We start from the raw sequence: 72,089 nt of genomic DNA on the forward strand, positions 1-72,089 counted from the left end.
GGTTGTGGCGCAGATCCGCTGCCATCGAATGCATCCTCTGGGACTCCTCCGGGGTCATACATGGCTGCCTGACAAGTATCCCTATGACTTGCTGTGGTGGCGGTGCTCTCAGTCCTGCAACGCTGGGTCCTGCCTCGCTAGGTCCTACCGCACCATGTCCTGCTGTGCTGGTGGGTATCCTTCCTGGAATGGGAACACTCTTCCTCGTCGTCCTCCGAATGCGAAGTCCATAAAGCGGTGGCTGTGGCAACACCGATGTAGGTGATGCCTCGAGTCGTTCTCTCGGGGGCGTTATCATTGCTGATCTCCACCGAGTTCCCAGTATCTTCCGTATCCTCTAATGGGTCTTCTTCTACCGAGGCGGGGGGATTACGTCGAGGGATAATAGTGACGTAGTCGGACACATCGGCTGAGGCGGTAGCGCGGGAAGATGACGATATTGACATAGTGGACTATGACATAGTTTCAATGAGATATGAAATAAATGACCATGTATGCCTATCATATGCAATGCTTACACACACCAAAATTAACCCTTTGAATTTTTGAAATAAAGTTTGGAGATCTTGGAGTTGTACCTGCCATAAAGGAGCCCATGGAGATTTTCTGTGATAATGAAGGAGCGGTTGCCTTGACCAAGGAACCGAGAGATCATGGTAGATCACGACATATCGACAGAAAATATCACTTTATTAGACATCGTGTAGAAGAAGGACAACTCGTAGTGAAGAGAATATCATCGGAAGATAACCCAGCAGATCCGCTTACGAAGGGACTAAGTAGGGTTAAGCATTTGCAGCATGCTAGGAGTATTGGGCTGAAAGATGATATTAGCATAGATTAGATAGTATTAGGAACGTGTAATAGATAAATGTAATTAACATTTGATGATTAAATAAAGGAGTTTTATTTGTAAGTAATGTTACTGTCTTATGTTAATTGTTTAACTATTGTTTCACTTTGCATGTTTTGACTTCCAGAATAATTGAGTTTATTAAGAATAATCGAATTGTTCAAATAGTCCACAATCGTTCATATGTTGGAAGTAGATATGAATGAAGATTGTCATGAATGGGTGTGTAGAGTGTCTAAATGGTGTTAGACATAGCAAAAGATTGTTGCAACGTTCATGAGTGCTTATGAACTAGGTTTGAGCATTGGAGCAAACCCACGCTTGCTGGAATCACCTTATGGAATGTGATAATAAATGGGTGATCGCGAGACGATAATATCATATAGTCTTAAAACCTAGATATATGGTTTGTTATTGGTTAATTGATTGTACATTGATAATGCGAAAACGCATTGGTAACTCGATGTTATAAAACGCATTGTTGTGTGTAGTTGGTTAATGAATAAGTGAATGCATATAAGTCGAAGTTTATCTGTAACTTTTATCCTATGAAGGAAAAAGTGATATCTCGGCCACTCGATGATTTGATTTGACTTATGTGTCGGGCCCGGTCAGAACTGAATTAATGTGTTCGATTAAGTTCTATGTCAAATAAATCGGAGATCGAGAAACCAAATGCTAGACTAGCTATTCCATAGTATTGTCAGCATGATATCCAACAGAGGACTGTACGATCCATTATCTAAAGGACAAGATTGATTAGATCAGAGTTTGACAGCATCTTTAAGAGCTACGATTGCAAATCGGAATGTACCTGCGCATATAGTTACTAGACTTATCCAAGTGGGAGACTGTTGGAATAGTGTCTAAGGCTGCAACTATATTAGGCAAGTATTTGACCCGATTGTGCATGGTCCTTTTGGGTTGCCTTCACCATAGCAACTTGATAGGATGATTTATTGAGAGAGAGTAAATATTATTAGTATATTATGAGAATAATATAAAGAATAATATATAGTTATTTGATAAGTCATAGATTAATTAGTATTAATTTGGTGACTTAAGGAGATTAATTAAATAAGAGGGTATAAACTATCAATTGTTTGATAGTTAAGATTTAGACTATAAATCCTTATAGATATACAAGGGACGGATTCTAAAATCTAGGATAGCTTCAAAATTGTCCATGACTTATCTAAGGAAAGGATTTGGATAGCCTTAAGAGAAGATTATCCAATTAGGGTTTAGACTGTAACCCTTAAGGAGTCTACAAGTATAAATAGACCCCTTGGCTAAGGGAAATCGGTACCTCACCTAAAGTAAGAGAACTCTGGCTGATTTCCTCCCATCTCCTCTCTCCTAAATCATCTTCCTTGCTATTGGTGTTTGTAAGCCATTAGAGGAGTGACATTTGTGACTCTAGAAGCTCCAAGACTGCAAGATCAACAAGGAATTCAAAGGTATGGTTCTAGATCTGTTTCAATGTTGTTATTTAACCTAATTAGTCATTAGAAGTCTTGGATTCAAAGCATGTTTAATTAGAAAGCGTAGATCCAAGCATTAGGGTTTTGCATGCGCACATAGGAAAGTTCTTATAGCTAAAACCCATCATTAAGAAGACAGTGGGAGTCTAAATGATCATGATATAGTTTCAAGAACTAATAAGGAATAAAACATGTATTTCATCACTAACACACAACTACAGGTTTGTAACCTATCGTGTTGACATTTTTGTGCCCATTCCAGTTGTGTTGGCTATATATATTTGAGTTCTACATGTTCTCAATTGTTTGCATAACTACTTGGAAGCAATGGCAGGCCCTTGTGCTGCCAAGTGGTAATAGGTTAAGATTGCACAAGTTCAATCCATATGACTTAGGATTTGTCACTAACCTAGTCTTGTGATTATCGTTCAAATTCATGTTGATAAGAACACATACACCATAAAATCTAAGTCTCATAAGGTCTCTCTCCGATTCATGAAAATGATGGTGAGAAAATTCTTTCACTGAGTAGATTTTATGTAGATAGCAATTGTGATATTTTCATTTCTCAAAGTCGTTAGTGGAGCGTGCGTGGTTAACTGGCACACTAACATTAACTTATGAGAAATGGAAAAAAGTCTAAACAATTGAGACTATGATTATGTCATCCCTTTTCATAGTTCTGAAACTGTTTAGACACACATGTGAGCAATCTAAGATAAGGTCTATGATTTTGATAAAGTCTTATCAAAGCAATCTAGTATCAGAAATCTGAACTTTGTTAATAATGTCAATAAAGTATTGACTTCTAAAGGTCTAGCTATTTTCTGGATACATGTCAAAGCTAGTAGGATCATAAGTGTTATGCTAATAATCATCATGTTAGTAGGAGCATGATAATTATGATAAGTATTGAAAGTTAGCAATCTTAATTATAGAAAACAAAAGTTTCAATCTGTGACGTTGTAGGGGTTAGAAAAGTTGTTTTGCTATAATTAAGAGAGATGAAATTATACTTCATTTCAATTCTAAAAAGCTTAGATTGAGTTTATAAGAGCTTATATTGAGGTTTTAATCACCTTTAGTCAAGAATATATATATATATATATATATATATATGAATTTCATGTTGGATTGGTTCAACTTAAGAAAATTCTATATATTGTGTTCTCAAAATTTGAGAATATGGAAAACAAAAAATTATTATGGCAAAAGACTGGTCTAGAACCATGTCTTTATGCGAAACATCATGAATCGTGTCCCATTTACTTTGGGGTACAAGATCGATTACATGTGCTATAATATTTATCCTTTCTGAATTTTCCAAATGCCATGGAGCATTAAGGGGAAAAATGTCTATAATTCTATATGACTAAAGTGATTAAGCAAATTTCGAGGACAATCTAAGGTTTACCATAGATTGGTCACTCAAGGACAGTTGGAAGTATATTGTTAATACTGGAAGGACCATATTGACATAGTCTGAAAAGAGGTACGTCTTGTTCAGAAGTGATAGTCAAAATGGGAATATAGAGTTGTCTTCATTGGTGGAAACAATCTGTGTAAGGTTAAAGAAAATTAATGAAAGAAGCATGTTCAAAGGAATGCGCTTTGAATTTGAGATATCGTGTCCATGGAACTGCTTTCTATTGGGATACTCTGTAATGATTGTTGCCAAGTCTTTGTGGCTTTGTGCATAATCATTACAAGAGGAATAGTGCATATAAGTTTAAAATCTACACAAATTTTGATAAATGATAGGAATTTGGTGTATGGAAAAGCTATGGGACACCTAGTGTTTTAATTTAAGTATAAAGTTGATAAAACCGAAACAATGAATAATGAGTAATCAGGATGGTGATAAATAACAAGTGTTTTATTTATATTCATAGGTTTTGATACCATATTAGATTCATTTATTCTTGTGTTTCACTTTGCATGTTTTGACTTCCATAATAACTAGGTTATTCTTCCGGAATGACTAAGTTATTCAAACCATCCACAGTCTGTCATATGTTGGAAGTAGATATGAATCAAGATTTTCATGGGTTGGCTTGTAGAGGTCCAAGTTGGTGGACAAAGTTGTGCTACAACACTTATAAGTGCTCATAAGTTCTGAGTATTGGATTCAACCCATGCTCATTTGAATCGCTTCATGGATTCTATCACGAGTGATCGTGAGTTGTTACTATAAGTTGGTTGTGCATTGATTGCACGAAAACGCATTCGGTAACTCGATGTTATAAAACGTGCTTTTGGGTATGATTCAACAAGTAGTAGAACGAGCCACATGAGTCGAAGTTTATCCATTCCTTTTACCTTCAGGATAAAAGCGATATCTATGGGCCCCTCGATGATTTAGCGATGACATATGAGAGTGCTTCGCCAAGCCAGGACTAATTTGATTTGTTCAATCAGTCAGTCATCATAAATCGGAAATCGGGAAACAAAAAATGGACGGAGATAATGATTGATAATCCATGTCTTAGTCCATATGATATCTAGAATGGAGGAATATATGATCCCTTATCTAATTGACAAGTCATTGACAAAGGTCAGAGTTCGTTGATAAGGTCAGAGTTCGACAGCGGCATTAAGAGCAACGATTTCCAGTTAGGTTTTGAAGTCATACTAAATTATAGTTTTAAACTTATCCAAGTGGAAGACTGTTGGATTAATGTCTAAGTCCATAACTATATTCGGTATGTACTTGACCCGACCCGGCATGGTCCATTTGGGTTGCACTTCACCAGCACAATTTATATGGATAGTCTTTTTGAGAATAGTATATTTATGATTTATATTAATATATTATAAGTTTTAATATATTAATATGGAATAATATTATTTAATTAGTATTAATCAAGAATTAATTTAGAATTAATTAAGTGATCAATAGGAACCAATTAAATATGGACTCTTATATATATATATATATATATATATATATATATATATATATATATATATATATATATATATATATATATTGTGACACCCAAATTTTTTTTTTTCAAAAATTTTTAACTTTTAAAACCCATCTTAAATTAAATTAAAACAACTGAAATAGTCATAACATAATCCATCAACTTAATAATCATATAAAATAAGTGTGGAAGTAATAATAATAATAAGGTCCCAACAAAATAACTAGCAGCGATGTCCCGATGCTCCAAGTCAAACCTTAGCCTCTTTAATCTTAACACCTGAAAAGTTATAAGGGAAAAACATAAGCACGAAGCTTAGTGAATTCAAACACAGACATTGTACTAACATTCATATTTACTAGCCCTAATCCATTTTCCAATTATATTTATATGATAAAGGCAAAGAACGAATCAATGTCTATATTACGAGAAGGACTTGTAGGTTTGAACCGCACCGGGAAGATCCCGTATCATTTGGCCCTAATCACCGCACCTCACGAAGAGTATTACGTTAGTGATCTTACCTACACACCGCACCGGTAAATCCGTATCCTTTGGTGGTGTCCCCATATCCATAATTAGTTACATACAGTGCACATGTACGAATTAAAACAATACTTATATAACATGCTTTTATAATAAATTCAAATAATCACACACGAGCTAACTAGCAAACACAATCATCAATACAACGGTGTGAGAGAACTCACCTTGAGTGAGTATTAAGGATGGCTAACAATCAAATAATGCTACCAAGCTTGAGCAAACTTCAAAACCTCACCTAAGAAGGACTAAAGGTTAGAAAGGAGAAGTAATGAAGCTATGAGTTGAGAAACGAGTAATCACAGCAAGGTCTCTAAAATAGACCTGCTGTTCAAAACGGATTTACCCCAAAATCTAAAATAGAAACATAGCTTTAACTAAATTTTATAGGAAACTATGATTGCTCAGAATTCCAAAAATATAAAGAACTCATTCTAACTCCAAAAGATGAATTAAATATGAATTTTACAAAATGGTGTATCACTTCTGTCTCCAACAATACAGTCAAGTGATGTTGGTCAATTCTACCCAAATTGTGAATAGAATTCGTCCAAAACAAAATTTAGAGAAGTAAAGGAAATGCAAGAGAAAGTCTCAAAGTTGGAATTGAATGAAAAGTATCTCTCAAACTCCAGATATAAAATTCACATTGTGGACAATCACAACACTAGCAAGATCTGGTGACTACCCACTGACCTGGAGTGTGGATCCATTATAACCAATTTATATTTGGAAATAACACCCCATATTCTCCAGATCTTAAATTCATAATATAAGGAACATAAAGAAACTTGGAATCACTCTGGATCCTTTTCCAAGCCTTAGAAATAATGAAAACAAAATGACATATCAGAACAGACCCGGACCAGACCTAACAGCAAAGATGCCATTATTTCACATAGATAAAGCCCTCAGTGAGGGTGGTCTGCTTAAGAAAGTTAGCCAACTCAATTTGTGAACTTTTGGAACTGGTTTGGGGTCTGTTTGAGTTCTAGAGCTCCATATATGATTTTTACAAAATGACTACAGATCTGATGGAAAACAGAATCGTAGCCACCCGTGATTCCTTTTTGGCTTATCCATCGTTCTCCTTTTGAAACACATTTTAAGATGTGTTCATCACCCCAATTCAGTCCCCATGATAATGGTGGTACTAAAAAGGGTTAGGGATCATTAGGATTTCATTTAGCCACAAGGATGTAATAATAATCAACATGAAAATAAACATAAGCACATAAAATCATCATTCTCCCTTTTAGGGTTTCCATGATCTTTTGCCACATGTAATCCCCTAGATCCATCATCCACCATATATGGGGTGAAGATAGGATCTTGAGATGGTGTATAACATACAATTACAAATCAAATAAGAAGGAGAAGAAGTGAAGGTGAAATCATAAAACTAGAACAAGGTTATGAATCAAGTTGTAAGAAAGGATAGGGAGGTTCATACCAATACGAATCAAGGCTGGAAATGAACAAGAATTAAGCTCCAAACAGCCCCTTGGCTGCTCTTGATCCTAAAGAGAGAGAGAGAGAGAGAGAGAGAGAGAGAGAGAGAGAGGGACGATTTTTGAGAGACAGGGAGGGTTTAGAGTGCTTTCCTTGTGTGTGTTCCAAATGATTCAATTTACACATTAAGTACTATTTACTAGATGGACTTTGCAAATAGGCCCATAGCCCATGGACTTCAATAAAAGGAGTTTACAAGATGATCAAAAGAGTCCAATAACATAAGAAATTAGGCATTGGTTAAATAAATTAACCCAAGGTTACAAGGATAATTAAATTAAAATAACCAAACGTACCGAGAAAAACCGGGGCGTTACAACTCTCCCCCACTAAGAACGGACTTCGTCCTCGAAGTCAACACCTAGAAACAGATATGGATAATGAGCCCGCATCTCGCATTCCGGTTCCCAAGTCCATTCTGAACCCTTCCTATGTTGCCACTGCACCTTAACCAGGTTCATAGTCTTGTTGCGGAGGGCTTTCGTCTTTCGTTCTAAAATAGTGATTGGTTTCTCAGCATAATTGAGACGCTCGTCAATCTGTATGTCCTCAAGTGGTATCGCAGCGGTCTCATCAACAACGCATTTTCATAATTCAGACACGTGGAACGTATTATGAATTATATTAAGCTCGTCAGGAAGCTCTAAACGGTAAGCCACCTTCCCCACACGGGCTATGACCTTGTAGGGTCCAATGAATCGGGGTCCGAGCTTTCCCCGCTTCCGAAATCGAATCACACCTTTCCAGGGGGAGACATTAAGCAACATATAATCTCCCATGGAACTCAAGATTGGAGTGTCTTTTGTCGGCATAACTTTTCTGATGACTGCTCGCTGTGACCAAATGATCCCGAATCACTTGGATTTTCTCTGTAGTCCGTAGCACGATATCAGTACTCCCAAGTACCCTCTGCCCAACCTCGCCCCAACAAACATGCGTCCTGCACTTCCTCCCATACAAGGCTTCATACGGAGGCATTTTAATGCTCGAGTGATAGCTGTTGTTATAAGAAAACTTAGCTACATGTAGATGGTCATCCCAACTACCCCCAAAATCAATTGCACATGCCCTAAGCATGTCCTCCAAGGTCTGAATCGTCCGCTCACTCTGCCCGTTTGTCTGCGGATGGAAGGCGGTACTAAAATGTAATCGTGTGCCCAATTCCTCTTGAAACTTCCTCCAGAACCGAAAGGTAAATCGGGTGTCTCGATCGGAGATGAAAGAAACGGGCACCCCATGTAATGAGACAATCTCCCTGTAACGTCCCAATTTTCACGTCCAAAAATTTCGTTTTAAAACATTACTTTAGAAAACATTAATAATTAAAACATTGTTTGATCACACCACAACACCACATAAACCATGTTTAGAAAGCCAAACCATACAACCCATCAAAATATCAGAGTACAATCCCAGAGAATCTCGTAAATGCGGAAACCAGAGTGTGTGCATAATGTGCCGCTACCGCGCCACCTCCTTCCCCTTCGAAGAACAAGTACCTGAAAACAAAACTGTAAAACGTAAGCACAAAGCTTAGTGAGTTCCCCCCACTGTACCACATACCACATAATCACATAACATACGTAAATTTGTCAGGCATATCTGGGTGCCCGACCTACCCCTTCGGTCCTCTCGACCGGATAGTGCCTAGCATATCTGGGTGCTGGCCTCCCCTTCGGTCCTATCGAGCGGATACTGCCTAGCATATCTGGGTGTTGGCCGCCCCTTCGATCCTTTCGACCGGATACTGCCTAGCATATTTGGGTGCTGGCCTCCCCTTCGGTCCTTTCGACCGAATACTGCCTAGCATATCTGGGTGCTGCCCCCCCCCCTTCGGTCCTTTCGACCGGATACTACCTAGCATATCTGGGTGTTGGCCTCCCCTTCGGTCCTTTCGACCGGATACTGCCTAGCATATCTGGGTGCTGGCCTCCCCTTCGGTCCTTTCGACCGGATACTGCCTAGCATATCTGGGTGCTGGCCTCCCCTTCGGTACTTTCGACCGGATGTTGGGGACTATTTCACCCCTTACCACTACCACATAACACGTATCACATAATTTATTTAACATGGCTGGGCATGGCTGCCCCTTCGGCCCTATTGATCGGTAACCTAGGGACTATCTCCCCTACTATCACTAGCACATAGCATCATATCATGCAAACACATAAACATAACGCTTGTAGTAGCAACCCTAGATGAATATCACAAAGACAATCATCTAATCATACAATTCCTACTAGTGGGCCGGCATTGTGGCCTTAGACCCACAGCTACTAGAAGGTAACTCACCTGATACTGCTAAACTGCTGCTACTAATCCCTTTGACCCCTACCTGATCTCTGTCTTTGAACTGCTGCTCCACTAGCTCCTCGAGCTACCAATATCAATATAACAGTTAGTCTAACTGACCTCCAATGGTCAACTAAGTCAACTAGTACCAATGCCAAAGTCCTGGTCACAGTCAACCTTCCAGGCCAACCCTACTCGCTGAGTCACCATACTGACTCGCCGAGTTCATATACTTAGAGTTATTCCTGTTCGCGACTCGACTCACCGAGTCAGCCACTGTCTCGCCGAGTCTACTGATTCCCGAGTCTTGTCCTGTCCAACTCACTGAGTCCTGGCTCGACTCTCTGACTCGAGTCTTAACTCGAAGGGTTTGGGACCACGCGACCTGACTCGTCGAGTCCAAGAACAGACTCGCCGAGTCCAAGGCAATGTTCATATGACTCGACGAGTCGTTCATCCCACTCGTCGAGTTTCTCCACAACATCATGCCACTCGCCGAGTCCACTCAAAGGACTCGCCGAGTCCCTTCAGTTCTCCTTACATGCAAAGGATTTTAGAGTCATGCATGGACTCCAAACTGTAGATCTACCCTTCCCAAGCCTATTCCACACGTAAAGTTGCAAACTTTACGTGTAGAGAAGGAGATCTAGGCAAAATATTCCATAAACTAGTGTTTAAGGCCAAGGGGCTTCAAAATCGACTTAATGGCTGATACTTTATGCTTCTCCCGGCCATAACACACTTGGATCTGAATTAGCAGCTCCAGATCCGGCTTCCACCCCATAAGGGTGGCTAATCATGGCTTAAAAGCCCCAAAACTCACAACCAAGGCTAGATCCAAGAGAAGGAAGTGACTTAATACCTTCAATACATCAGAAAGGTTCCACAAACTCCAGATCTGAAGCAAATCGTTGAAGCTTCACTGATTCCTCTCCTTATTCTTCCTTCAAATCACCCAAAAATGGCTTGGAAGCTTGAATGCACAACAATGGAGGCTTAGGCTTTGTTTTCTGAACAAGGGGGGCTCTAAGGAACCCTAATGGAGAGTATAAGGAGCTTAAATAGTGCCCAAAGTCCTGGATTTAGTGTTTTCCTCGCACAGACCAGACTCGCCGAGTCCACTTGGCCGACTCGCCGAGTTGGTCACTTACACCTTGACCCGAATCCCGCTCGGACTCGCTGAGTCCCTCCTTGGACTCGCCGAGTCGACCCCTAAACTTAGGGTTTTCTTTCCTTTCTTGGTCTTCAGAACTTTGGGTGTTACAACTCTCCCCCACTTAAACTAAACTTCTTCCTCGAAGTTTGCTATGACCCACTGCCTGCGAGCTGCCTCTAAAACCCAACCAACTATTTCAACACCAGCTGCCTACTCTTGTTGGCTTTTCGTTCGGTACCTCCGAGTAACCTTAATCCTTACATATAACATCTCGGGTCAACTATGACCCTAAACATCCTAGAGACACAAGTTACTCAACCGACAATCCTTCTGGTACTCACCGAGTACTGAACTGAGCCTATAGGGGTTCACCCCTTCCTGTGCTTGCGCAACTCCCTTGCCTTCCCAAGGCAAGGTTCTATAACCAACTATTTCTCTGCAACTGTGAAGGTCCTATACTTCACCAACTCCATCACCCCCGCCAATTCTAGTACGGGTCAATACCGCCAGCAACCACCGACGCCCCTATCTGACATAACTTGGTGCCGAGCACCCCTCGATTTCGACTAACTGAAAAACCACCATAGACTGCTTACCCGCACTACTACTGACCGAAAGTTTCTTCTATTCCTCATCTGCCTTCCGGATGAACCGAGCCACCCTGGTCCTTACTGACGTCTCCATATTTGGGTTACCGAACCCTACCGGTTACTACACCCCCTCGCAATCTCCCAGTTGCTTCCAGCGACTTCTGAAGATACCTCGACTATCTATAATTGTTCTATCCACTCTGCCACTCATACTGAAACTATCCGAGACACTAAACTGGCTGAAACGCCGAACTGACTGAAACATTGAACTGACTGAATCACTGAACTGGCTGAATGGCTGCTTCCCATAACTTCTGAACGAAATCTTCCTCAGGAACTAGTTTCCACCAGTCATCCTGGCACTGCAACTCTAACAACCTCCTGATCCAACCGACCAGGTCCATATATCACATCCTGACATCGTCAATTCCACAACTAACAACATGATGGCTCCCAAAATGATGGTAGCCCTTAACATACACGAACGCAAACGGTCCATTGCCACTCTGATCACATAACTGAGGTGACGATCTACTGACAAATCGCCGACTTAACTAAAACTGAACCATTTGGGAAATCTGAAATCTAACCCGTGGATTCCCAACCCAGCTACTAACCATCTTGATTACATGCACTAACTGTTGGGAGGTTCCTCAGTCTCCCTATCCTGAACTTCTCAATCCATAAATTGTTGCTCTACTTCTTTTCCTTCTCAGAATCATATACCCGATCTGGATTTGCGTGCCCTTACCCTTATACACTCGAAGGATTCTCCCCCACTTTGATCCTTCTTACACCTCGATGATCGATGAGAAGAAATCCCAATCCTTGCTACCATAATCAATCCGCTGAGGAATCCCAAGCTTACCATAGCTAAGGATCTAACCTGTCCATTCTATAACTTATACGGCTCCGAACTAGAGAGACATACCGAGTCTCTCCAAGGCATGCTACGGCTACTGCACTCAAAGTAACCTTCTTCGATACAACCCATCCCTTAATTTACTAACCAATAACCAAGGTATGCAAATGGCATATGACTCGATCACAATGAACCCGCTCGAAAATGAAATGCTCAATCGCTATTGGTGCAGAACCATAACAGTATAATCATGCACCAAATAAAAGAACTGAAAACGGAAGTCGCATACCTGCAATGTCCGGCACTGCTCGCATCTCCAGAGTAGCTATCTGAAAAGTCCTGCCTCCAACTGCAGGCGCTTCCACACAGCCCTGACGGCCATCTGTGATCCTCAAAGTTGCAGGGGCAGGTGCCATCACCCATCCTGCTGAAAGCAAACTGGGGCACTGGGCCTTCTTGTGGCCCCGCTGATTGCAATGAAAACATATCAAGTCTGATCCCTGAGTGATAGTAGCAGTACAATCTCTGCTAAAATGACTAGCCCGACCGCACCTGAAACAGCCAGACTCACCACCACTACCACTCCTACACGTGCCCCCGTGCGTCCTGCCACACCTTCCGCATCGACTGCGGTCCTGATAATCCCTCGATCTCGAATCCGATCCCTTGGGCCTTTTGCCCGAACCCGCGGCTACCTGAACCTCATCCGGCTTCCTCTTCCAGATTTGCTCCAAATCAATTTCCCTCTCCCTAGCCCGAGAAATCATATCCTCCAGAGTCTTACATCCGGACCTGCTCACGAACTCCCAGATGTCATCCCTCAGCACCTCGTGATATCGTGCCTTCTTCATCTCCTCATCCGCGACATACTGCGGAACAAGAAGGGCTCTCTCTCTGAACTTGGCGGTGATCTCCGCCACAGTCTCAGTAGTCTGCGTCAAATCCTGAAACTCCCGGGCCAACTGCTGCACCCTAATAATCGGCGAAAACTCCGCTCTAAACCTCATTGAGAAATCACTCCAAGTCATCGCGTCCAACGCGGCATCATCACCCAAAGCGTGACCAATCTCCTCCCACCAATCCCTCGCCCTGTCCTTCAGAAGACAGGAAGCAAGTCTTACCTAGTCCTCCTCAGGACACCGGCTCGTATGGAATGCGTTGGCAACATCAGCCAACCATCTGCTGCTAGCAATGGGGTCCCTAGCCCCATGATAATCTGGTGCCCCGCAAGCCCTAATCTCCTGAAATGTCAAGGTACGCGCTCCCAACAAAGCCATCATCTCAGTACGGAAGGCTCCTAGCCTCTCATCCAAAATCTCCAATATACCCTCCTTGACCGTGCCAAAGATCACAGGAGTCTGAGCTAGAATACTGCGCGTAACCTCTGCCGATATCAACTCTCTCATCTGCTCCTCGAGCTGCTCGGCCCCTAAACCCGAGCCTAATCCCTCTCCGGCGCCTGATCCGCCCGCTGGTCCCTCTCGCAAGGTCACCATACTGAAACATACAACATAACCACTATCAGAATACTCATCACTGCTGCGAAACCAAACATACTCACTACCAGGTTCCCGGTCTTGTCTCGGCCTTTCCCGAATCGAGTACGGATCCTCTGCTTTCAGTAGTACGAGCCCATACTACCTTCCACATCTATCCGTACTTTCCTCAGGAACTGCTTTGACTCCCTCAGGTCCCTTTTCTACTTCTACTGCTCCAACACTACCTCATCCTAGGCTTACCCTAGGGAAACCTTTGACTTAACTCAAACCAGTCCTCAGCTGCTGAAGGCCTCCTCGCAATGCCAATTAGCCATCACCTGGATACCATCACATGTGACGAGGCTCAGATAATCCATCAAGTAAAAGACTCGTTCCTACAACGGTTGGACTCAAACAAGAGCTGCGCAATAGGACCAAATCCAACACTCTAAGATTATTCAACCCTGATCACATGTGACTTGACGTATCCACCTAATGGCTAACTCCCATCACTTAGAATCCCACAATGCACAAAGCAAGCAGCATTCAGACAAGGGAAAATCTAACCATGACATACTCAAGCAATCATATCCACACAGCAAGAACTTGAACTAGCATGCAACACAACTCATAAACTCATGCATAACCTAATCAGGCTATCCTACTACTGACTATTCAGCACTATCATGCAGATCAAAAGCACATATATTAGGCACATAAAGCATCCTCCCTAGATCCTTAGTCCTAATCTAGCATGCTGTTCTATTAACTGATAACCAAAACATAAACTTGTATGGTATTTTGGGGTACTAACTTGAGCTCGGCCGGTCGCGCACATCACACACACTTTTGTTCTTTCTTAAAGTCTTTTCTCCATCTTAGAAAACATTTTCTCTTTTTCTTTTTTTTTTGAAAAAAATCTTTTAATCCCTCGATTTGAGTTCAAACACCCCCGAAGGTGAGTCCGAATCCCTCAAACCAGGGCTCTGATACCAACTTGTAACGTCCCAATTTTCACGTCCAAAAATTTCGTTTTAAAACATTAATAATTAAAACATTGTTTGATCACACCACAACACCACGTAAACCATGTTTAAAAGGCCAAACCATACAACCCATTAAAATATCAGAGTACTGATGGGTTTTAGCCATAAGAACTTTCCTATGTGCGCATGCAAAACCCTAATGCTCGGATCTAGGCTTTCTAATTAAACATGCTTTGAATCCAAGACTTCTAATGGATAATTAGGTTAAATAACAACATTGAAAGAGATCTAGAATCATACCTTTGGATTCCTTGTTGATCTTGTTGTCTTGGAGCTTCTAGAGTCACAGATGTCACTCCTCTAATGGCTTACAAACACCAATAGCAAGCAAGATGATTTAGGAGAGAGGAGAGGGGAGGAATTCGGCCAGAGTATCTCTACTTTAGATGGTGTGTAGAATTCCCTCACCCCTAGGGTCTATTTATACTTGTAGACTCCTTAAGGATTACAACTTTAACCCTAATTGGATAACTTAGACTTTAAGTTGATCCATATCCTTTCCTTGATAACCCTATGGACGATTTTGGCTTATCCAAGCCCTAGAAATCGTCCATCCTATCATGGATAAGGATTTATAGTCTAAAGTGTAACTATCAAACAATTGACAGTTTATACCCTCTTATTTAATTAATCTCTTTAAGTCACCAAATTAATTCCAATTAATCTATGACTTATATTAATCAAATAACCATATATTATTCCTTATAATATTTACTCTTTCTTAACAAATCATCCATCGTTGCTATGATGAAGGCAACCCAAAAGGACCATGCACAACCGGATCAAATACTTGCCCAATATAGTTGCAGCCTTAGACACTATTCCAACAGTCTCCCACTTGGATAAGTCTAGTAACTATACAAGTACAATTCGTTTTGCAATCGTAGCTCTCAAAGACGCTATCAAACTCTGATCTAATCAATCTTGTCCTTTAGATAAGGGATCGTACAGTCCTCTCTTAGATATCATGCTGACAATCCTATGGAATGGTTAGTCTAGCATTTGATTTCTCGATCTCCGATTTGTTCGACATAGAACTTAATCAAACACATCAATTCAGTTCTGACCGGGCCCGGCACATAAGTCAAATAAAATCATCGAGTGGCCAAGATATCTCTTCTACCCTCTTAGGATAAAATTTACAGATAAACTTTGACTTATATGCATTTACTTATTCATTAACCAACTATACACAACAATGCGTTTTATAACACCAAGTTACTGATGCGTTTTCGCATTATCAATGTACAATCAATTAACAAATAATAAACCATATATCTAGGTTTTAAGACTATATGATATTATCGTCTTGCGATCACCTTTTATATCATATTCCATAAAGTGATTCCAGCAAGCGCGGGTTTGTTCCAATACTCAAAACCAGTTCATAAGCACTCATGAACGTTGCAGCAACCCTTGCTATGTCTAACACAATTTAGACAATCTACACACCAATTCATGACAATCTTCATTCATATCTACTTCCAACATATGAATGATTGTGGACAATTCGAATAATTCGATTATTCCTAATAAACTCAATTATTCTGGAAGTCAAAACATGCAAAAAGTGAAACAATAGTTAAACAATTAACATATGACAGTAACTTTACTTATAAATAAAACTCCTTTATTTAATCATTAAATGTTAATTACATTTATCTATTATACATTTCTAATACTATCTAATCTATACTAATATCATCCTTCAGCCCAATACTCCTAGCATGCTCCAAGTGCTTAACCCTACTCAGTCCCTTCGTAAGCGGATCTGCTGGGTTATCTTCTGATGATATCCTCTTAACTATGAGTTGTCCTTCTTCTACACGATGTCTAATGAAGTGATATTTTCTGTCGATATGTCGAGATCTACCATGATCCCTCGGTTTCTTGGTCAAGGCAACCGCACCTTCGTTATCACAGAAAATCTCCATGGGCTCGTTTATGGCAGGCACAACTCCAAGATCACCAATGAAGTTCTTTAGCCATATCGCCTCCTTCGACGCTTCACTCGCTGCGATGTACTCTGATTCGCACGTTGAATCAGCTACGGTTTCTTGCTTGGAACTCTTCCAAGTTACTGCTCCTCCGTTTAGGGTAAAGACCCAGCCCGACTGCGAACGGTAGTTGTCCCTATCGGTCTGAAAACTGGCATCACTATACCCTCGCACCTTCAAGTCATCACTCCCTCCAAGGACTAAGAACCATTCTTTCGTCCTCCGAAGGTACTTAAGGATGTTCTTCACCGCAATCCAATGTGCTTTGCCAGGGTTCCCTTGATATCTGCTAACCATGCTCAAAGCGAAGGCTACATCAGCGCGAGTACAAGTCATAGCGTACATGATTGAGCCAACTGCGGAAGCATATGGTATTCGGCTCATTTCAGCTATTTCAGCTTCGGTACTCGGACTTTGAGTCTTACTCAACTTGGCATTTCCTTGTATCGGTAGTTCTCCCTTCTTTGAGTTTTCCATACTAAAACGTTTTAGTACCTTCTCTAAGTAAGTATTCTGACTAAGTCCAATTAGTCTCTTAATTCTTTCTCTTACTATCCTTATTCCCAAAATGTAAGAAGCCTCTCCGAGGTCCTTCATAGCGAAACACTTCCCGAGCCAGGACTTGACTTCCTGCAGAGTTGGGATGTCATTTCCTATGAGTAATATGTTATCGACATATAGAACGAGGAAGCTTACTATACTCCCACTTGCTTTGACATATACACAAGATTCGTCTTCGCTTCGTACAAACCCAAACTCTTTGACTTTCTCATCGAATCAAAGATTCCATCTGCGAGATGCTTGCTTAAGTCCATAAATGGACTTCTCAAGCTTACACACTCTATTTGGATGCTTTGGATTCACAAACCCCTCTGGCTGAGCCATGTAAACATCCTCAGCCAACTTTCCGTTAAGGAAGGCGGTCTTAACATCCATTTGCCAAATCTCATAATCATGAAATGCGGCAATTGCTAGCATCACTCTAATAGATTTAATCTTCGCAACTGGTGAGAAGGTCTCATCATAGTCAACTCCTGGAGTTTGAGTAAAGCCCTTCGCAACCAATCGCGCTTTATACGTGTGTATGTTCCCATCCACGTCAGTCTTCTTCTTGAAGATCCATTTGCACCCAACGGTCTTACGTCCGGGCACATAATCAACCAAATTCCAAACTTGGTTATCGTACATGGATTGGATCTCGCTATCCATTGCCTCTTTCCATTTCGCAAACTCCGGGCCTGCCATGGCTTCCTTATAGCTATTAGGTTCATCAAGATTTATTAGTGTACCATCACTAATATACGTGTCCCCTTCGGTAGTAATATGAAAACCATAAAACTAGGGATGAACTCTAACTCTATCGGAACGTCTAAGCGGTAAGGATTCGTCAATCGGTTCAACTGGAGTTTCCTCCTCGGGTTGAATGCCAGTGGTAGAGGTTCCTTCATCTCTCGACTCTTGAATCTCTTCAAGTTCGATTTGCCTCCCACTGTCTCCTTGGCTTATGAGTTCTCGCTCTTGGAAAACTCCTCTCCTCGCAACAAAGACAACATTGTCTTTCGGTCTATAGAAGAGATATCCAAAGGATGTCTGCGGGTAGCCGATGAAAATACATCGCTCACTTCGAGGTTCAAGCTTGTCGTGAGTATCTCGTCTTACGAAAGCCTCGCAACCCCAAACCTTGATATGTGCCAACGAGGCAGCTTTCCCCGTCCACATCTCGTGAGGTGTTTTGGCAACCTTCTTAGTAGGGACTCGGTTAAGGATATGGGCGGCAGTCTCTAAGGCATACCCCCAAAAGAAGATAGGTAGTGACGCACGACTCATCATAGAGCGAACCATATCCAATAAGGTTCGATTACGCCTTTCTGCCACACCATTCAACTGCGGTGTCCTAGGAGGCGTCAATTGCGAAACTATTCCACACTCCTTGAGATAATCGTGGAATTCAAGACTTAGGTACTCTCCTCCTCGATCGGATCGAAGCATCTTGATTTTCCTGCCCAATTGATTCTCCACTTCATTCTTGAACTCTTTGAACTTTTCAAAGGTTTCTGACTTTTGCTTGATTAAATAGATATACCCATATCTACTATAATCATCGGTAAAAGTCACATAGAAGCGGTTCCCATCCTTCGTGGTTGATCTAAAGGGTCCACATACATCGGTATGTATTAGGTCCAATAGCCCCTCACCCCTTTCACAAGTACTCGTGAAGGGTGACTTAGTCATCTTTCCAAGTAAACAAGACTCGCATGTGTCATCTTCCCTAAGGTCGAGTGACTCCAACACTCCATCCTTTTGGAGTTGGGCTATGCATTTCTTGTTGACATGTCCAAGACGGCAATGCCACAAGGATGCTTTATCCAAACTAGTGGAAGAATCAATATTCAAAACATCATTTCCTAAGTTATCAACAATCATAACAGTTTCATATATTCCATTACATGGTATAGCTTGAAAGTAAAAGACACTATTTAGATAAGCCAAAATAGAACCATTCCCATTATTAAAAGAAAATCTAAATCCTTGTCTATATAAACCATGAAATGAAATGATGTTTCTAGCCATTTCTGGCGAATAACAACAATTGTTCAAATCTAAACACAAATTATTCCTAAGCACTAAAGAATACACTCCAATCTTGGTAACAGGCGACGATCTTCTGTTCCCCATGATTAGATTGATCCTTCCTTGATCCACATCCCTACTTCTTCTTAGTCCCTGCACATTTGAACAAATGTGATAACCACAACCGGTGTCAAGAACCCAAGAAATAGCATGGTTAGAATCGTTAGATTTAATTGTGTATATACCTGCGAAAGATGGCTTGATCTTTCCTTCTTTGATTGCTTGCAGGTATTCTGGGCAGCTTCTCTTCCAATGTCCTATCTTGTGGCAATGGTGGCACTCTGCCTCCTTCGGGTTAGGATAGGGCTTAGAGGGATCAACTTTGGTCCCACTAGAAGAGGCACCATCTCAGGCTTTAACCTTGCGATAGTTCTTTGATGAAGCCTTCCTCTTCTTTCCCTTTCCTTGACCAATTGCCAAGACAGGAGCAGCAGACGGATTGGGAGTAGGTGCAACAGACTTGTCTTTGAAGTTGCTCTCAGCGACTTTCAAAAGACCTTGGAGTTTGCTTAGGGTGACCTCCTCCTTGTTCATGTGGTAGGTCATCCTAAATTGGTTGTACATCGGAGGCAAAGAGTGAAGCACCATGTCGATCGCTAAGTCTTCCCCAAAGTCAACATTTAACTTGCGAAGGCGATCGACATACCTTTGCATCTTTTGCAGGTGCACGGTAAGAGATTCTCCATGACCCATCTTAGTGGAGATCATGTTAGTGAAAATCTCATAACGCTCTTGTCTCGCGTTTTGGTGGTACCTCTCCAATAAGTCTTGATGCATCTCGTATGGATACATGTCCTCGTAGGACTTTTGGAATTCGGAGTTCATGGTGGCAATCATGATGCAATGTACCTTCGTTGCATCTCGCTCATGAGTCTCAAAAGCGGTGATTTCAGCCGGAGTAGCGATTTCGGGGTTGATCTTCTCAAGCTTTTCATCGAGGACATACTCCTTATCCTCGTAGCGAGCAATGGTGCGAATGTATCTTATCCATTCGCTAAAGTTCGTTCCATCGAAGGTCACCTTTTGGCAAAGGCTCATCAACGTGAAAGAACTCGCAGCAGCGTTGTTTGTGTTCGACATCTATAGAAAGGACACAGATAGATTAGAATAAGAATCCCTAATTATCACCCAATAAGAAAAATTAGGGTTAGGATCCAACAATAACATTTACATATAAGAAAAGGGATGCCGTAATCTAACATGAAAATAAATTGAAGGTAAGTGAATGATGATTCACTAATTCTCCATTACAAAACCTAGACTATTAGTCCTAACTGTATTGAGAATTCCTAGGTTCGGATGAGATTCATTGAACTATTCAATGGCATGTTTAAATCTCGATATACCCCTCTTGTTTGTGACTGGGATGCCGAGGATCACAAAGCGGGTGTGAATTACCATGCAAATTCACATGGTGCCTTCATTGTAACGATCACCTATTCAATGTGCCGGTAAACCACACACGCTCCATCGGACTATGATAAACAATGAATCACCCTTTGCCACCTTTGCTTAGAACCAATTAGTGTGCCGGTAAACCACACACGCTCCACTAACTTCTTAGCAAGGGTGCAAAGTGTAATTTCATGGGATTGCATCAATTCACTTTTCCTAAAGTAACTAAGATTGGGAAATTTTTAAAACGTGTAGTTACTTTGTATTTCTTATTATACTTTTAATGAGAGGATGAGGTTGCCCTATCCTACCCGTTCGGCTAACGACCCTCCACCAATCAAGCAAGCGGTGGGTGTGAGTGTACACCCATTAAGCGCCATTTTATAGGCCGCAACCTTATACCCACCTTATAGATCGACTTCGTGAATGAGGCCTACTAACGGTAAGACTAGCATTTAGTTATACGTATATATATATTATTCTAGTAATATCATATTAGTATAAGGTTGTGTTTTAAACCTTTTAAAACATAGGGTTTGAAATTTAAGTTGTCTAAATTAAAACCTTTTAATCACAAATATAAATTTCAAAACTTGAGGGAAAGTTTTAAACACTTTAAAACATGGAGGATCAAATAACAAATAATTCCAATTAACAATTAATATCCTAATTATCTTTATTTGATTTATCCAAGATTTCTTTTAAGATAATTATCAAAATAATTAATCATTTATCATATAAGGGAATTAAATATTTTATTAGATGATAAATATCTTTAATTAGATCAAGATTATAGTCATATATATCAAAAAATCAGATTATGGTTGATCTAATATGATTAAGGTAAGTTTCCATAAGATAAACATGAAAAAATCCCGGTTTTGCCTAATCCTGACGCCCGGATTCGCCGAGTACACAAAGGGACTCGCCGAGTCAGGCCTACTCGCTGAGTCCACTTTGGAACTCGCCGAGTCCATGACTCAAAAACCCAAAAAAAACGAATTTTGCAGTTTTGTTTCAGTTAATCAAGCAACAATTTAAAGAAAACCAAGCTAGGCTTTGATACCACTGATGGGTTTTAGCCATAAGAACTTTCCTATGTGCGCATGCAAAACCCTAATGCTCGGATCTAGGCTTTCTAATTAAACATGCTTTGAATCCAAGACTTCTAATGGCTAATTAGGTTAAATAACAACATTGAAAGAGATCTAGAATCATACCTTTAGATTCCTTGTTGATCTTGTTGTCTTGGAGCTTCTAGAGTCACAAATGTCACTCCTCTAATGGCTTACAAACACCAATAGCAAGCAAGATGATTTAGGAGAGAGGAGAGGGGAGGAATTCGGCCAGAGTATCTCTACTTTAGATGGTGTGTCGAATTCCCTCACCCCTAGGGTCTATTTATACTTGTAGACTCCTTAAGGATTACAACTTTAACCCTAATTGGATAACTTAGACTTTAAGTTGATCCATATCCTTTCCTTGATAACCCTATGGATGATTTTGGCTTATCCAAGCCCTAGAAATCATCCATCCTATCATGGATAAGGATTTATAGTCTAAAGTGTAACTATCAAACAATTGACAGTTTATACCCTCTTATTTAATTAATCTCTTTAAGTCACCAAATTAATTCCAATTTGTAACATCCGAAAAATACAACCAATTTAAAATTTTCAAAACAACCTGATTTTCATTAAAATGTTTACAAAAAGGTTTTCAACACAAGTCATGTGAGTATTGCCAGAATCACATTGCTACAAAATCATGAGGAGCGGTACGATCGCGCCTTCGCCTTGCCACAGTCTCTTGAAGAACCTGAAAACATTAAACCATAACTGTAAGCCCGAAAGCTTAGTGAGATACCCCCAAAATACCAACCACGTATACGCCCTTCCAGGCTACGACCTTCCGGTCCAAAACCTATAAAACATACATAACATAACAGAACATAGAACAACCATGCATATCGGGTCTACCGTGTGACTGGTCCGTCGTATCGGACCTTCAGTCCAACGGATCCATCCTCCGGGTCTAGTCATGTCCTTCGAGTCTACAGTGGGGTTGGTCCGCCCGCATCGGGCCTTCAACCCACCTGGTCCACTCTCTGAGTCTACAGTGTGACTGGTCCGCCCGCATCGGGCCTTCAGTCGGCCTGGTCCACTCTCCGAGCCTCGGCACGTCTGGTCCGCCCTCGTGGGGCCTACAGCCTATCCGGACCGCTCGCTGGGCCTTCGGAACAACCGGTCTGCCCTGGGTATCTTGGCCTACAGCACAAAGCAGGACCCGCCTCAACCCATCTCCAGTCCAAACAACCATGAGCACAAAACATACATTCATATAACAGTCATAGTCAACAAACCGAACAAGCAGATCACATAGCATATCATTACCCTAACCGGGTTACCAACCTAACCGGTCACTAGCATAGCATCACTCTGTATATCGGGAAAACTGACCTTAACAAGGCCTCCTAGCATGTACCATCCTAGCTACCAGGATGCAGACACATCAAACAATAACATAATAACCATAGCCGAATCTCAATACAATAAAGGGCCGGCCTTGGTGCCTTAGACCCTGTTGATATAGTGAGGATAACTCACCTCGACACTGCCGGTTGAAAAGATAAGATCCCGCTGCTCCGAACTCTGGCACGAACTCCTTCACTAATCATCAAAACATACAACTCAATAAATACCCTTAATCACCAAAATACCCCTGTAAGACAACTGGTCAACCATGGATAAGTCAAAGTCAACCCCTGACCGACCCTGCTCGCCGAGTCAACCCGATGACTCGTCGAGTCCATATGCTCAGATCTTCCCTCAATTAGCGACCCAACTCGCCAAGTCACCCCAAGACTCGTCGAGTCCAACAACTCTGAGTCCACTCGCACTCAACTCACCGAGTCATCCCTTGACCCACCGATTCATCGACTCAATCAGAAACATTGGGACTTCCTCGACAAGACTCGCCGAGTCCAAATGGACTCGTCGAGTCCAAGGCCATCTTCAGCCTACTCGCCGAGTTGTTCTTCCAACTCGTCGAGTCCCAGGCCATCTTCAAGTAACTCGTCGAGTCCACCCATGTGACTCGTCGAGTACCACCGTTCTGAATCCATACAGAAGCATCTCAGGCCATGCAATTGATCCAAAACATAGATCCAACCTCCTACAATCCATCCATCACGTAAAGTGGCAAACTTTACGTGAATCTAACGAGATCTAAGCCATATTCACCTTAAAACCAAGGTTTGGGACATGGTGGCTTCACTAAGCACTCAAACACAGGAACTTTAATGCACTCAAGGCCTTCAATATTCCAGATCTGAGGTAGCAACCTCAGATCTATCCTCCAAACTCCAAAACATTCCAAGACATACTCCCCACAAACCCCAAAATGATGAAACTAGGAATGCACAGCCTAAGGACGGAGATATTACCTCCAAAAGATGCCTCAATAGCAGTCAAACTCGAATCCAAGCAAAGCCCTTTGATCCAAGCCACTTCTCCTTCAAGATCTCTTCAAACAACACCTCTCCAAGCTCTAATTTGCTCCACAAATGATCTCTCCACGAATTTAGGGTTTCTGGAACTCAAGGTGGGAATAAGGGAGGCTGTGGAGGGGTATAATGCTCTTTATATAGGGCTCAACCTCGGAAATTAGGGTTTTCTCCATACAGCACCTACTCGCCGAGTCCATCCCATGGACTCGCCGAGTAGGCCACTTGACACGCGACCATGACTGTGACCTGACTCGCCGAGTCAGCCATGGACTCGCCGAGTCATCCTCTAAAACTTGCACTTTCAGCCCTTCAACTCTACTCTTGCGATTCCGGGATGTTACAATTCTCCCCCACTTAAATTAGGCTTCGTCCTCGAAGCCTACGGCATCTCATCTTCAAATTACTTCCCACGACGCGCCACTTGACCTTGACCGAACCAAGTCCCTCAAGGTACAACCATGGAACTAGAAGCTCACTTTCTCCTTCCATACGGTGTCCCCACCACCTACTCAAACCGGGCACCAACTGTACCCTCCGATAACCACACTCAACAACCGAGAATTACCCATGATGCCTTACTGCTCCAATTCTCATCTTTCACTTGGCTCATATGGCTATAAAGCCACGGACCATCGGATTCCCGATCCGAATTCCACTCTATCCATCCCATGATGACCGAAAGACCCATTCTTCCATTTCGGAGCAACTCCTCCGGGTTCTTCTCTCGCAATCACACACCCATGCTGATCTAGCTCTAGCACCCTCTGGTTTGGAAAAACCGATACACTGATGATATCCTCGAACATCCTTCCAGGATGAACCGCTAAAACGTAGCCAAAACCCTGATCAGAATCACACTGAGATTCCAAGACTCTTTCTCTAAATCCCTTCCGAATCCCTCTCCCTGGCTCTACATCGCGGTATTCCCTCCGCGCCCGAAGCAACACATCAAGTTGAATGAGCTTTTATTCCACCACCGCACACACACTACTCAAAAACCACCGTCGGACCACTCCAATCATAACTCTACACTGCCGCTTTCACTTCCGTGAATTCACACTCCCTTTTCGGAATTCCATTCCTCCCTCTTTTCTTATCAAGGAAACCGCTCGTCCGCCCAGTTACCATGACAGGCACCATGGTGCTCATCTCACGCTACATTACCTCTTTAAAGCGTACCCAACATCCATGCATCACCACTACTCTGACCCTCATCACAGGGACTCTCAAGCCCATGCACTACCTTCAATGCTCAAGATTGCTACCCGGGGCCAGACCTCCCAATGTAATCACACTGCAACATACGCAACCCATAACCTCGATCCGATCCAACAATACTCGCAGAGTCTTCAGCATGACTGGACCGCCTCCCCAGGCCTTCAGCCAATCTGGACCACTCTCAGAACCTTCAGCCAATCTGACTGGACCGTCCTCCGAGCCTTCGGTCTGACTGATACGCCTACCGGCTTACAGTCTATCCGGACCGCTCAACTAGCATTCATCACTCCGAACCATCCCTTCGGGAAATCCTCCCGCACATACCGTTCTAGCCCTCTAGGGGTTCCGAACTCTATCTCCATCATACATGCTCGATCCCGGCCTGCTCCCATGCCTTCCTCAATCAACTGCTCTAGGTCTGCATTCCGCCCCGCACGCCTGTTACTCACTCATACGAGCCTGCTCTCGACTAATAGAAATACCGCTGAATTTCTCAAGCAGCTAAACAACCTCTCAGGCCCAACGATCATCCGGAGAATTTCCAATTCTCCCCCACTTAAGACACTGACAGTTAGTCACCGGTCGCCATCACCGATCTCCCCAAGCAACCTTGCAGGAATCAACACATACACTCAAAAATGTTTTTCACCAGCACCAACAACTTTCATACAATCATGTTCCCATGCTGCACAACCTGCTCGAAAGGAACCCAATCTTCAACTATCAATTCCTCAGACTACAGAATCTAACTGGCCTTCAAACCAACGCTGCATCCGCCACCAATCCTCACGAAGATAATCAACGATAGCTCGAAGTACAAATCCATAACCATAACGATCCTTCAGGGAACAAAAGATACTAAAACAAAATCTCGATCACAACTCGCCAAACCCTCAAGGAACAACGGATACCACACGAAAACCCGAAACGCAATTCAACGAAACCAACAGATAACAATACTCCACAACAATCATAAATAATCAACATCAGAAGGAAAAATACCCGCAGCAGCAAGCTGAAAAACACGACCCTAAGCCCTTGGGGGCTCAGCTCCACCCTGATCTCCACCTGTGATCCTCAACGTAGCCGGTGCTGGAGCCTGCACCGGTCCTGCAGCAAGCCGTGGACAGTTGACCTTCAAATGTCCAACATGATGACAATGATAGCATATCCTCAAATCCCGAACTGGCACTGACTGCCGACAATCCCTCGCATAGTGTCCCTTCTTTCCGCACTTGCGGCATGCTCCACCGGACCGACAAACCCCGGCATGACCCCTTCCACACTTCCCACAGATGTGGCCACCCTGATCTCCCATCCTGGAATCAACGATCTTAGACCGTTTCGTCGCCGGCTGCGACTGAACCGGAGCTTGCCTCAGCTCACGCATCTGTAACTCAATCTCTAACTCACGCCGCCTGGCGGCCTCCTGCAACTCCAGCAAAGTCTCGCACCTCTGCGTAGACACAAACTGTCTGATGTCTCTCTTTAGCATACTCAGATATCGGGACATCTGAGCCTGCTCCGAAGCGAACTCAGGGCAAAACATCGCCCTCTCAGTAAACATCCTGGTGATTTCCGTCACCGATTCCGAATCCTGTTTCAGCTCCAAGAACTCCTGAGCCAACCTCTCCCTCTCGACCTGCGGAACATAACGAGTGCTGAACATCTCTCTGAACCGATCCCATGAAATCGCAGCCCTCTGCGCATCCGAGTACGACCCCGTGGTCAATCTCCACCAATCCTTTGCTCCGAGCCTCAACAGGTTTAAAGCACACCTCACCCTCTGATCAGCAGGGCATGAACACGTGAAGAAACATCCCTCCACATCTGATAACCATCTCATAGCAACGATCGGATCCTGAACTCCATCAAAAGTGGGAGGCTTCGTATTATCGAAGTCCCGATACTAAAAACCTCTACTAGCTCCTCCCCCTGCCGCTGCTACAGCTGCTGTAGCCGCCGCGGCAGCCGTCTCCGTGAGAGCCGCATAGCGCTCATCAAAATACTCCACCATGGCGGTCTTGATCGACCCAAACAACTCTGGCAGCTCAGCCCGAAACAATGCAGCAACCTCATCATGCAAGATCTCACGAATCCTCGCATCCAACTCATGCGTACTCATCTGGCTGACAACCTCGGGTTGTACAGACCCACCCGGAACTCCCTCTCCGGCTCCTGATCCTGACCCGGATCCACTCCCAGCATGCCCTGAAATCTCCATACTGAAAATAAAACACCAAATCTCAGACATATTCCACTATCTCGGAAACCAGCTCTCATCCCAACCCTAGAGGTCATGGTTTCCCTGATACGCGTATGAGTCCGTGCTTTCAGTAGTACGGGCCCATACTACCTTCCACACCAACCCATATTTGTATGAAGTACTCCCACAACACCCTAGCGACACACACAACATTGCTATATCCGCACAACTAGAGGAACACCAGAAATCTCTCACAAGGAACCCTAGGCTAGCAGGCATCATAAATCAGGCAACTCATCAATAAATCCTGAAGATCCCTAGCCTAACTCTAGCATGCTGTTCTATCAAAGGTCAATAAAACAATTGTCATGTATGGTATTTTGGGGTTACTTACTGGCTCCGGCTGATCGTACCTCCGCGTCCTCCTTTACTTATTTTGAAAACCATTTTAAATTCTCTTTTTGAAAACTCTCCTCGATTTGAGACTGGAGTCACACAAATGTTACTCCAATTCACTCAAACCAAGGCTCTGATACCAACTTGTAACATCCGAAAAATACAACCAATTTAAAATTTTCAAAACAACCTGATTTTCATTAAAATGTTTACAAAAAGGTTTTCAACACAAGTCATTTGAGTATTCCCAGAATCACATTGCTACAAAATCATGAGGAGCGGTACGATCGCGCCTTCGCCTTGCCACAGTCTCTTGAAGAACCTGAAAACATTAAACCACAACTGTAAGCCCGAAAGCTTAGTGAGATACCCCCAAAATACCAACCACGTATACGCCCTTCCAGGCTACGACCTTCCGGTCCAAAACATATAAAACATACATAACATAACAGAACATAGAACAACCATGCATATCGGGTCTACCGTGTGACTGGTCCGCCGTATCGGGCCTTCAGTCCAACGGATCCATCCTCCGGGTCTATTCATGTCCTTCGAGTCTACAGTGGGGTTGGTCCGCCCGCATCGGGCCTTCAACCCACCTGGTCCACTCTCTGAGTCTACAGTGTGACTGGTCCGCCCGCATCGGGCCTTCAGTCGGCCTGGTCCACTCTCCGAGCCTCGGCACGTCTGGTCCGCCCTCATGGGGCCTACAGCCTATCCGGACCGCTCGCTGGGCCTTCGGAACAACCGGTCCGCCCTGGGTATCTTGGCCTACAGCACAAAGCAGGACCCGCCTCAACCCATCTCCAGTCCAAACAACCATGAGCACAAAACATACATTCATATAACAGTCATAGTCAACAAACCGAACAAGCAGATCACATAGCATATCATTACCCTAACCGGGTTACCGACCTAACCGGTCACTAGCATAGCATCACTCTGTATATCGGGAAAACTGACCTTAACAAGGCCTCCTAGCATGTACCATCCTAGCTACCAGGATGCAGACACATCAAACAATAACATAATAACCATAGCTGAATCTCAATACAATAAAGGGCCGGCCTTGGTGCCTTAGACCCTGTTGATATAGTGAGGATAACTCACCTCGACACTGCCGGCTGAAAAGATAAGATCCCGCTGCTCCGAACTCTGGCACGAACTCCTTCACTAATCATCAAAACATACAACTCAATAAATACCCTTAATCACCAAAATACCCCTGTAAGACAACTGGTCAACCATGGACAAGTCAAAGTCAACCCCTGACCGACCCTACTCGCCGAGTCAACCCGATGACTCGCCGAGTCCATATGCTCAGATCTTCCCTCAATTAGCGACCCAACTCGCCGAGTCACCCCAAGACTCGTCGAGTCTAACAACTCTGAGTCCACTCGCACTCAACTCACCGAGTCATCCCTTGACCCACCGATTCATCGACTCAATCAGAAACATTGGGACTTCCTCGACAAGACTCGCCGAGTCCAAATGGACTCGTCGAGTCCAAGGCCATCTTCAACCTACTCGCCGAGTTGTTCTTCCAACTCATCGAGTCCCAGGCCATCTTCAAGTAACTCGTCGAGTCCACCCATGTGACTCGTCGAGTACCACCGTTCTGAATCCATACAGAAGCATCTCAGGCCATGCAATTGATCCAAAACATAGATCCAACCTCCTACAATCCATCCATCACGTAAAGTGGCAAACTTTACGTGAATCTAACGAGATCTAAGCCATATTCACCTTAAAATCAAGGTTTAGGACATGGTGGCTTCACTAAGCACTCAAACACAGGAACTTTAATGCACTCAAGGCCTTCAATATTCCAGATCTGAGGTAGCAACCTCAGATCTATCCTCCAAACTCCAAAACATTCCAAGACATACTCCCCACAAACCCCAAAATGATGAAACTAGGAATGCACAGCCTAAGGACGGAGATATTACCTCCAAAAGATGCCTCAATAGCAGCCAAACTCGAATCCAAACAAAGCCCTTTGATCCAAGCCACTTCTCCTTCAAGATCTCTTCAAACAACACCTCTCCAAGCTCTAATTTGCTCCACAAATGATCTCTCCACGAATTTAGGGTTTCTGGAACTCAAGGTGGGAATAAGGGAGGCTGTGGAGGGGTATAATGCTCTTTATATAGGGCTCAACCTCGGAAATTAGGGTTTTCTCCATACAGCACCTACTCGCCGAGTCCATCCCATGGACTCGCCGAGTAGGCCACTTGACACGCGACCATGACTGCGACCTGACTCGCCGAGTCAGCCATGGACTCGCCGAGTCATCCTCTAAAACTTGCACTTTCAGCCCTTCAACTCTACTCTTGCGATTATGGGATGTTACACAATTAATCTATGACTTATATTAATCAAATAACCATATATTATTCCTTATAATATTTACTCTTTCTTAACAAATCATCCATCAAGTTGCTATGGTGAAGGCAACCCAAAAGGACCATGCACAACCGGATCAAATACTTGCCCAATATAGTTGCAACCTTAGACATTATTCCAACAAGTACAATCCCAGAGAATCTCGTAAATGCGGAAACCAGAGTGTGTGCATGATGTGCCGCTACCGCGCCAACTCCTTCCCCTTCGAAGAAAAGGTACCTGAAAACAAAACTGTAAAACGTAAGCACAAAGCTTAGTGAGTTCCCCCCACTGTACCACATACCACATAATCACATAACATACGTAAATTTGTCAGGCATATCTGGGTGCCCGACCTACCCCTTCGGTCCTCTCGACCGGATACTGACTAGCATATCTGGGTGCTGGCCTCCCCTTCGGTCCTTTCGACCGGATACTGCCTAGCATATCTGGGTGCTGGCCTCCCCTTCGGTCCTTTCGACCGGATACTACCTAGCATATCTGGGTGCTGGCCTCCCCTTCGGTCCTTTCGACCGGATACTGCCTAACATATCTGGGTGCTGGCCTCCCCTTCGGTCCTTTCGATCGGATACTGCCTAGCATATCTGGGTGCTAGCCTCCCCTTCGGTCCTTTCGACCGGATACTGCCTAGCATATATGGGTGCTGGCCTCCCCTTCGGTCCTTTCGACCGGATGTTGGGGACTATTTCACCCCTTACCATTACCACATAACACATAACACATAATTTATTTAACATGGCTGGGCATGGCTGCCCCTTCGGCCCTATCGACCGGTAACCTAGGGACTATCTCCCCTACTATCACTAGCACATAGCATCATATCATGCAAACACATAAACATAACGCTTGTAGTAGCAACCCTAGATGAATATCACAGAGACAATCATCTAATCATACAATTCCTACTAGTGGGCCGGCATTGTGGCCGTAGACCCACTACTACTAGAAGATAACTCACCTAATACTGCTGAACTGCTACTGCTAATCCCTTTGACCACTACCTGACCTCTGTCTTCGAACTGCTGCTCCACTAGCTCCTCGAGCTACCAATATCAATATAACACTTAGTCTAACTGACCTCCAATGGTCAACTAAGTCAATTAGTACCAATGCCAAAGTCCTGGTCACAGTCAACATTCCAGGCCAACCCTACTCGCCGAGTCACCATACTGACTCGCCGAGTTCATATACTTAGAGTTATTCCTGTTCGCGACTCGACTCGACGAGTCAGCCATTGACTCGCCGAGTCTACTGATTCCCAAGTCTTGTCCTGTCCAACTCACTGAGTCCTGGCTCGACTCTCTGACTCGAGTCTTAACTCGAAGGGTTTGGGACCACGCGACCTGACTCGTCGAGTCCAAGAACAGACTCGCCGAGTACAAGGCAATGTTCATACGACTCGACGAGTCGTTCATCCCACTCGTCGACTTTCTCCACAACTTCATGCCACTCACCGAGTCCACTCAAAGGACTCGCTGAGTCCCTTCAGTTCTCCTTACATGCAGAGGATTTTAGAGTCATGCATGGACTCCAAACTGTAGATCTACCCTTCCCAAGCCTATTCCACACGTAAAGTTGCAAACTTTACGTGTAGAGAAGGAGATCTAGGCAAAATATGCCATAAACTAGGGTTTAAGGCCAAGGGGCTTCAAAATCGACTTAATGGCTGATACTTTATGCTTCTCCCGGCTATAACACACTTGGATCTGAAGTAGCAACTCCAGATCCGGCTTCCACCCCATAAGGGTGGCTAATCATGGCTTAAAAGCCCCAAAACTCACAACCAAGGCTAGATCCAAGAGAAGGAAGTGACTTAATACCTTCAATACATCAAAAAGGTTCCACAAACTCCAGATCTGAAGCAAATCCTTAAAGCTTCACTGATTCCTCTCCTTATTCTTCCTTCAAATCACCCAAAAATGGCTTGGAAGCTTGAATGCACAACAATGGAGGCTTAGGCTTCGTTTTCTGAACAAGGGGGGCTCTAAGGAACCCTAATGGAGAGTATAAGGAGCTTAAATAGTGCCCAAAGTCCCAGATTTAGGGTTTTCCTCGCACAGACCAGACTCGTCGAGTCCACTTGGCCGACTCGCCGAGTTGGTCACTTACACCTTGACCCGGATCCCGCTCGGACTCGCCGAGTCCCTCCTTGGACTCGCCGAGTCGACCCCTAAACTTAGGGTTTTCTTTCCTTTCTTGGTCTTCGAAACTTTGGGTGTTACACTCCTGAAAAAAGATCTCGGCTAATTTCTCCGCCGATGAGCTCTCCTTTATAGCGAGAAAGTGAGCACTCTTAGTCAAATGATCAACAATCACCCATATCGTATCGGATCCTCGGGCAGTTCTAGGATGTTTTGTAATGAAGTCCATTGTTAGATGCTCCCATTTCCATTCAGGAATCTCCAATGGTTGCAACTTCCCATGTGGTTTCTGGTGTTCCGCCTTGACCTTCCGACATGTCATACATTCTTCCACAAATCGAGCCACATCATTCTTCATTCCATGCCACTAGTAAGCCTCATGGAGGTCCCGATACATTTTAGTAGCACCAGGATGGATAGAAAATTTTGACTTATGAGACTCATCCATTAGGTTTTTCCGATTTCCCCCGGTATATGGAACCCAAACCCTATCGTATCAAGTCAGCAAACCCCGCCCGTCTCGTTCCATCTTAGGCAACTCTTTCCCAATCTTCTCACGCTTGATGTTTTCCTCCAGTATTGCCATCTTTTGGGCGTCGCGGATTAGATCTAACAAAGATGACACCATCGTGATCCGGAGACACTTAGCTCGAATCGGTTCGATAGATTGTTTACGACTGAGAGCATCAGCTACCACATTAGCTTTACCGGGGTGCTAGTGAATTTCACAATCATAATCTTTTACCACATCCAACCATCGGATCTGCCTCATGTTCAAATCCTGCTGCTCGAACAAATATTTTAGACTCTTATGGTTAGTGTATATGATAAACTTCACTCCATAGAGATAGTGTCTCCAAATCTTAAGAGCGAAAACAACAGCCCCAAGCTCCAAATCATGAGTGGGGTAGTTTCGTTCGTGGGGTTTCAGCTGTCGGGAGGCATAGGCTATCACCCTATCTCGTTGCATTAACACGACACCAAGACCTTGAAGCGATGCATCACAGTAAACCACCATATCCTCAACCCCATCAGGTAAGGCCAAAATCGGAGCATCACACAATCGCTTCCTTAACTCATCAAACGCCAGCTGCTGCTCCGAGCCCCAAACGAAATTCATTGATTTCTTGGTCAATCGGGTGAGTGGTTAGGCGATTTTAGAGAAATTTTCAATGAACCTCCGGTAATAACCGGCTAAACCCAAGAAACTGCGAATTTCAGAAGGTGTTTTTGGAATCTTCCATTGTTTAACCGCGTCAACCTTGGCTTGATCGACCATAGTACCATGTTTATTTACCACATGCCCCAAGAACTGAACTTCTTCCAACCAAAATTCACATTTTGAGAATTTAGCATAAAGCCTTTCTCTTGCCAGAGTTTCCAGAATCTCTCGTAGGTGTTGCTGATGCTCCTCTTTGCTCTTAGAATAGACTAAGATATCATCTATGAAGACTATGACCGAACGGTCAAGCATCAGGCTACACACCTATTTCATGAGATCCATAAACACTGCGGGTGCATTGGTGAGCCCAAAAGGCATCACCATGAACTCAAAGTGCCCATATCGAGTACGGAATGATGTTTTCTCAATGTCTTCTTCACGAACCCGCATCTGATGGTAACCGGAACGTAAATCAATCTTGGGAAACCAAGACGCTCCCTGAAGCTGATCGAAAAGATCGTCAGTACGTGGCAACGGGTACCTATTCTTTATCGTGCACTTGTTTAGCTCCCTATAATCAATACACATTTGCTGGGATCCATCTTTCTTCTTCACAAAGAGAATAGGAGCACCCCAAGGCGAGCAGCTTGGCCGTATAAGCCCTTTATCACTTAGTTCCTGAAGTTTATCTTGGAGCTCTTTCATTTCAGGTGGTGCCAAGCGGTAAGGAGATTTCGCTACCAGAGTCGCACCCGGCACCAAATCAATGCGAAACTCCACTTGCTGAATAGGTGGCAAGCCAGGGAGTTCCTCCGGAAAGATATCGCTGAAGTCAGAAACAATAGGAACGCCGTCTAGTGCTATAGCAGAAGAGCAAGAAGCCATAGCCAGGTGGGGAATGCCCCCCTGAATAATAAGTTCTCCACCTCTAGGGTTTCGAACACGAACTTGCTTCTTACGACAGTGGATTTCCGCATCAAACACATCAAGCCAATCCATGCCTACGATAACGCAGAGCTCTCGTATCACAATAGGGATAACATCAATAGGGAATTCAACTCTCGAAAACTCGAGAGTGCAACCCCGATAAACATCGGTGACATAAATAGTGCGAATGTTGGCAACTTCGATAACCATTGGATGAGCCAATTTTCCAATACTATGCCCCAAACGATTAATAAACGTGCGAGATACAAAAGAATGGGTAACACCGCTATCAAACATAATAACAGCGGGCTCGAAATCTAGCAAATAAGTACCTGATTTACCACATACAATCATGTAAACAATTCTAACTACCATTTATTAAATAATGGCAGGAGAGAAAAGAAAAAAAAATTACCTGCCACTGTCGCGGTAATCACCGGCTCATCCACAGTCATCTAGTCAGCACGACCTCGTGTCACCATAGTGGGTCCCTTAGAAGATGATGCAATTGCAGGATTTGTACCCCCACCTCCTTTACCAGCCTTCAACTTTGGGCATTCGGGCTTCTTGTGTCCCGTCTCATTGCAGTGATAGCAGATGGGAGCAGCAGAAGTAATCTGAGGAACTGCACTCGCAGAGGGAGCCCTACAATTCTTCCAATGATGCCCTGGCTTTTTGCAGTTGTAGCATATCAACGGATTTTTCTCTCCCTGACCTGAAGACAGCTTGTACTCATACCTTGACTTACAACCCTGCTTTTGCTTTTTCTGGGCATCTCCGGATGTCTTGGAGGAGGTGTCATTGGCCTTCCTCTTGGACTGGGTCTGCAACTCGATTTCCTCCTCCTCGCTGCATCCATGATCGCGGATAAAGTCGGGAACTCCTGCATGCTAACGAATTCCCGAATCTCAGTACGTAGAATGGTAGTGTATCGGCTGACCAACCAGGCCTCATTCCCAGCAAACGAGGGACAAAAAGATAGCATTTCCAAGAACTTGGCATTCAGGTCGCTAACAGACTCGGTAGTTTGCTGTAAGGCCATGAACTATTGTTGCATCCTCTTTTGCTCCACCTTAGACACATATTGTGCCTCGAACCTCTCCACAAATTGGGCCCAAGACATGGCCCTCACTTCTTCTTCGTTTAATGGAGCGGTGATGGTGTTGCACCATATCTTTCCCCTTTTTCGCAGCTGATTTATGGCGATCACAACTTTGTACTGGTCCGGACACCCAACAGTCATGAAGGCGCCCTCAACATCTGACACCCAATGCTTAGCAGCAACTGGGTCAGATTCACTGTTCCAAAGAGGAGGGCTACACTTGTTGAGCTTCTCGAAGTAGTATGCCGAATCCCGAACAGGTGGAGCCGGTAACGCTCCCCCGGGAATAGCTGCGAGGCGCTCATCCAGAAGAGCATTGACCTGGTTGATTATGTCATTGGTCACGCCTGGGATTAGTTGGTTGAAAGCGTTATTGAATTCCTCAGCGGCAATATTCCTAACTTGCTCCATTTGGAGTTGATTAAGGCGAGCAGGCGGAGCCATCTGTATCCGTAGAAGGAGGAAAATATTTAGAAATAATTCAGCCTAGATATTTCTAGGAAGACGAAACACTCAGCTTGCTTCAGCCAAGATATTTCTTGACCCGACCTGAAACCAGCACCGATGTTTTAAATAGTAGGGGCCCTTCTACTACCTTGCACACAAGTTCCAATTTCGTATTCGCGTCTAGTTTCAAAATTTCCAGCTCGCTCTAGCCGTTAGTTGTACAACTCTCTCACATGTAAACATTAAATAAGTGTGTAATCTAGCATTTTAAGACTAGTAGAATCCAATTCATAGTTAACAATTTAACATAAACATTTAACATAAGAAATAAGGCTTACTTGGTTGGCCGACTGGCACACGGCGACATCTTTCACTACTAGTCTTCAGAAAGTTTAAAAATTCTTTTAAAAAGAGAATAAACTATTATAAAGCCTCAAATTTGAGTCTAGAACATCCACAAGAATGCCTAGTTCCCTCAAACTGTGGCTCTGATACCAACTTGTGACACCCAAAAAAAAAAAAAAATTTACTTTTAAAACCCATCTTAAATTAAATTAAAACAACTGAAATAGTCATAACATAATCCATCAACTTAATAATCATATAAAATAAGTGTGGAAGTAATAATAATAATAATAATAAGGTCCCAACAAAATAACTAGTAGCGATGTCCCGATGCTCCAAGTCAAACCTTAGCCTCTTTAATCTTAACACCTGAAAAGTTATAAGGGAAAAACGTAAGCACGAAGCTTAGTGAATTCAAACACGGAAATTGTACTAACATTCATATTTACTAGCCCTAATCCATTTTCCAATTATAATTATATGATAAAGGCAAAGAACGAATCAATGTCTATATTACGAGAAGGACTTGTAGGTTTGAACCGCACAGGGAAGATCCCGTATCATTTGGCCCTAATCACCGCACCTCACGAAGAGTATTACGTTGGTGATCTTACCTACCCACCACACCGGTAAATCCGTAGCCTTTGGTGGTGTCCCCATATCCATAATTAGTTACATATAGTGCACATGTACGAATTAAAACAATACTTATATAGCATGCTTTTATAATAAATTCAAATAATCACACACGAGCTAACTAGCAAACACAATCATCAATACAACGGTGTGAGAGAACTCACCTTGAGTGAGTATTAAGGATGGCTAACAATCAAATAATGCTACCAAGCTTGAGAAAACTTCAAAACCTCACCTAAGAAGGACTAAAGGTTAGAAAGGAGAAGTAATGAAGCTATGAGTTGAGAAAAGAGTAATCACAGCAAAGTCTCTAAAATAGACCTGCTGTTCAAAATGGATTTACCCCAAAATCTAAAACAGAAACATAGCTTTAACTAAATTTTATAGGAAACTATGATTCCTCAGGATTCCACAAATATAAAGAACTCATTCTAACTCCAAAAGATGAATTAAATATGAATTTTAAAAAATGGTGTATCACTTCTGTCTCCAACAATACAGTCAAGTGATGTTGGCCAATTCTACCCAAATTGTGTGTAGAATTCGTCCAAAAAAAATTAAGAGAAGTAAAGGAAATACAATCGAAAGTCTCATAGTTGGAATTGAATGAAAAGAATCTCCCAAACTCCAGATATAAAATTCACATTGTGGACAATCACAGCACAAGCAAAAGCTGGTGACTGCCCACTGACCTGAAGTGTGGATCCATTCTAAGCAATTTATAATTCGAAATAACACCCCATATTCTCCAGATCTTAAATTCATAATATAAGGAACATATAGAAACTTTGAATCGCTCTGGATCCTTTTCCAAGCCTTAGAAATAATGAAAACAAAATGACATATCAGAACAGACCCGGATCAGACCTAACAGCAAAGATGCCATTATTTCACATAGATAAAGCCCTTATCAGTGAGGTTGGCCTACTTAAGAAAGTTAAACAACTCAATTTGTGAACTTTTGGAACTGCTTTGGGGTCCGTTTGAGTTCTAGAGCTCCAGATATTATTTTTACAAAATGACTACAGATCTGATGGAAAACAGAATCGTAGCCACCCGCGATTCCTTTTTGGCTTATCCATCGTTCTCCTTTTGAAACACATTTTAAGATGTGTTCATCACCCCAATTCAGTACCCATGATAATGGTGGTACTAAAAAGGGTTAGGGATCATTAGGATTTCATTTAGCCACAAGGATGTAATAATAATCAACATGAAAATAAACATAAGCACATAAAATCATCATTCTCCCTTTTAGGGTTTCCATGATCTTTTGCCACATGTAATCCCCTAGATCCATCATCCACCATATATGGGGTGAAGATAGGATCTTGAGATGATGTATAACATACAATTACAAATAAAATAAGAAGGAGAATAAGTGAAGATGAAATCATAAAACTAGAACAAGGTTATGAATCAAGTTGTAAGAAAGGATAAGGAGGTTCATACCAATACGAATCAAGGTTGGAAATGAACAAGAATTAAGCTCCAAACAGACCCTTGGTTGCTCTTGATCCCAAAGAGAGAGAGAGAGAGGGACAATTTTTGAGAGAGAGGGAGGGTTTAGAGTGTTTTCCTTGGGTGTGTTCCAAATGATTCAATTTACACATTAAGTACTATTTACTAGATGGACTTTGCAAATAGGCCCACAGCCCATGGACTTCAATAAAAGGAGTTTACAAGATTATCAAAAGAGTCCAATAACATAAGAAATTAGGCATTGGTTAAATAAATTAACCCAAGGTTACAAGGATAATTAAATTAAAATAACCAAACGTACCGAGAAAAACCGGGGCGTTACATATATATATATATATATATATATATATATATATACATATATATATATATATATATATATATATATATATATATATATATGGAATGGGCCAAATTTATTTAGGTTGGGCTAATCTATCATGGATAGTACATGGAGGTTTAACCCATGGATCCTATGAAATGAAAGGTCATGGGTATTAGGGTTAACATGAATGTAACCCTAATCCTCCATACTATATAAAGAGGCCTTTGGCACAAGAAATGGAACTAGTATGTGAGGACATAAGAGTGGGCCAATTTTTGTGTGCATACATGTTCTCTCAAGTTCTTCCAAGGTGTTTTCGTGATTTGTGATTCCACTTGAGGCTTCCACACTATTGGGCCTAAGCTCTTAAAGTTTGAAGACATCAACATACATCAAAAGGTATGTCATCTAACTAGGTGCTTCATAATATGCTAGTTCGGAGCAAACCTTGAAATATTTAATATTTGCGTGTATAATAGATAAAACCTAGATAGGGTTGCATGTACACCATAGGTGTGTTAGAATACTCAAAACCCATCACCCGCTTCATTGGACCATTCAGGATTGTATCCAGGGTTGGCAAGGTGGCATACAGGCTAGAGCTACCGCAGGAGCTTAGCCGGATCCATAACACTTTCCACATTTTGCATTTGTGAAAGTACATTATGGATTAGGAGGCTGTGGTGTCATTGGATGATATTTAGAATGATGAGCGCCTGAATTTTGTAGAGAGGCTTGTGGGAGCATCGGAGGGGATTCGAGTGGACGTGGCAGCCGGAGGCAGAGATGCAGGAGAACTATCTGGCGTTTTTCACCTTAGCAGACTTCGAAGATGAAGTCTAGTTCTAGTGGTGGAGAATTATAACGTCCCGATTCCTAGGTATTGATTTCATTTGTTATAAGATCTTTTTGATTTCAAGGTCTACTCGACGAGTTGGTTTCTTAACTCGTCGAGTAGCAGCGGGTTGGTCCACGTGTTTAAGTGACCTACTCGCCGAGTCCAAGGAGGTCCTCAACGAGTAGGAGTTGGAGGATGAAAACCTAATTCCCGGGGTTTTGCACCCTATTTAAAGGATCGTTAGCCTCCCCAGCCTCCCCTCTACAGTCTCTTGTCATTCCAAACCCTAAATTTGTTTGTTTGAGTGTGTGCTTTCTTGGTATGTTAAGCTTTGAAGAAAGAATTTGGTGAGAAAATCTTGGGGAAAACATGTGATTAGAAAGCAAGGAACTCGTTAGGACCATAGATCTACTTCAGTGGGCACCCTTTTTGAAGGTATTAAGTTGTTACTGATGGGTTTTGGTCATAATACATCCTATGTGCTCATACAAACCCTAATGCTTGGATCTAGGTTTCTCTATTGTACATGCTTTGAATCCAAGACTATAAACCCTAATTCTAGCATACATATAATCATATCAACATGAGAATAAGTTTATAGTGTTACCTTGATTGTTATGTAGCAATAACAATCCCAAATCTCCTGAATTGACTTTGGAAGGCTTAGAGTCACAAGTGTCACTCCTCTAATGGTTCACAAACACCATAAGCAAGAGGATGAAGAGGAGAGAGGATGGAGGCTACCAAAAATGTGTAGAAACCCTAGCAAGATCATTAGCCACGTTTTTGAGCCTTAAGGGGTCTTTATATAGTTGGGCTATTAGGGTTATCTAACAAGGAAACTCTAATTTGGATGCTTAAGCCCTAAGCAACCCATAGACTCCTTTTATCAAGCCCATGGACGATTTCCTTATGGGTTTCCCATTAGAATTCGTCCATCCCTTAATATAAGGCAATCCATGGCCCAAATTATAATTATCTTATAATTACAATGCCAGTCCCTTAAGTTTAATTAATCTCTTTTAGTCACAAAACTAATTACCAATTAACTATTGACTAATATTAATTAAACAATATGATTTCTCCTTTAATATATTATTCCCATAATATATTAATAAATCATATTTAATCCTTTCTCTCCATAATTCATCCTATCAAGTTGCTTTGGTGAAGGCAACCCAAAAGGACCATGCACCATCGGGTCAAGTACATACCAAAATAGTTATGGACTTAGACACTAATCCAACAGTCTCCCACTTGGATAAGTCTAACAACTATTCTGCGTACGACTTCAGATCCCGATCTGCAATCATAGCTTTCCAAAGCCGCTGTCAACTCTGATCATATCAGATACGCGTGTCCTTAGATAAGGGATCATATATTCCTCCATTCTAGATATCGTATGAGATATGATTTCTAATCATTCTCTTTGTACTATATCTCGATTTCCGATTTATGACGACAGACTAATTGAACAAATCAAATTAGCCCTAGCCCGGCCGAGCATTTACGTATGTCATCACTAAACCATCGAGGGGCCCAAAGATATCGCTTTTATTCTTTGAATAAAAGGAACGGATAAACTTTGATACAATGCTTGCTTGCACTCACTAACCAAATCACACACAACAATATGTTTTATAACACCAAGTTACTAGTGCGTTTACATATTATCAATGTGCAACCGATTAGCAAGATACAACTCACACATCTCGGTTTCAAGAATATAAGATGTTATCGTCTCACTAATCACTCGAGATAGTGATCCAAGTGAGCGTGGGTTTAATCCAATGCTCAAATCATATTCATAAGCACTCATGAACGTTGCAGCAAACATTTGCTTATGTCTAATACTTTTCTAGACAATCCACACACCAATTCATGACAGTCTTCATTCATATCTACTTCCAACATATGAACGACTGTGGCCCGTTTGAATAATTCGATTATTCTTAATAAACTCAATTATTCTGGAAGTCAAAACATGCAAGGTGAAACACAAGAATAATACTAATCCCATATGGCCTCAAACCTTTGAGTATAAACAAAACACGTTTTATTTATCACCATATCGATCACTCATTATTTGTCGTTTCGGGTAATCAACTTTATACTTGAACTATTACACTTGTCCCATGCTCCTAGCATGCACACAATGTTTACCTATGGTTCTTACTTTTGTAAAATAGATAAATTGAACACATTTCCAATCATTCTCATTTTACAACTCCAAATCCATTTTCTTAAGTGTAAGAATATCAAATTCTTGTTACTTATAGAATATACTAGATTCTAAGACTTTATGCAACGATCCTTTTGTAATGTCACTGCACCAAAGTCTCAAAGACTATTGCCAATGATATTACAAAGTCCTCTATCGGAGATTGTTACAAGACAATTCCTTAGATATGATGTCTCTCTCTCAAAGTACATTCCTTTGAACATCCTTTTGCATAAAGGTTTCTAATCTAGTCATAGATTTTCAATATTTACTTCCCAATATGGACACGCTTCCATATTTTCCATATGACAACTAATTTCTTAATAGAATCTTATCTATTTGTAACGATGTCGATATTGTCCATCCAATATGGAAACATTTCCATAATTTCCAATACTATACTTCCAACTACTCACAAGCGACCAATCCTCGTCGAACTTTGGATTGTCCTTTGATAGTTGTTTAATTATTTTAGTCAAAGCCGATTCTAGTCCCTTTTCCCTCTAAATGCACTAGACATTTGGAAAATCTCAGAATGGTCAAACATTAAATCATTTGCAATCGATCCTATACTCGAAGCGTATGGGACACGATGCACAATGTTTTATTTTCGATGTTCTCAAAATTCGAGTTGTGAAGAGGAATGCCGTAATCATAATTGAAATTTTAAGAACACACTATGTACCTTTGACTAAATTTATTAACATTCCACAACCTAATCCTTTAGATTTGAAATGAAGCATAATATTCTCTCCCTTAATTATAGCAAAACAACCTTTCAACTCTTACAACTTTGCAAAGTATGACTCTTGTTTTCTATAATTAATATTGCCAACTATGCAATACTTGCCTTAATAATCATACAATCATAACATTTATGCTCCCACTATCATGATGATTATTATAAAACATAACACTTATGCTCCCACTAGCTTCGACATGTATTCATAAACATCTTAACTTCCAGAAAGACAATACCTATTGCATTTCTTAAGTCCATGTTTTTAATACTTAGTGCTTTGATAATCTTTTATCAAGGCTTCTTGAACTTATACACCTTTGCCTTAGATAGTTCATATGTGTGTCTTAACAATTAAGACTGATTGCCAAACCTCACAATTCAAATTATGGAAAGGGATGCCATAACCATGATCGAATTCGAGAATGCAATTTTACAATCACTATCTTTTAAAATCTTTCTTAGTGAAAGCATTTCCTCACAATCATTTTCATGAAAGAGGAAATCTTATGACACTTAGATTTAAATGGTGTATTTGTTCCTATCCATGTGAATTTGTTAAAACCAAAGTTTACGACAAATTCAAACTCATATGGATCGAACTTCCTTAATCTTGATTTCTTGCCTTATGGTAGCACAGCTGCCCACCACGTCTTCTAAGTAGTTAAGCAGCTCACCTTTTCCTATCAATGTACTTTCCATTGATCACAGTCCTTGCCTTTTATGCATTCAAATGAGAACTCATAGGACTCACATGCATAATTAACTCGATTGGATTGGCACAGAAACAAAATAATGTCTTCACGATAGGTTGTAAACCTCAACTTGTGTGCTAGTGATAATCGATAAGGTTTATTTGATTTGTTCTTGAAACTTTTCAAGACTATTAAGACTCCCACTGACTTCTTGACATATAAGATTCTCTTGTCAATAAACATTTGTTGACAACCAAATATTCAAGAGTTAGTGTAGCTTTTATCAAAACAAAACACTTCATAATTTTGGTCTTAGTTGGTCTTTGTGTTATCCAAGACATCAAAACTTTCCACAATTGATGAATGTTATAAACCTTCTTAATATTATTCACTCAATGTCACAATCTTGACTTTAAGACTTGTTTTGGAACGAAGTATGATTGACTTCTTGATTTGACCATTTCTTCAATCTTTGATTCCTCTTCTTGGACATAAAATTGTACCAAGACTCACTTAGAGGATCAATTGAGATATGGTTCTTAATCATTAAGACCTATCATAAAGCATAAAAGCTACTCTCCCTTCTTCTTAGAATGGAGAAACTTTTATATTTCTGCCTACTTGATTCTTCTTATTCGTTTTGCTATTGATCTAAACCCTTTAATCAATTCAAAATTACACTTAATCATATAAGTATAATCATATTTACCAAACCTTTAGTAAATCATGACGAATATATTTGTTACTCTTATGGTGAACTTGATCAACACACAAATTTGCGTACTCGATTTCCTAGTCCTTCACTTGATACTTTGTCAATGAATTAGTCTAATTTCCAAATACAAAATTTCTCATTCATCGTGCATCCACATTGCATGATTCCAAGTTTCTGTCCAATTGAAACTTGGGCGATGAGAAACTCTCCCTATTTGGTAAATTCTTGACATTTCCATAAATAACATAACTAAGAATCACATCCATTCGTTGTAGAAATATTCAAACATCAATTTTCATAACGATTTTATTGCAAGGAAATAAATAAGCAAGTCAAAAAATTTATTTTATTTATAAAAGCAGCGGAAAAACATTTGTCCTTGCAATGCAAAATCCATTGAAAACTATGTAAAAAATGAAGAATTTCTAACAACTCAATCATAACTATCTAAGCTCAAAATCCAATCTTCAAGTCCATGCGATCAAGATCCATCTCTTGTGATTAGATTCATCTTGTTCTCTTATCAAGCTTCCTTTCTTTTCACCGATCCTTCAAACATTCAAATGCAATCTTATCACATCATGTATTAAGAATCAATGAATAGGAACTTAATGGAGTTAGATAGTGGATTCTTACCTAAAGCGTAGTCATACTTTTGACTCTCCCATCTCTTAGATCTCTTAGGTAAATAGGGTAACTTCGTCTCCAATGCCCCTTCTCTTGGCAATAAAAGCAAATTGACTCCTTTGGAACAACACATGGAACTACTTCAGACATCGTCTTTCTCTTATGATCAACATTTTCGATCATTGCATGCATTTCATTTCCATTGTCTATATCCATAGAGGTCTTGAAGGCAGATTCACCAATCAACTTTGTTTTTCTATTGCGCCAAACCATTGCTGATTCAGTAGCAATAAGCATGTAGGTGAGATCTATAAGGGTCACGTCGTAGCTCATCATATAGTACTCTCTTATGAACTTACTATATGAGTTGGGAAGTGACTGAAGAACCCAATCAACAGCCACCGCTTCACCGACAACGGATCCCATCATTCTTAACCTATCAATGTGTGACTTCATCCCTAAGACGTGTGCACACACCGACTGGCCCTCTTTATGTTTACTTGCCAAAAGGGCTTGAGTGATATTGAACCTTTTAATCTTACAATCTTGTGGGTTAGGGAGAATAATTGGAGGAGGAGGAGGAAGTGAAGCATGATTTCTTGTTCCTCGATCGAATCGTCGAATATCATCTTCATGTGGAATGCTTGTTCCACGGGATTTGAGAAGACCATAGTTGTCGAACTTTGACCTCGGGAGAAAAACGAATTCAAGTTAGTTGATTGATTGAGTCCTTGGTAAATCACCCAAATGAATTTCCAAGGCTAGGACCCAACACAATATCCTACAACTCGGGAGAGGGATGCCGTAACCCAAATTGCAAAACATTTGAAGGTAAGTGAATGACGATTCACTAGTTTCCACCATGAAAAACAAAAAAGAAATTTAAGTTTTAAATCTATGAAAACTCCTAGATCCTTTGAGATTCATTGAACATTTCAATGGCATGTTTAAATCTCGATATGCTCCTCTTGTTTGTGACTGGGATGTCGAGGATCACAAAGCGGGTGTGAATAACCATGCAAACTACATGGTGCCCTCACATGTTACAATCACCTATTCGATGTGCCGGTAAACCACACACGCTCCACCGAACTATGACAAACATTGAGTCACCCTTTGGTACCTTTGCTTAGAACCATTTAGTGTGCCGGTAAACCACACATGCTCCACTAACGTCTTCGCAAGGGCACAAAGTGTAATTTCATGGAATCGCATCAATTCACTTTGCCTAAGTAACTAAGATTGGGAATTTGAAAAACATTTAGTTACTTTGTATTTCATTATACTTATAATGGAAGGTTTCGTCCTATCCTACCCGTTCAACTAACGACCCTCCACTAGTCAAGAGTGCGGTGGGTAAGAGTGGATACCCATTCAATCGTCATTTTATAGGCAATTTCCTTAAACACCCCTTATAGACCAGCTTCGTGAATGAGGCCTACTAACGGTAAGACTGACTTTTACTCATACATATATATAATATTAGACTTTTAATGTTATATATAGTATAGGGTGTATTTTATACTTTTAAAATACTATATGGTTAACTTTAACAATTACACTTTTAATTCAATTAAAAGGTTAACCTAAACCTTTATGGATTTATTAAATCTCTTTTAATTATACTCCTTAATTAATTAATAAAACCATAAGGGTGTGATTTGAACTTTTCAAAACATTACTAGGGTTTTAGAATTTAACATTCCTAATTAAACTTTTAATCAACTTTTAAATTCCAAAACTTGAGGGCAAGTTTTGAAACCTTTTTCAAAACATTAGGGTTTTAACTATTTAAATTTCAAAACTCCAAAACTTTTGGGTTCAAATTTAAACTATAAAACCTAAAGGGGAAAATATGAAACCTTTCAAAACAACAAGGATCAAATAACAAATAATTTTAAATTAACATTTAATCACATAATTATCCATATTTGATTTATTTAATGATTTCTTGCAAAACAATTTATCAATTTACTCAAAATAATTAATCAATTATCTTATAAGGAAACAATTATCTTATAAATTGATAATTATCTTTAATAAGATCAAGAATATAGTCATATATATCATAAAATCGGATTTATATTGATCTAACACGATAAGGTAACTATCCATGTGCAAAAACAGCAAGAAATCCCGAGATAAACATTATCTGACGAGTTGACTCGTCGAGTTAGGCATGGACTCGTCGAGTCTGCATGGACTCAGCGAGTTCAGCCATGGACTCGACGAGTCCAGCCTCCACAATCCAAAAAATCGAATTTTTTAGTTATACAATGCATCAATACAATTGAAACCAGTCTAGGCTCTGATACCACTGATGGGTTTTGGTCATAAGACATCCTATGTGCTCATACAAACCCTAATGCTTGGATCTAGGTTTCTCTATTGTACATGCTTTGAATCCAAGACTATAAACCCAAATTCTAGCATACATATAATCATATTAACATGAGAATAAGTTTATAGTGTTACCTTAATTGTTATGTAGCAATAACAATCCCAAATCCCCTTGAATTGACTTTGGAAGGCTTAGAGTCACAAGTGTCACTCCTCTAATGGTTCACAAACACCATAAGCAAGAGGATGAAGAGGAGAGAGGATGGAGGCTACCAAAAACGTGTAGAAACCCTAGCAAGATCATTAGCCACGTTTTTTAGCCTTAAGGGGTCTTTATATAGTTGGGCTATTAGTGTTATCTAACAAGGAAACCCTAATTTGGATGCTTAAGCCTTAAGAAACCCATAGACTCCTTTTATCAAGCCCATGGACGATTTCCTTATGGGTTTCCCATTAGAATTCGTCCATCCCTTAATATAAGGCAATCCATGGCCCAAATTATAATTATCTTATCATTACATTTCCAGTTCCTTAAGTTTAATTAATCTCTTTTAGTCACAAAACTAATTACCAATTAATTATTGACTAATATTAATTAAACAATATGATTTCTCCTTTAATATATTATTCCCATAATATATTAATAAATCATATTTAATCCTTTCTCTCCATAATTCATCCTATCAAGTTGCTTTGGTGAAGGCAACCCAAAAGGACCATGCACCATCGGGTCAAGTACATACCAAAATAGTTATGGACTTAGACACTAATCCAACAGTTACCTTGGCTCATTACTTCGTAGATCTCTTTTATATGGTTTTTAGAAAGTTTTCGTGTGTTTGAGCTAATATCTGAAGTTGCAACTTCAGATCTAAACTCTTTTTGGTCTCTAATTCCATAAAGTTGTCAGCTTTGGCAAGTATGAACCTCCCCTCAAGTGTAAGACTTCTTTCTAAGCTTAGTTTTGACATTTTAAGTCTTTAGATATTTGCATGCACGTAAAGTTTGCAACTTTACGTGATAAGCATGCCTTGGGAAGTTGGATATGAAATATGGAGCCTTTACATAGCTTAAAAAGCATTTGTATGGATGAAGGACTGAAGAGAATCGATGAGTGGCATGGTCAACTCGGCGAGTTCAATGAAGATTGTCATGAGCTCGATGAGTCGGATGAGTGACTTGGTGAATCGGATGGGGTTTTCCCAACTTTTGGACATATATGAACTTAGCAAGTTGTAGGGGAAACTCGACGAGTCAACCAAGGAGTTTATGGCCGCAAACCTTAGGAACTCGACGAGTCACTCTAGTGACTCGGCGAGTTGGTGAGTTATGCATGGAACATGGAGAGTAGCTGAGGGTACTCGATGAGTTGAGGTCAACATGGAATGTTAACCTTGACAATTGACTTTGACTTTGACTTTGACTAAGGTTTGACGAAGGGGCTTCTGGGGATGTTTTGGGAAGTTGTAAATTTACAAGTATGTTTTTACAATGAATATAGGTGGTGGAGTTCGTGGCAGTGATCTGAGAGTTTCAGCTTATCTTACGAGTCAACAGTTGCGAGTTGAGTTATCCTCACTATATCAATAGGGTCTAAGGCACCAATGACGGCCCTTTATGGTTTGTATCCGGTAATGGCATGATATGTTTATTGATTACATCCTGGTAGTTAGGATGGCGATATGCTTATGCGTAGTGACCTGGTTAGGTAAGTGTCTTGGTTATAGGATGATGCTATGTTCGTAACTGGTTAGGTATATATCGTGGTTATTGGGATGTTGCTATGCTTAGTGATATGTTAGATCGGTTTGACTGCTATATGATATGAGGTAGCGTATGATATTTATGTGCACATGTTTGTTTGATTAGGGTGGGTTGAGGTGGTCCTGCTTTGTGTTGTATGCCAACATACCCGGTGAGTGGTTTGGATAGGCTGTAGGCCCTAAGAGGCGGTCCAGTCATGTCGAAGGCTCGAGAGCGGTCCAGATAGGCTGTAGGCCCTACAAGGCGGTCCATTCAGGCTGAAGGCTCATTATGCATGTTGTTCTGTATTTGTTGTATGATATGGTTATATTTGTATGGCGTTGGTATTTTGGGTTAGCTCACTAATATTTCAGGCTTACAGTTTCAGTTTGTTTTTGTAGGTACTTCTAGTGATCGAGGGAAGGCGAAGGCATGATCGTATCGCTCCTCCTACTACTATGTTATATGATTGGAAACTGGAATACTCTGATATTTTTATTTTGAAAACGAATTATGTAATGGTTAAATGCTTTTTATGTGTGTTGAAAGAGTTTTAATTTGGCATAATTTTATGGGTGTTACAATTGTGTGAGTTAGGAGTTTGGTAAAACTTCCCAACATGTTAATTGTGTCTTCTCGGTGCTTGATAGCAGAATTTAGGGAATCAGGTTGAGGTTCTAGTCATGAATTGAGTTCAGCTCATGTGTTCGGTCAAGTGTATGCTCGACCCTGAGGGTATTGGATTCATAGATTGAGGGTAAGGTATCAAGATGTGGTTATGTTAGGGTGAAAGTGTTGTAAGATTGTGGGGGTAGTCGTCGCATTCACTAGCAGTCAGATATTGAGGTAAGTGTTCTAAGACTATGGGATGACCTGTGGCATTCACGAATTATTTTAGACGATTAGGATAGAGTAGGCCAGTTCGCAAGATTGTGGGTAGACCACAACATGATTGGAATCAGGAAACGGTAGGTCGTTGGAGACCGGGTATGATGTAAGACTACAATTAATCTGGTAGCATTCACTTTTCGCATTTGATTCAGTGACGACAGGGTGTCAGCTTATCATGATTGGATATATCAAATGGATGTAAGGAACCATGACTGACGGTATGGATAGGACAGTTATTGTTAGATGAGGTTGTTAGGTTTTGAGCATTCTAACACTCCTAAGTGTACATGCAACCCTAAACACCTTGGATCTATGTTTTCTCTATTATACATGCAAATAAAAACATCCAAGGTATTATCCTAATCTAGCATACAAAACAATGAGTGTAACAAGATAGAATACATACCTCTTTGATGTAGAAAGTCTTCATGAAGCTTGAGTGCCTGGCCCCAATAGTGTGGAAGCCTCAAATGGAATCACAATCATCAAAACACTTAGAATAACTTGAGAGAGTTCTACACTTCATGAAATCGGCTAGCCCTCTCTAGAATAATACTAGTGGCCGATTTTTGTCAAGAATAGGATCTTTATATAGTGTTACAATTAGGGTAAATCCTTAATTGTCATGGCTTTCCATTTCCTTGGATCCATGGGTTCAAATACACCATGGAGCATCCATGGACCATCCTATGGGTTTTAGCCCAACTTGATTATCCATGGAGCATTAGCCCACTATATAAATATGGATGATTTACATAATCAAACCATATATTTAATTAGTCTTCTTTTGATCACTTAATTAATCCTAGATTAATTCTTGATCAATACTAATTAAATAATCTTATTATTCTTATTATTAATATACTAGAACTTATAATATATTAATAACCATAAGTGTCTTATTTCTCTCATTATAGTATATCCAAGTGCATGATGGTATGCAACCGAAATGGACCATGCCGGGTCGGGTCAAGTCTTACCAATTATAGTTATGGACTTAGACATTAATCCAACAGTCTCCCACTTGGATAAGTCTAAACCTATTATTGCGTATGACTTCAGGAACCAACTGGCAATCGTAGCTCACAAAAGCTTCTGTCAAACTCTGGCCTTGTAGATGAACTCTGACCTTGTCAATGACTTTTCCATTAGATAAGGGATCATATAATCCTCTGTTCTCATGATATCAGCCGGACAAATACATGGAACAACGTCGTACTTATTGTCCAACAGTTTGTTTCCCGATTTTCGATTTATTTGACAAAGAACTTAATCGAACACATCAATTTAGTTCTGACCGGCCGGTACATAGGTCACAACAAAATCATCGAGGGGCCCAGATATCGCTTCTATTTCTAGAAGGAATAGATAAACTTCGACTCATATGCTTGTTCTACTACTTGTTGAATTGTACACAAAGGCACGTTTTATAACATCAAGTTACTGATGCGTTTAAGTGCAATCAATGCACAACCAACTCATAGGTAACAACTCATATCTCTAGGTTTGAAGATTTATATGATATTACCATCTCACGATCACTCGAGATAAATTCCATGAAGTGATACAAGTGAGCGTGGGTTTATTCCAATACTCATAACTTATGAGCACTCATGAATGTTGTAGCAACCATTGCCATGACTAAACCCAATTAGCCATCTACAAATCCGATTCATGACAGTCTTGATTCATACCTACTTCCAACATATGAACGACTGTGGAGTGTTTAAATAACTTAGTCATTCGAAAAGAATAACCTAGCTATTTTGGAAGTCAAAACATGCAAAGTGAAACACAATAATAATCGAATCTAATATGGTCTCCGAACCCTTTTAAACATAAATAAAACCACTTTTTATTTATCACCATATTGATTACACATTATTCAATGTTTCAAATAATCAACTTAAGACTTGAATAAAAACAACAGTCGTCCCATGCTCCTAGCATGTACACTTTGTTTTTCTAAACAATAGTTATGCCATACCCCAAGTATGCACACTATGTTTGTCTATGATCCTTACATTGTGATGTAGATCAATTAAACATGATTCCAATGATACTCATTTCACAATCCCAAATCCTTATTGTAAATGTGAGAATCCCCGATTCCTATCATTTACCAAAAATCTGTTAGATTTTAAACTTTTATGCAATGTTCCTCTTGTAATGATTATTCACAAAGTCACCAAAACCTTGTCACCAGTCATTACAGAGTATTCCAAAGAAGATCAGCTCCTTGGGAACATCCTTCTTGCATTAAGTTTCCTAATCTTACATAGATTGAATAATTTCTAACTTTGAAACATTTCCAGATCCCATTTTGACTATCACTTCTGAACGAGAGTTGCCTCCTTACAGATTATGCCAATATGGTCCTTCCAGAATTATCATTATACTTCCAGTTGTCCTTGAGAAACCAATCTTTGGTAAACCTTCAATTGTCCTCGACAATTGCTTAATCACTTTAGTCATATCCAGTTCTAGACTTTTCCCTTCTAAATGCCTTAAGCATTTGGAAAATTTAGAAAGGATGAATATTATAGCACGTGAAATCGATTCTATATCCGAAGCATATGGGACATGATTCATGATGTCTCACATAAAGACATGATACTAGACCAGTCTTTTGCTACAATATTTTTTATTTGCCATGTTTTTCAAAATTTAACTATGAAGAGGGATGACGTAATCATAATCGAATTTTGAAAATGCAATATATATAGAATTTCTTCAAGTTGAACCATTCCAACACAAAATTCTTATATATTCTTGACTAAAGATGATTAAAATCTCAATCTAAGCTTTAGAATTGAAATGAAGTATAATTTCCTCTCCCTTAATTATAGCAAAATAACTTTTCAACCCCTGCAACTTCACGGATTGAAACTTTGTTTTCTATAATTAACATTGCTAGCTTGCAATACTAATCATAATAATCATGCTCCCACTAACATGATGATTATCAGCATAACACTTATGCTCCCACTAGCTCTGACATATTTTCAGAAATCTGCTGGACTTCTGAAATTTAGATTCATACATCCTTTCTTAGATAGCTCACATGTGTGTCTAAACAATTTTCAGAACTATGAAAAGGGATGCCGTAATCATAGTCTCAATTGCTTAGGCATTTTCCATTTCTCACAAGTCCATGTTAGTGTGCCGGTTAACCACACGCGCTCCACTAACGACTTTTGAAAATGCAAATAACACAATTGCTATCTACGTAAAATCTACTTAGTGAAAGCGTTTCCTCACCATCATTTTCATGAATCGGAGAGAAACCTTATGACACTTAGATTTTATAGTGTATGAGTTCCTATCCATGTGAATTTGTCAAAACCATAATCACAAGATAAGGTTAGTGACAAATTCAGCCTTACATGGATTAAACTTGTTCAATCTTAGTTTCTTGTCACCTTGGTAGCACAAGGCCCACCAATGCTTCCAAGTTGAACTCTGATAACTCACATGCAAATTCAACTTATTTGAAGTAGGTACAGAAATAAGAATTATGTCAACACGATAGGTCGCAAACCTTAAGTCGTGTGCTAGTGATAAATTAGAGGTTTTACTCTTGATTAAATCTTGAAACTCTTTCAGGATCTTTAAGGCTCCCACTGTCCCCTTGACATATAAGTTTTCCTAGTCAAGAACCATTCCTGGACAAAACAAATATTCAAGGGATAGTGTGGATTCTTATCAAGACTAACACTTCACATAATTGGTCTTAGTTGGTCTCTGTCTCATCCAAGACATCACAACTTACCAATCTCAAATGTACAAGAGTAGAAACATTTCACACTACATTTTATAAGTGTTTTAAACCTTACTTTATGTCACTCAATGTTACAATCTTGGAGTATGACTCTAAGAATTGTTTTGGAACAAAGTATGACTCATCTTCTTGATCTTAACCAATCCAACAATTCATGACCTCTCTTCTTAGCCATAACAATGCACTAAGACGTCCTTAGAGTATGAATTTGTGATATGGTTTCTATATCATTAAGATGATCATAAAACTGATACTAAAGTACTCTCCCATCTTTTCAGATTTGAGAAACTTTTATCCTTCTACCTAATTTGATTCTTCTTATTCGCTCTGCCATACATTGGAACCTTTCCAATGTTACAGAATTATACTTAACCTTATAAGTATAATCATATTTACTAATCTTTAGTAAATCATGACAAATCAATCTTTGTGGTGGACCTTGACCAGTGCACCCCCAGTGTACCTAATTCCTTAGTCCTTCAATTGACTCACATATACATGTGATCAAAGAATTAGTCTTAATTTTCAAAGATGAAAATTCTCATTCATCATACAATACAACTTGTATGATTCCAAGTTTCTGTCCAATTGAAACTTGGGTGATGAAAAACTTTCTTCACTTGGTAAATTCAGACACTACCACAAATGAAAGAATCAAATCCACTTTCCAATATTGCTATTACTGGAAACATATAAGCAACAATTTTCCACAGATGCCATTGTAAGGATATTTTTTTAAAATAAATAAAATTAAAACCCTTTTTTCTTTTATTTTAAAGTAACTAAGATTGGGAATTATTAAGATTTTAGTTACTTAGTATTTATCATTAACACTTTTAATGAAGGGAGAATTTAAAGTCATTGTCCTACCCGTACGGCTAACAACCCTCCACCAGTCAAGCAAGCGGTGGGTGAGAGTGGACACCCATTAAGTCGCCATTTTATAGGCAACAACCTTATACCCACCTTATAGACCGGCTTCGTGAATGAGGCTTACTAACGGTAAAACAACTTGTTCTTATACATATATATAATAATTAACCATTAATGTTATAAATAGTATAAGTGTTGAATTTTAACTCTTTTAAAATTCTAAGTGTTGGAATTAAAGTTTATTAAAGTGTGTGAAACTTTTCCGAATTCCAAAACTTGAGGGAAACTTTTGAAACTATTCAAAACTAATTAATTCCATGATTTATGTGTTTAAAGTAGTTTTAATCCAAAAACTCTTCAAGTTCCATAACTTATGGAAGACTTTAAACTAATAAGAGAATTAACTTTTCTTTATTTTTATAACTTATGGAATTAATTAAGGTTACACTTTATTTATTTATTTATTTATTAATGAAGTGACTCTTGAACTTCCATAACTTGAGGACAAGTTATGGAGTCATAAAAAATCAATGACACAAGACTCTTCATTTTTGTAACCATTACCAACTTTTTATGAGTTTTATGAGTCTTTAATGTGACTCTTCATGTAACTTGAGGACAAGTTACACAAACACATTTTATACTCAACTCTTAGATTAAAATGGATTGAAAACAACTATTTCAATTAACTTTTCTATTAATCTAAGCAACTCATAAGAACAAGATAATTCATATCAAACTTCTTCATGTAATTAGTCTAAACCTTAAACTAATACAAAACATGAATCTATTGACAATTATCTTTAAAAATGGATTAGCATGAACATTACCACATTAAAAAACAAGTTTATAAGTTCAAAAACAACTTAGGGTAATGTTCCTAGTCCATTTCTGGCCAAAAACCTCGAAAATATGTTGTCTGGGGTCCAACTCGTCGAGTGCATGAACCAACTCGACGAGTTGGATCGTTTTGATCAATTTTTAGGCATGGACTCGCCGAGTCCCTTGATGGACTCGCCGAGTCTGATGATCAAACAGCAACACTTTCGATTTTTTAAGCAGTTTTGCAGGTATAACAAGAAAACAAGCCTAGGCTCTGATACCACTGTTGGGTTTTGAGCATTCTAACACTCCTAAGTGTACATGCAACCCTAAATACCTTGGATCTATGTTTTCTCTATTATACATGCAAATAAGAACATCCAAGGTATTATCCTAATCTAGCATACAAAACAATGAGTGTAACAAGATAGAATACATACCTCTTTGATGTAGAAAGTCTTCATGAAGCTTGAGTACCTAGCCCCAATAGTGTGGAAGCCTCAAATGGAATCACAATCATCAAAACACTTAGAATAACTTGAGAGAGTTCTACACTTCATGAAATCGGCTAGCCCTCTCTAGAATAATACTAGTGGCCGATTTTTGTCAAGAATAGGATCTTTATATAGTGTTACAATTAGGGTAAATCCTTAATTGTCATGGCTTTCCATTTCCTTGGATCCATGGGTTCAAATACACCATGGACCATCCATGGACCATCCTATGGGTTTTAGCCCAACTTGATTATCCATGGAGCATTAGCCCACTATATAAGTATGGATGATTTACATAATCAAACCATATATTTAATTAGTCTTCTTTTGATCACTTAGTTAATCCTAGATTAATTCTTGATCAACACTAATTAAATAATCTTATTATTCTTATTATTAATATACTAGAACTTATAATATATTAATAACCATAAGTGTCTTATTTCTCTCATTATAGTATATCCAAGTGCATGATGGTATACAACCCAAATGGACCATGCCAGGTCGGGTCAAGTCTTACCAATTATAGTTATGGACTTAGACATTAATCCAACAGAGGTTTCCTTCAAAGGACGTGTGAGGCGAATGCATGGCTGCTTGTTGACTCAGCAATCGGGTAGGAATCTGGTATTCTGGATGAACTTTTTACCAAGTTTAAGTATATTGCAGGGAAATTTGGTCTGTGACTCTGTCTTTTAGTAGGAATCTCAGGTTATCTGAAGTTGAGTAGCCAGTTGGGACATAATTGCAATGAATTCGACAATGATTCGGTGTAGGCGGTCTGTCAGGGGCCAAACCATCTCGAGACTTCAGATTTCGGATTGCGTAAATGTGATCTTATTACAAAGGATCCATTTGTATGCGGGTTTCAGAACCCTGCAAGCGTTAGTTATGGTTGCCATGTAAAGGTTGGGGTATGCTTGTAGTTGTGTTCGTGTTGCTCAAGTTATTTGGCGTGTCAGGAATGGTAAGGAATGATTTCGAGGACGAAAGTCAATTTAAGTGGTGGAGAGTTGCAATATCCCGTTTAAAATAGAGTAATTAAATAGTAAACCTGGAACCCCCATATGTGAATTTTTATTATGATTTTATATTATTGTAGCCAAAATCAAATAATAATTAGCAGGATGTCGGTTTCGGGAAGCCAAATAATATAATTTGGGTTTTCAGGGGTTAAAGTGTAAATTCAGGATTTATTTTGAAAAGGATTTTAGAAGTAAGGGGGTATTAGGTATCATTTGGACTTAATATAAAAGGATTTATGGAAGCAGGGGTTAAAGAGTAAATTTTGGATTTAAGTTGAAAATGTTTGGTAGAGAAGGAGCCATTTGGTAACATAAGGACTTCAGTTGAAAGGATTTTGGATGGCTGAGGTTAAAAGGGTAAATTAAGGATCCGTTTTGAAATAAAATGGACAACGAGGGACCATTTTCATCATTATGGCTTGAAGTTTGTATGAACCGAGTATATAACCCATAGACTCCAACATAACCCTAACCCTAAATGCTATCGTCCAGCCGCCTCCCTTAAGCCTCGCGATTCAGCCGTCGCGGTTCCCCTGGTCACGGAAGTGTTGGGTTATGAGCATTCTAACACTCCTAAGTGTACATGCAACACTAAATACCTTGGATCTATGTTTTCTCTATTATACATGCAAATATGAACATCCAAGGTATTATCCTAATCTAGCATACAAAATAATGGATATAACAAGATAGAATACATACCTCTTTGATAGTGCTTTTCTTCATGAAGCTTGAGTGCCTAGTGCCCCAAGTGTGACACCTCAAATGGTTCACACAACACCATAAGCACTTGGAATAACTTAGAGAGAAATTAGAACACTTCATGAAATCGTCTAGCCCTCATACACAAAAATAGTCACGATTTCTTGAGCCATGGGTTTCTTTTATATGGTGGCTATTAGGGTTACACATGTAACTCATGACTTTACCCATTCCTTATGCTCCATGGATTTTAACCTCCATGGAGTATCCATGGGTCACCCCATGGACTTAGTCCAACATAAGGAATCTTGGATCACAAGCCCACATATATAAGAATGAATGATTTACACAATCAACCCATATATTTAATTAGTCTTCTTTTGATCACTTAATTAATTCTAGATTAATTCGTGATCAATACTAATTAAATAATCTCATTATTCTTATTATTAATATACTAGAACTTATAATATATTAATAACCGTAAGTGTCTTATTTCTCTCATTATAATCTATCCAAGTGCATGATGCCATGCAACCCAAATGGACCATGCCGGGTCGGGTCAAGTCTTACCAATTATAGTTATGGACTTAGACATTAATCCAACAGTCTCCCACTTGGATAAGTCTAAAACTATTATTGCGTATGACTTCAGGAACCAACTAGCAATCGTAGCTCTCAAAAGCTTCTGTCGAACTCTGACCTTGTAGATGAACTCTGATCTTTGTCAACGACTTGTCCATTAGATAAGGGATCATATATTCCTCCATTCTAGATATCATATGGACTGAGACATGGATTATAATCATTCTCTCTGTCCATTAGTTGTTTCCCGATTTCCGATTTATGACGACTGACTAATTGAACAAATCAAATCAGTCCTGGCCCGGCCGAGCACTTCCATTTGTCATCATCAAATCATCGAGGGGCCCACAGATATTGCTTTCATCCCGAAGGTAAAAGGAATGGATAAACTTCGACTCATATGGCTTGTTCTACTACTTGTTGAATCATACACAAAGACACGTTTTATAACATCGAGTTACCAATGCGTTTCGTGTAATCAATGTACTATCAACTCATAGTAACAACTCATATCTCTAGGTTTGAAGAATATATGATATTATCGTCTCATGATCACTCGTGATAAAATCCATGAAGTGATTCCAATGAGCGCGGGTTGAACCCAATACTCAGAACTTATGAGCACTCATGAGTGTTGTAGCCATTTGTCCAACACCTTAGACCTCTACATGCCAACCCATGACAGTCTTAATTCATATCTACTTCCAACATATGACCGACTTTGGATGGTTTGAATAACTTAGTCATTCCGGAAGAATAACCTAGTTTATTCGGGAAGTCAAAACATGCAAAGTGAAACACAATAATAATTGGATCCAATATGGTCTCAGAACTTATGAATATAAATAAAACACTTTTTATTTATCACCATATGATTACACATTATTCATTGTATACTGTTTCAGCTATCAACATTATTCTTGAATTTAAAACAATAGTTGTCCCATACTCCAAGCATGTACACTATGTTTTCTAAACACTATTCATGCCATACACAAAGTATGCACACTATGTTTGTCTATGATCTTTACTTTGTGAACTAGATCAATTGAACATAATCTTCAATGATTCTCTTTTCACACTCCCAAATCCTTACTGAAAATGCAAGAATTCCAAATTCATGTCATTTACTGAAATCTGTTAGATTCTAAACTTATATGCATTGATCCTCTTGTAATGATTATGCACAAAGTCAGAAAGACTTGACAACAATCATTACAGAGCATTCCAAAGGAGATCAACTCCTTGGAACCATCCTTCTCGCATTAAGTTTCCTTAATCTTACACAGATTGAAAAATCTAACTTTGAAACATTTCCAGATTCCATTTCGACTATCACTTCTGAACAAGAGTTGCCTCCTTACAGATTATGTCAATATGGTCCTTCCAAAATTATCACTACACTTCCAACTGTCCTTGAGCAACCAATCTTTGGTAAACCTTAGATTGTCCTCGACAATTGTTTAATCCTTTTAGTCATATCCAGTTCTAAACCTTTTCCCTTCTTAATGCCCCAGGCATTTGGAAAATTTTTAGAAAGGATGAATATAGCACATGTAATCGATCCTATATCTGAAGCATATGGGACACGATTCATGATGTCTCACATAAAGACTAAACCAGTCTTTTGCTATAACATTTCCATTTCTATTTGCCAAGTTCTCATAATTCAGATTATGAAAAGGGATGTCGTAATCATAATCGAATTTTAGAACGCAAATAATGGACCCATATACAGAATTTCCTTATGTTGAGCCATTCCAACATGAAATTCATATATATTCTTGACTAAATGATTAAAACCTCACGATCTAAGCTTATAGATTTGAGATGAAGTATAATTTCCTCTCCCTTAATTATAGCAAAACAACTTTTTCCCAATTGAAACCTTTTGTTTTCTATAATTAACGTTGCTAGCTTGCAACACTTATCATAATTATCATGCTCCCACTAACATGATGATTATTAGCATAACACTTATGCTCCCACTAGCTTTGACATGTACTCAGAAATCAGCTAGACTTCTAGAAATCAATACTTTATTGACTTCCTTACCAAAGTTCAGATTTCTGATACTGGATTGTTTTGATAGAACTTTATCAAAATCATACACCTTCCCTTAGATAGCTCATGGGTGTGTCAAAACAATTTTAAGAACTATGAAAAGGGATGTCGTAATCATAGTCTTGATTGTTTTGACCTTTGCCATTTCTCACAAGTCCAAGTTAGTGTTCCGGTAAACCACACACGCTCCACTAACGAATTTGAGAATGCAAACATCACAATTGCTATCTAGCTAAAATCTACTTAGTGAAAGTGTTTCCTCACCATCATTTTCATGAATCGGAGAGAAACCTTATGACACTTAGATTTAATGGTGTATGAGTTCTTATCCATGTGAATTGTCATAACCATAGTCACAAGACAAGAATTATAAATCCAAACTCATATGGATTGAACTCAATCTTAACTTCTTGCCACCTGGCAGCTCAAGGGCCTGCCATTGCTTCCAAGTTGTTGTGCAACCAATTGAGAATTCTAAGAACTCATATGCAAAGCCAACTTTGATTGGAATGGGCACAGAATATGTTCAACACGATAGGCTATAAACCTTAAGTCGTGTGCTAGTGAAGAACTTCAGGTTTTATTCTTGATTAGTTCTTGAGAATTTCAAGACCTTTAAGACTCCCACTGTCCTCTTGACCTATAAGACTCCCTTGTCAAACATCCAAGAGATAGTGCGGATTCTAATCAAGACAAACACTTCACACAATTGGCCTTAGTTGGTCTTTGTTTTATCCAAAACATCACAACTTACCAATTTCAAATGTACAAGAGTAGAAAACTTTTACTCTTACATTTGATAAGTGTTTTAAACCTTCATTAAGACAAGTCACTCAAATTACAATCTTGGAGTACGACTCTAAGACTTGTATTGGAACGAAGTATGACTCATCTTCTTGATTTAACCATTTCAACAATTCAAGATCCCTTCTTCTTAGTCATAAGAATGAACTAAGACTTCCTTAGAGAACTAATTTTTGATATGGTTTCTTAATTATTAAGATGATCACAAAACTGATACTAAAGTACTCTCCCATCTTTTCAGATTTGAGAAACTTTTATCCTTCTGCCTAAGTTGATTCTTTTATTCGCTCTGCCTTACATTGGAACCTTTTCCAATGTCTCAGAGTTACACTTAAGCTTGTAAGTATAATCATATTTACTGAGCTTTAGTAAACTATGACGAATAGTCTTATCAATCTTTTGTGGTGGACTTAATCAGTGCACATGACTATGTACTCGATGCCTTAGTCCACTACTTGACTCACACATCCATGTGAATGAGTAATTAGTCTTAATTTTTTTTCCAATACTTGAAAGTTCTCATTCATCATGTTATACAACTTGCATGATTCCAAGTACCGGTCCAACTGAAAACTTGGGTGATGAGAATCTTTCCTTTATTTGATAAATTTAGACATTACCACAAATGAAAGAATCAATTTCATATTTCCACTCTTGCTATTAATGGAATCATATAAGCAACAATTTTCCCTCAAATGCCATTGTAAGGATATTTTAAAATAACTAAAATCAAAAATTTTTCTTTTATTTTAAAACTATGCGGAAAAACTTATCCTTACAATCCATATGAAAACTTGTTGTTATCTATTCCTTAGCAATATCTCATAACTCCTAAGAAGTAGCTCAAGAATCCGATTTTTCAAACTTCGCGATAGAAATCCATCTACGCAATCAGATTCAGCATATTCTTTCTTTAAGTTTCTTCACTTTTCTTTGATTCTTAAAACATTACCATGTGACCCAGTCACATCATGTATCAGGAATCTGAAAATAGAAACTTAACAGAGTTAGATTAGTGGACTTTTACCTGAAGTAGAGTCAATCTTATTGACTTTAACATCTTTAGGTAAATTTGGCAGCTTCGCAAATAATGACCCTTACTTTGGCAATATAAACATATGGACCCTTTGATAATGGTACATGAGACTATCACAGACTTAGATTTTTCTCTTTACCATTTGGTCAACCGAGTTGACTATGGCCGATCCCTTTCCATTGGGAAGAGAATGCTTTTTCTGTATTTCCTGTGTCACATTGTCAATATCCATCAAGTTTCAGGAAGTTGATCTTAACAATAGATAAGATCATTAAGGGTCTTGCATAGTCTATTTCATAGGTGTCCCAAAAGAACTCACTATGTGACTTAGAAAGTAATTGAGACACTAACTTTCTCAAGACTTTGACACCCAACTCTCCCGGCTTGTCAATATGTGACTACATCTCCAAGATGTGATCACACCTAGACCTTGCCTTGCCATTAGGGCTTGAGTGATCTTAAACTTTTTCAAGAACTTGTGGGTTAGGGAGAATAATTTGGAGGAGGAGAGAGAAGTATGATATCCATGGGACATCATCTTCATTTAGGAAAGCTTGTTTCAAGAGATTTGGGAAGATCATAAATGTCTAAACCAGACATCTTTTTGGGAGATATTCAAGATAGTTGATTTTAAAGTCCTTAATATGACACCCAATATGAAATATTAAGGCTAGGACCCAACAGACTATTTTATAACTTAGAAGAGGTATGCCGTAATCCAAGCTATAAAACAATTTGAAGGTAGGTGAATGACGATTCACCAATTTCCACCAAGATAAACGAAATGTATTATTAGGTTTTAATTGGATTTGAAACTCCTAGATCTTTTGAGATTCATTGAACTGTTCAATGGCATGTTTCAATCTCGAGTGTGCCCTTCAGGTTTTGTGACTGGGATGCCGAGGATCACAAAACAAGGTGTGAAGTAACCATGCAAATTACTTGGTACCCTTAAGTGTTTACCCCTCAATCGATGTGCCGGTTAACCACACACGCTCCACCGATACTATGATAAACATTAAGTCACCCTTTGCCTACCTTGTTAAATACGAGTTAGTGTGCCGGTTAACCACACGCGCTCCACTAACCGACTCAAACAAAGTGCAAAGTGTAATTTCATGGATTAGCACCTTATTCACATTTTCCTAAGTAACTAAGATTGGGTTTTTATAAGAGTTTAGTTACTTAGTATTTATCATTAATACTTTTAATGAAGGGAGAATTAAAGTCATGTCAAACCCGTTCGGCTAACGACCCTCCACCAGTCAAGCAAGCGGTGGGTGAGAGTGGACACCCATTAAGTTGCCATTTTATAGGCAACAACCTTATACCCACCTTATAGACCGGCTTCGTGAATGAGGCGTACTAGCGGTAAGACCGACTTTACTCTTATACATATAAATATTATTAACTTATAATATTATAAAGTATAAGGGTTGAATTTTAACTTTTAAAATTCTAAGGGCTAACTTGGAATTAAAGTATTCATAAGAGAAAACTTTACAAATTCCAAAACTTGAGGGCAAGTTTTGAAACTATTCAAAACTAATTAATTCCATAACTTATGTATTTAAAGTAGTTTTAATCCAAAAACTCTTCAAGTTCCATAACTTGTGGACAAATTATGGAAGACTTTAAACTAATAAAGAATTAACCTTTTTCTTTATTTTATAACTTATGGAATTAATTAAGGTTACATATTTTATTTATTTATTTATTAATGAAGTGATTCTTGAACCTCCATAACTTAAGGACAAGACTCTTCATCTTTTGTAACCATTGCCAACTTTTATGAGTTTTTATGAAACTTAAATGTGACTTTTCATATAACTTGAGGACAAGTTACAAAAACACATTTTAGAATCAACTCTTAGATTAATTTGGATTGAAAACAACTTTTTCACTCAACTTTTCTATTAATCTAAGCAACTCATAAGAACAAGATAATTCAAATCAAACTTTTTCATGTAATTAGTCTAACCTTTAAACTAATACAAAACATGAATCTATTGACAATTATCTTTGAAAATGGATTAGCATGAACATTACCATATTAAAAAACAAGTTTATAAGTTCAAAAACAACTTAGGGTAATGTTCCTAGTCCATTTCTAGCCAAAAACCTCGAAGATATGCTGTCTGGGGTCCAACTCGTCGAGTGCATGAACTCAACTCGGCGAGTTGGATGCATTTTGCCTTGGACTCGTCGAGTCCCTTCATGGACTCGGCGAGTCAACTGGGCTGACAGCATCAAAACTCGATTTTTCAGCTTCTATTGCAGGTATAACAAGAAAACAAACCTGGCTCTGATACCACTGTTGGGTTATGAGCATTCTAACACTCCTAAGTGTACATGCAACCCTAAATACCTTGGATCTATGTTTTCTCTATTATACATGCAAATATGAACATCCAAGGTATTATCCTAATCTAGCATACAAAATAATGGATATAACAAGATAGAATACATACCTCTTTGATAGTGCTTGTCTTCATGAAGCTTGAGTGCCTAGTGCCCCAAGTGTGACACCTCAAATGGTTCACACAACACCATAAGCACTTGGAATAACTTAGAGAGAAATTAGAACACTTCATGAAATCGTCTAGCCCTCATACACACACATAGTCACGATTTCTTGAGCCATGGGTTTCTTTTATATGGTGGCTATTAGGGTTACACCATGTAACTCATGACTTTACCCATTCCTTATGCTCCATGGATTTTAACCTCCATGGAGTATCCATGGGTCACCCCATGGACTTAGTCCAACATAAGGAATCTTGGATCACAAGCCCATATATATAAGAATGAATGATTTACACAATCAACCCATATATTTAATTAGTCTTCTTTTGATCACTTAATTAATTCTAGATTAATTCTTGATCAATACTAATTAAATAATCTCATTATTCTTATTATTAATATACTAGAACTTATAATATATTAATAACCGTAAGTGTCTTATTTCTCTCATTATAGTCTATCCAAGTGCATGATGTCATGCAACCCAAATGGACCATGCCGGGTCGGGTCAAGTCTTACCAATTATAGTTATGGACTTAGACATTACTCCAACAGGAAGGACCGCCAAATATTACCATCGCTACTCTTATGATCGATGAATGCAAGTGTTACGAGCCGACTATGGTCATGAGAGGCTGGCTGAACGAGTTCGGTAGCTGCCAAGTTCCTCATCGTCAATGACACAACCCTCCGTTTTATCCTCATTGTTGTTGATATAGCTCGCGTAGTCACCACTTTTCTTTGTCATTTTATTACAGTGCCTCAGCCACAACCACCGCCACCATCGGTTGAAAACACACCACTATTCCACTATTGCATATGTTGCCACCAGTTGTCGCCGCTTCTGTTATGGCTAAAGAAGAAGATCGACGGTGGGACATTGGGAGTGAAGAGGGGAAATACATTGCCGCCGTTAGCCGCTGTTGTGACCACCTTCCAGCTCCATCTGTCGTTGATAACATCGACTGTAGGTTCTGCTATTATTTTCAATCCGACGTATGCCACCAGTTGGGTGGTTGGGTCTATTTCACTAACAGAAGAGTCTGTATGTGTGTGTTTCATTCAAGGTCGCGTGGTTACTTGGCACGAAATCACAAGAGGACCACCACCACCAATGTGAGCTGGTGGCTAGCACCTCCGACCATCACTTACTACCACAGAGCGGCTATGTGTGTGTGTGTGTATGTGTAATTTATTTTGAGTGTTTATTTTGGATATTGTTGTATGGTTTTTGTATCATTGTATGGCCAGAATAATCAAGGAAAACCCCATAACCACCACTGTGAGGTGGTGGTTGCCGCCACCATCCTTCATGTTGGGTGGCGGTGTGTATTGTGTGATTGAATTGTTAGTTTAGATGCTTGGACACATTTAGCCTAAAATCATAACAACCACCACGGGGTGGCCGTCGCCACCGTGAGCCGCGTTGACCGCCACTACCCGAGGTGGTAGTGTGTGGTACCCGACTTGTTTAACCCCAATGGACCCAATGAAGCCCTAATTGACCCAAAAGCCTAACCATTTGACTAATTGACTAGTATTTGGGTTGGAAACTGTAATTAGGGTTTGGAAAACCCTAATGACATGAAACCCTAATTTTGGGAAGTGATCGAGACCCGTACTGGAATTATTTACTAGACTTAAAATTTTAATTAATAAGCCTTTACAATTAACTTAAGGAAATATTGGACTTAGTGTATTAAGTCCTTAATGGGTTAAGTAGGAACATTTAACCCTTATCGTCGTATTATGTGAGACCCTTACTTTTAATTGGGCCTTGAGTTGGGCCTTTCTATTGGGCTTTGGTGATTGGGCTATTCATGGACTATCCAAGAACAAGTAAATGAACTAAAATAATTGGATGTGCTTTAGGATAAGGCACATGTGAAGGACTAGGGCCTAATTTAGAAATTTGGGCCATAGGTGGGCCATAATTAGGCATTGATGATTATGAGATATTGGGTCGTTGGAATACCAAGAGCTTGGTCTAGAATAAATGGATGATCCTTAAGGAAAAATGATGTAATGGTCTGGGCCTAATTTAGAAAATTGGGTCATATGTTGGGCTTTGGCACATTACTTGATTTTTGGGCCTTTGGAGTGCGAGTTGGGCATTGGGCTTGAATCAAGCTAGTGTAACATACCAAAATTTCAAACTAATTTAAACTTTTAAACACATGTCAAGTTCATCAAAACATTACAACTTTGTTTTCAAAATTATTAATTATCAGAGTTTTCCCAGAAACATAAACATAATAGGAGGAGTTGTACGATCACACCTTTGCCTTGCTGCGATCTCCTAAAGTACCTAAACCAATAAACTGAAACTATAAGCCCGAAAGCTTAGTGAGTTACCCCCAAAATACTGATACACATACAGTCCACATAACCATATCAACAATAACATATCATAACAATCTGAAACAGCATGTAATGGTCCATAGCTTTACAAGCTGGACTACCCTGGGCCCTCAGTACGAGTCTGGAATGCCTACTGGGCCCTTGGCTCATATCTGGAATGCCATCGAGCCCTCAGTACGAGTCTGGAATGCCTACCGGGCCCCTAGCTCGTATCTAGAATGCTTCCGAGTCGTTAGTATGAGTCTGGAATGCCTACCAGGCCCTCAGCTCATATCTGGAATACACTAGGGTTTGTTGGCTACCGCGTGGATCAGTACAACCTCAACCCAACCCACATAACATATAACATAACTACTAGCATGCAATAATCATATAACATAACAGGTAGTCCTACAGGTCTACCTATCTGGCATAACCACTAGAATGCAACACTAACTCATACTCAACATCTTACATTACTAGAATAACATATCCAATGGGCCAGCCTTGGTGCCTTAGACCCCTGAGTATAGTGAGGATAACTCACCTTTCAATTGTCGTATGAACTAGAAAGCTCAACTCCCGGATCACCAACACGAACTTCACTACCTATAGATACCATAAAATCCTCTTTCATAAATCTCCAAATTCCCAGAGTACCCTCAGAAGTCAACTGGTCAACTCATGGTTGAAATCAAAGTCCACAGTCAAAGTCAACAGTCCATGTTGACTCGACTCGTCCAGTGCAGTTCACCTACTCTTCGATTCCTTCCTGAACTCGAGAAGTCGTGAAATCCTTGATTGGCTCGTTGAGTTCTCCTTTAACTCGCTAAGTTCATACGTGTCCAAGAATTGGGAGAAACCCCAGTCGACTTGTCAGATCTTCTAACTGTTAGAATAATGTCTAAGGCCGCAACTAAATTAGTCAAGTACTTGACCCGATTGTGCATGGTCCTTTTGGGTTGCCTTCACCATAGCAACTTGGTAGGATGATTTATTATGAGAGAATAGATATTATTAATATATTATGAGAATAATATAATGAATAATAATATTGTTATTTGATTAATATAAGTCATAGATTAATTAGTATTAATTTGGTGACTTAAAGATATTAATTAAATAAGAGGGTATAAACTTTCAATTGTTTGATAGTTACAGTTTAGGCTAACAATCCTTATAGGATATAGGGTGGACGATTTCTAGGGCTAGGATAAGCCTAAAATCATCCAAGGCATATCCAAGGAAAGGATTAGGATTACTTAGAGTCTAAGTTATCCAATTAGGGTTGAAGGGTGAAACCCTAGGAGCCTTACAAGTATAAATAGACCGCTTGGGATAGGGAAATCAACACCTCCTCTACAGCAAGGATACCCTGGCCGATTTCCTCGTCTCTCCTCTCTCTCAAATCATTCTCTTTGCTAGTTGGTGTTTGTAAGCCATTAGAGGAGTGATAATTGTGACTCTAAAGCTCCAAGAACAAGAAGATCAAACAAGTGTTTCAAGGTATGCTTCTAACTCTGGTTTTGTATTATTCTTATACCTAATTAGCCATTAGGAGTCTTGGATTCAACGCATGTTTAATTAGAGAAACCTAGATCCAAGCATTAGGGTTTGTATGCGCACATAGGAATGTTCTTATGTACAAAACCCATCAGTGGTATCAGAGCCTACATTGGTTTCTATTAAATTGATGCTTAATTGTTTGAATGTTAACTGCAAAATTCGATTTTTTTGTTTCTGAGTCATGGAGTCGGCGAGTCCCATAGTGGACTCGGCGAGTCCAGTTTGGGTACTTGGCGAGTCCGAGCGTCAGGAAGAGCCAAAATCGGGTTTTTTTCATATTTATCTTATGGAAACTTACCTTTATCATATTAGATCAACCCAAATCCGATTTTATGATATATATGACTATATTTTTTGATCTAATTGAAGATATTTATCAATTAATAAAATATTTAATTTCCTTATATGATAATTATTAATTATTTTGATTTAAATGGTAAATTGTTTTTCAAGAAATCATAAATAAATCAAATATGGATAACTATATGATTAATTGTTAATTTGAATTATTTGTTATTTGATCATTTATCTTTTAAATGTTTAAAAACTTGCCCTCAAGTTTGAATTATTTGTTGATAACTTAGGAAATGATGTTGTATGCATGGATTCTTCCAATAGTATGAATAAGGCATCCTTATGGCATTGTCGTCTTGAACATGTCAACAAGAAACGCATAGCCCAACTCCAAAAGGATGGAGTATTGGAGTCATTCGGCCTTAGGGAAGATGACACATGCAAGTCTTGTTTACTTGGAAGCATGACTAAGTCACCCTTCGTTGGTACGTGCGAAAGGGGTGAGGGTCTATTGGACCTCATACATACCGATGTGTGTGGACCGTTTAGATCTACCACGAAGGATGGAAACCGCTTCTACATGACTTTTACCGATGACTATAGTAGATATGGGTATATCCACTTAATCAAGCAAAAGTCAGAAACTTTTGAAAAGGTCTAAGAGTTCAAGAATGAAGTGGAGAATCAATTGGGTAGGAAGATCAAGATGCTTCGATCCGATCGACGAGGAGAGTACCTAAGTCTTGACTTCCACGATTATCTCAAGGAGTGTGGAATAGTTTCACAATTGAATGGTGTGGCAGAAAGGTGTAATCGAACCTTGTTGGACATGGTTTGCTCTATGATGAATCATGCTTCGCTATCTATCTCTTTTTGGGGGTATGCCTTAGAGACTGCCACCCATATCCTTAACCGAGTCCCTACTAAGAAGGTTGCCAAAACACCTCACGAGATGTGGACGGGGAAAGCGCCTTCGTTAGCACATATCAAGGTTTGGGGTTGCGAGGCTTTCGTAAGACGAGATACTCACGACAAACTCGAACCTCGTAGTGAGCGATGTATTTTCATCGGCTACCCGCAGAAATCCTTTGGATATCTCTTCTATAGACTGAAGGACAATGTTGTCTTTGTTGCGAGGAGAGGAGTTTTCCAAGAGCAAGAACTCATAGGCCAAGGAGACAGTGCGAGGCAAATCGATCTTGAAGAGATTCAAGAGTCGATAGATGAAGGAACCTCTACCGTTGGCGCTCAACCCGAGGAGGAAACTCCGGTTGAACCGATTAACATAGCATTACCTCTTAGACATTCCGAAAGAGTTAGAGTTCAACCCCAGTTGTATGGTTTTCATATAACTACCGAAGGGGACACGTATATTAGTGATAGTACACTAATAAACCTTGAAGAACCTAATAGCTATAAGGAAGCCATGGTAGGACCGGAGTTTGCAAAATGGAAATAGGCAATGGATAGCGAGATCCAATCCATGTACGATAACCAAGTTTGGAATTTGGTTGATAATGTGCCCGGACGTAAGACCGTTGGGTGCAAATGGGTCTTCAAGAAGAAGACCGACGTGGATGGAAAAGTACACACGTATAAAGCGCGATTGGTTGCGAAGGGCTTTACTCAAACTCCCGGAGTTGACTATGAAGAGACCTTCTCACCAGTTGCGAAGATAAAGCCTATTAGAGTGATGCTAGCTATTTCCGCATTTCATGATTATGAGATTTGGCAAATGGATGTCAAGACCGCTTTCCTTAATGGGAAGTTGGCTGAGGATGTTTACATGGCTCAGCCAGAGGGGTTTGTGGATCCGAAGCATCCGAATAGAGTGTTTAAGCTTGAGAAGTCCATTTATGGTCTTAAGCAAGCATCTCACAGATGGAATCTTTTCTTCGATGAGAAAGTCAAAGAGTTTGGATTTGTACGAAGCGAAGATGAATCATGTGTATATGTCAAAGTCAGAGGGAATATAGTAAGCTTCCTCGTTCTATATGTCGATGACATATTACTCATAGGAAACGACGTCCCGACTCTGCAGAAGGTTAAGTCCTGGCTCGGGAAGTGCTTCGCTATGAAGGACCTCGGAGAGGCTTCCTATATTTTGGGAATAAGTATACTAAGAGAAAGAAGTAAGAGACTAATAGGACTTAGTCAAAACACTTTCTCAGAGAAGGTATTAAAACGTTTTAGTATGGAAAACTCAAAGAAGTGAGAATTACCGATACAAAGTAATGCCAAGTTGACTAAGACTCAAAGTCCGAGTACCGAAGCTGAGATAGTTGAAATGAGCCGAGTTCCATACGCTTCCGCAGTTGGCTCAATCATGTACGCTATGACTTGTACTCGCCCTGATGTAGCCTTTGCTTTGAGCATGGTTAGTAGATATCAAGGGAACCCTGGCAGAGCTCATTGGATTGCGTTGAAGAATATCCTTAAGTACCTTCGGAGGACGAAGGAATGGTTCTTAGTCCTCGGAGGGAGTGATGACTTGAAGGTGCGAGGGTATAGTGACTCCAACTTTCAAACCGACAGAGACAACTACTGTTCGCAGTCGGGCTGGGTCTTTACCCTGAATGGAGGAGCAGTGACTTGAAAAAGTTACGAGCAGGAAACCGTAGCTGATTCAATGTGCGAATCAGAGTACATTGTAGCGAGCAAAGCGTCGAAGGAGGCAATATGGCTGAAGAACTTCATTGGTGATCTTGGAGTTGTGCCTGCCATAAAAGAGCACATGGAGATTTTCTATGATAATGAAGGAGCGGTTGCCTTGACCAAGGAACCAAGAGATCATGGTAGATCACGACATATCGACAGAAAATATCACTTTATTAGACATCGTGTAGAAGAAGGACAACTCGTAGTGAAGAGGATATCATCAGAAGATAACCCAGTAGATCCGCTTACGAAGGGACTGAGTAGGGTTAAGCATTTGCAGCATGCTAGGAGTATTGGGCTGAAGGATGATATTAGCTTAGATTAGATAGTATTAGAAACGCGTAATAGATAAATGTAATTAACATTTGATGATTAAATAAAGGACTTTTATTTATATGTAATATTACTGTCTGATGTTAATTGTTTAACTATTGTTTCACTTTGCATGTTTTGACTTCCAGAATAATTGAGTTTATTAAGAATAATCGAATTGTTCAAATTGTCCACAATCGTTCATATATCGGAAGTAGATATGAATGAAGATTGTCATGAATAGGTGTCTACAGTGTCTAAATGGTATTAGACATAGCAAAAGATTGTTGCAACGTTAATGAGTGCTTATGAACTAGTTTTGAGCATTGGA

The 72,089-nt window shown here is 40.0% G+C and overlaps 1 protein-coding gene across 1 annotated transcript; it reads right to left on the minus strand.

The window, feature by feature from the left end:
- Positions 1-34,344: 34,344 nt before the first annotated feature.
- LOC145014563 (uncharacterized) lies at positions 34,345-35,185 on the minus strand. Its single transcript, XM_078972959.1, has 3 exons — positions 35,146-35,185; positions 34,545-35,062; positions 34,345-34,374 (listed from the first exon to the last, which is right to left on the minus strand). Exons 1-3 carry the CDS (start codon positions 35,183-35,185, stop codon positions 34,345-34,347), a joined length of 588 nt encoding a protein of 195 aa, XP_078829085.1.
- Between the last annotated feature and the right edge of the window lie 36,904 nt (positions 35,186-72,089).

The sequence above is a fragment of the Lactuca saligna genome, chromosome 1 (genome assembly GCF_052625555.1).
Source record: "Lactuca saligna cultivar CGN05327 chromosome 1, ASM5262555v1, whole genome shotgun sequence".
Classification (NCBI taxonomy): Eukaryota; Viridiplantae; Streptophyta; class Magnoliopsida; order Asterales; family Asteraceae; genus Lactuca; species Lactuca saligna.

What these genes read in the sequence shown, in the direction of transcription:
- LOC145014563 (XM_078972959.1), bottom strand. Translation starts at nt 35,185, where the DNA reads ATGACTGTGGATGAGCCGGTGATTACCGCGACAGTGGCAG. An exon ending in GATTACCGCGACAGTGGCAG is followed by an intron (nt 35,063 to 35,145) that starts GTAATTTTTTTT and finishes GTGGTAAATCAG; the next exon opens with GTACTTATTTGCTAGATTTC. An exon ending in TGGTGCCGGGTGCGACTCTG is followed by an intron (nt 34,375 to 34,544) that starts GTAGCGAAATCT and finishes TATTGATTATAG; the next exon opens with GGAGCTAAACAAGTGCACGA.